Here is a 72089-nt window from a genome sequence, read left to right as displayed (position 1 = left end):
GCAAGAGACATGAATTCGGTTTCCACAGTGAAAGTCTTATTTCAATGAAGGTGAAATGCAAGAGGTTCATTAGCTAGAAACCGCAGCACCATTAACATGTAACTGCACACAACTAAATTTTTATATATTGGACAAGCAGATTTATTTCATGCCTGCTAGCCACAAAAACTCAACGATAGCTGGACAAAATCTTCCTGTTAAGGAAAATTGAACTTAACATGGACAAAATTATGAACAATATCACCAGCTTGAGAAACTTGTCGAATTGGAAAGACAAGCTCACTCATACACTGTCTTTCACAGCGTAGGGAATACTTATAACAAAATGCAACACCTAGGAGAGAGTTTGCCATAGAGATTTGCTACATTTTAACATGTCCCTACCTTTAAGAGCCCTCTCGCAACTAGCATAGTTTTTTACATATCCAGGATATTCCCTGCAAATCTTTATGCAAAGAGGCTTTGATTTCGCATCTTGCAATTCATTATATTTAATACCTGCATACTCATATGCACATCACTGAAATGATAGCAACCTTAGATCTGGTTCGTCTGGCATTTCATGGCCATTTCGGCGGCGACGTTTGCCTCTGCCCATTTCAGTATCTGTAGCAGGCACGTTGTCCGTATCTTCTGCCTCCCGTGCCTTTGCTCTTGCATGCAGGTATGTACCTGCACATGAAGTTGCAAGGCATGTTTTGCTGCGACACTGTTGAGCTAGTCCGACATGCACACCTACTGTTGTATACACTAAAGTAGCATAAAATAGTGTCAATTTAAGCACAGAGTATAGTAGTTAATGACTTCTTGTGACAGATTTCCATAAAACTGATGTGAGCAGCAGCCGCTCATCTTATGCCTCACTTGCTTATGCTGGTCTTTACATGCTGCATAAAAGTTTAGTGCATGCCTGAAGATGCAATGTTTCCCAATGCCACAAATGGGCTTGCCAAAACCTGTTCAAGACTGTTGCTGGGTAGTGAGTGAACATGCTTTTGTAAACTTGCTGCCCTTGTAAACAAAGATACAGCACAGAAGCCACAGCTTTAGTCGCACAATGTAATGTTCAAAAACATGCAGATGGGTCAACAATTGATAGGCAATATACTGAGTGCATGGCTGCTGGCGTTTCTACGTGCGACTGCAAAGCGCTGCATGATGCGTGGATGTGACATGCTGAACTATGTACTGCAATGATGACTGATGCCCATATCACTCACGAGTGCCACAAAAAGACAGGGGACACCATGGAGGTTGAATACGACCATCATTAAATGAGCACTCAGCAGTACTCACGGACTGCAACGCAATGATACCATACCAGTGCATGGCCACTAGTACAAGCCATGCCTCCCTTGGGCTCCTATAGAAGCATGCCATTGCATTGTGCAAAGGTGAACATGCCTTTGGAGCAGAATTACTTTTTCTGGTACCCAGTGACCTTGTCCATAGTTTAAAAGGTGCCATGCAACACTTTTTCAAGTAGTCATGAAATGGATTCAATCGAGAAACTTATTACCTCATGAATTCACCGCTGCAATAATTTTCAGAATCCGTCCCATACGAGCCGAGTTGCAAAACTTTGTCACACATTGCAATTGCATTCTCTTTTCTCTCCTCCTGACGAAAGTGCTGGAAGCTCACCAGGGAGGGATGAAAAAGAAAATCTGTCACGCATGCCTCGTGACCTTGAGCACTTTCCCTCTTTTTCTTTTTTTCCTGAGAATACGCGGCTTTTCAATGCAATAGATAGCATGCGCAGACATGTCACGACCTCCCGCAGCAGCCAAAGTAATGAATGACCAAGCATGCCAATATATGCGTGCATCTATAGAATGAACATCACAATTGTGCAAAGGGACACTAAAGGAAAAGTCTGAATAGGCTTAGACTGATGAAATACGTTTTCAGAAATATACTGCCGTAAATTTTACCAACATACTACACTGGGAAATAAAAGTTACTTCAACTTTAGAGTTTCGTACTGAAGCTTGCACCTCTGAGATGTCATGGATGGCAAGACTAACATAAAACTTCAAGCTCGCATAAAATACTACAAAATTCATTTTTTGTCGACAAAGAGATGTGCAGACCCACACAGGGACTATGGTATAAAAATCTGTCACATAATGGCGATTGGTGTGCGAAGAGTGGTGAAATCCCCTTTGAACTTTCTGTTTATATGTTTTCTGAGTTACAAAACTTCTTGTTGTGACAAAAGTGGTGCATTTGGTATTGCAAAAAAGTAATCTACGAATATGAGAAAAATCTTCTTGCTTTTTAGTGCCACTTTAAAGAAGTACAAGATGATGAATGAAGTTTGCAGATCTTTATCAAACCTGTTTCAGTTGGGATACAAAAGTGCTCGAAAGCTTCGCCTGCTGGCACCACATTTATTCAAGCCCTGAAAATGCTCTTTCTTGCTACGTACCACAATGCAATCATTTGCGTGTCAACATGCACCCACCAGTGGCATGACATGTACTAGTGGCCAGACATTTGGAAAGTCTTATTTTGTGAGCGCTGCACATTATTGATTTACAGAAGTGCTGATGACCTCAGAAAAAAGCTTACTTGCTGTAGCTATGACGACCACCCGGTGCTTCGAAAATGAGGCACTAGGGAGTTCACAATGCGATATAGCCTTTGTGAGGCGGGCAGGGGTGTAGGCCACTGGCCACAAGCACGTATGGCCGCACACCCATGACGAAGGGACTGCTTCCACATCATTAGTTTCGGCGAAGCGGACTATTGTGAAACCTAAAAACAAAATAAGAAAAGAAAGGCAGTCACCACCATAGATGCCTAAATGATAACTAATTCAATTACCATGCTGACTGGGCGAGCTGTGCATTTACAACTGCTTTTTAAATTCTAGTAGTTCATCTTGACTAAACAGATTAACAAGCTTCGTCTACATTTCATTTCATAGATAGCGCGCAATAATGCCAGAACTTGGGAGCATAATACGGTGCTATACATGCGACAAATGCGCACAATGCTGCTCAAATGCAATAGAATATACTGTGAACACCAATAGATAGGTATTTCGTTACTTTTTTTTAACAGGCAAGACTTAAGCATGCTTAAAACTTCAGCATCACAAGCACCATAGTACTTCCAAGATTCCTCTTTGTTTACAGCAGATTTTGCATGATCCGAACATCCAACTAAAAGAAGATGGTGTCTCCCACTTCAGCTGGAACTTGCATCACCTCGTCGCATGTATTTGACGATACAGTAAAAGCTCGTTAATTCGGATTTCTAGGGACCGGGAAAAATGTCCGAATTAACCGAATGTCCGAATTATCGAATGGTCGAAATAAACACAATAAATGCAAGAGTTTTTTCAACATACCTTTACTTTACAGGTAATCGCGGATGCGCCTCTGTTTTCGAGCAGAAATTCGCGCGGACACAATTTTTCTGAGCCCTTCAAGGTGCTCAGCAGCTAGCATGCTGTCTGCAGTGCCAAAACAAAATTCTTTAAGGACGACGAGGGCCTCCGCGGCTTCCTTCACAGTACGAGGGGGCCTGTGTGGCTCATAGTGTGGCTGCTCCTCTTCAGGCTCTTCGTTCTCGGATTCGTCGCCATGCATCACTTCCTTGACGATTTGCTCATCAGTCAGAGAGCCGGCAGTGGCAACGCCATCAATGCCGATATAATCGTCGAGTGTCACTGCATCAGGCATAACACTTCCGAAATCCTGCCAGTCATCGGCACCGTCGTTCGGCGACACTTCGGCCACTGCGGCATCGCTGGAGTCGGGTACAACAAAGCCACTGTTCCTGAAACAGTTGGCAATGGCGTGCGCAGGCGTGCTCTGCCACACATACGCAAAGAATGCTAACTGCGCTCAGGAGACTCACGTCGTATTGTTTGCCGACGTCATGGCACAGGAGCTTCTTCTTGCCGGGAGAGCCCATTTTTTAGGGCACGCAAAATTTCTACTTTGGTGGTGAAGTCCTTGGCCTCGTACTTGGGCCGCTTCGCCGGCGTTGCCATCGGCGGAGAGTGTGTTCACACGAGAAGTCGGCACAAAAGCACCAGCAACGATCAAGCTAAAGGAGCCGTACTGAATTGTTCCTCGATAAAACGGCGTTCAACGATGCAGCACACCAACGGGAGCAAAGCCGGCAAAGCAACAAAAATGACACCGCGCCAAACCCACACGCTATCACGCGCGAAGAAAAGGCGTTCAATCAGTCTCAAGTCAAGCCAAGCCGATAATTGATGTCCATGGCGATGCTGCGTTTGAGCTTCACTTTTGTTCCGAATAGTTCTTTTTTCGTTTTCGAGCCTCGCCAGCGGCCCGAAAGTCGCCGAATTATCCGATTTGCGGTCAAATCTGTCCGAAATAACGAGCGCCCAGTCTCATAGAGTGATGCATATATTTACAGGGACCAGATGACGTGTCCGAATTAACCGATTTTCCGAATTAACGAGAGTCGAATTAACGAGCTTTTACTGTATCTACTGTAAAGTTTGTAAAGTTTTTCAAGGCAGTGCAAGCCACTCATTGTTGACATCTACGAGGCGACTGGGGCACGCTCCCTGAAGATGACAGTCCACATAGTTCTCGATATTGTGGCTGCTGAACTGGAGTGTCTATTCGCACTGTCACAAAGTACAAGTAACGAAGTGTGAAAATACCTCACAAAATGACTCTAGCAATCTTGCATTTTGTAAAGCACGATAGCTTCACACTACATGATGTTCATCTTAAGATACACCACATATATGCTGAAAAAAAATTCTGACTCTTCAGAGTGCTAACAAATTTTTTTCCTAACGTACTTAATTCATCATTTACATTTAGAGTGATATTGGTAAGCTGACTGTAATGCAAGCAACCACAAGAAAATAGCACTCATTAATTTTTATGAACACTAAGAGAGAGTCTGCCATTCAAACGAGGGCCCATGTAGTTGGCAAGTTGGGCTTGTTGGTACATAATTCTGACACACTACACAGTGCACAAATATATAACTGATGGAAGGAAAGTGTAAATTTAAGGGTTCGCTTTCTTTGTTCGGCATAATAATAATGAGAGCTAACAAACGATTACAGACAACTAACGGAAGGAAACGACGATGACGAGTGCTGAACTTTCAACAACCTATACTGGAAAATTGCTGGTATATTTATACTGTCTGACACAGACGACATCCACTGCACATGCATAGATATGCCATCTCATTATCAGTAAGTCAAAGGAAATCCATGCTTACACAACCCTCCCCCATATAGGTAGTGCATTCTGCTTCAATAATTTCACGGCTGATCCATGTTTTGCTTTACTTAAACATAAGTCGGGATTGCAATCTTGGCAAGTTATACAATGACTAGTTAAAAAACGTTCGAAATCCTTTCCATCACGCACATTAGTTTAATTGTTTGAATGTTCCCTTAGCTTACCCTTAATGCATCTCCCAGTACTCCCAGTATGGCCAACATACACTTTCTCGCACTTTATAGGAACTTCCTAAACCATCCCTTCTGTGCTGTCAGCAAAGGAATGCCTGTGCTTTGTGCTAACCGACCTGCAGCATCTTTGCCTCCGGGTCAGTCATTTTGCAGAACTTAAACAGCCTGTTTGGCACTGAGAATACAACTTTTTCAAATTGTGCGAAAGCTTGTGCACATAAGGTTTCTCAGCTACCTTCTGCCTGGGTGGTGCACTGGCTTCACAACACTGCAAACAATGGCTCATGCTTTTGAGCAGGCTCTGTGCGACAGAAATGAGGGGCTGGGGATCCCCAGCACTGGTCAGCTTTTAAGCTTCACGCTTTGGCAAGATTCAGAGCGATCTTGAGGCATGACATAGCTGTCATGGCCCGCATTCCCTGAATGCATGCCTTGTACCGCTCAGCGATGACATGTGTGGACTATTTTACTTGTTTGTTTTTTCCCGCACACTACTTAATTTCATAGGTCCTAGCCTGTAACACCATGCTATATCAAATGGGGTATAGCTTATACATTACAAGTGCGACTTTTATGCATTTTACCTTTAATGCAGTTTACCAGCCATTGCAGAGATTGCACCCTATGACTGAGCTGTGCACTACAACACAAGGTGAACATCAGCCCAATGTCCAACAATTTAGTAATCATTATAGCAATTTTTCTGCAGTACATTATTACTTGCCATGTTTAGCAGAGGTGTTTCTTGCTGCTGCTTTAGAAGTGGTGGCTCTCAACGCAAATTCACTCATACTGGTTGAGCAAGAGATGCAGTTATATCACTGCAATAACAAAAAACAAAAAAACAAGCTTTCAGCATGGCAAAGGCATGTGAGACTGCTTATTTATTTTGAAAAGCCACTACAAGCATAGGTGGGTGCACAGGGGGAGGGGCGGGCAGGGGGGAGAGGGGGCCAGCCCCATACATTGACACATACGGAAGGAGGAGGGGGGCGACAGGGTGATGCAAAGTCAGCCCTATACATTGACGTGATTGGGAGGGGGGCACTGCAACAAACCCCCCCAAAGAGGGAACCCTGCGCACGCTTATAACTACAGGGGATGCCTGAACCCGTACCAATCGGCATTCTAATTCAACCATTGCAACGCAACACATTCACCATACAAAATGTGCTAAGAAGGTTGGCATGCCTACTAGGCTGCACATGCTCATGGGCACACCATGTCAGAGCCTGCAACTGCTGCAGATGTCGCCCCACAGAGCAAGGCCGGCTGCTCAGGCATTCACCACAGACGTTGATGCAGCTGAACAATGAAATGCAAATAGTGGAAGTGCCTAGATGCCAGTACACGCTGTGACATCCATGTCTGTTCATTGAAGGTGTTGCATTGTGGTATAGCAAGAAGGTCTTAGCACATTTGGTAAAGAATTAGTCCTGTCCAATGTGGAAAACAGTTCTACAGAGCACTTAAATATGTTTAAAGCAATGTGTGGTGAGGAAATATAATAGGTGTGCTGCTAACATCATGAATATGACAGGTACTGGCTCATTGATGATGGCAATTAAATAGTAATTCTACCACAAAAATACTCGTACCTTTACTGTACAGCACAAAACTGCACCTTTCTTCCACCAGCATCAATGCATCATGTTTACACCACTCAAGCTATCGCATTTCAATCTGTGAATACTCTGCAACCTGTTGTTTCATGACGGTTGATAATGTGGTTCCTATAAAATTTTTATGATGCATGCAAACATACTACTATTCAAAAATGCCAACAAATGTCAAACCTTCGTTGACTAGAAGAGTAGACGTAGCACAGATATTTTTCAAGTTACGCTGAGTACAGATTGTTCATGATGTATACTACGGGTTCTCTCAAGCACGTTGGTATCAGGGAGCCCTGCCAAGCACCAAGGAACTCCCCCTTCCCCCATTCACATTTTCATGCAATCATTTTTCTTTCTGTTCATGCCACATTCACGTGCAAGAAATTCAAAAACAGATATATATAAACTTGTTCTTTGAAATGAGGCTGAACTCGTTTTTCTTGTGCCAACAAAGCTATGAGAGGCTCAGTCACACTCATGGTAAGCCGCATGTCAGCTGCAGTGATTCAGTCGATTCCTCCACGTACTTCTCAGATTGGCTAAAGTTGAGAATGCCTTCTTACAAGAATATGTTGTTGCTAACGGCAGCAGCATGTCCACGGCCTATTTTTTATTTATTATTATTCTCAATACTCAGAAATCTTATATGAAATGAGATGTGACCACAAAATGGCAGCAGCATGTTCACAGCCTATTTTTTTATTTATCATTGTTCTAAATACTCGAAAATCTTATATGATATGAGATGCGACCACGATTTTGTGTGAACCCAGAAAATGTATTTTAGATGTATGGAAGGCTTGATCGCAAAAACACGTATACACACAAGCACAAATACAAAACTTGTTGTAATAGACACAAGCATACTTTACGAGGTTACTGCCACTGATAGAGGTGTGCTCCTTTCAAAAGATTGGCAATTCTCAGCTTTGAAAATGCCATTTCGAAAATAGGAGTTTATTGAATAAATCTGAATAGGCCAAAACTTTACCGGCGGGGGTTTGACGGCGGATTTTTTTTATTATTATTAAGAAAACGCGGAGCTCTATTCATAAGCGTGCGCAGGGTTCCCCTTCAGAGGGGGGGGGGGGGGCGAAGGTTCGTCACGGCGCCCCCTCACTATCATGTCAATGTACGGGGCTAGTTTTGCCCCCCCCCCCCCCCGCCACCGTGCTCACGCCTATGGCTATATTACAATCGCCGCTGACACGGCTCAAGGCACCAACAAGCTCAGCATGTTAGCTAGCGCTAGCACTTACTCAATTAGTCTACACAAGCAAATCACTCGTCTCAGCAAGTTGACATGTCAAATAACGCCCACACCAACAAGCTGCTGCAACTTCAGCACAATGTACTAGAATAACAGTAAAAGCTGCCGCGTGGTGAGAGAAACACGGAGCTGCGACAGGAACATTTCCAGAAAATGTATACTCTATTCGAAAGGAACGTTACAACATGGCAATTTCAGTACAAGTGATAGTTGGGCAAGTTGGTGTGGGTTCATGGTTAAAAACGGCGCAAGAACACGAGACACAAACTAACAATGCGGGCGTTTTTAGCCGTGGCAATTTCAAGAGATCTTTACATAAAAACATTAAAAGTTACAGTGAGAAAAAGCAAACACGCAAATAAAACGAAATGCCGGTGCATCGCTTCAAAATCGCGGAGTATCCCGCCAAAAACTAAGCGGCGTGACGAGGACGCAGGAAAGTTTAGCGGCGACTACCCACGCGAGCGAGAAGACGAAGAAAGCCTGCCGATTCACGGAAACATCCTCCACAAATACAACAGCCGACTTGGACAAGTGAACATTGCAGCGGAGAAATACAATTTCAAATACTCACCGCGATGCAACTACGCCGTCGTCGACACAAAAAAACAACAAAGAGTTCTCAATACAAGCGGCAGCCACAGAATACTTGCGGCAGCGGTGACAGCAGCAAGACCACAAGACTGAGCAAGACAATAGTCAGCTCGCGCATGCGCGCGCTGCACTCCGGAGTTTTGTCAGCCGACCGCTGCAGAAATTACAGCGCTGCAAGCTACTCAGGCACGGCCGCTGGATCCAGCAACCGTGGCTCTCGTATGTCACCTTTGTCGGTGGTAAACGTTTCATACTGAAGTGCACTAGAGAGTTCCTGTGTGCCTGAGTGGTGGTACGGAGACTCGTACGTTTAGGCATCATGTGGTCGCATTTTCCCAGTGACCCAAGACTGGTGATCGAATATGACTCCGCATGGTGAACGGGCTTTAGGCCGTGCTAGCCATCGTTGGGATAAAAGAGAATTGAAATGTTTTTTTTATTTAACATAGCGGTTTTATCTCAGAAGAAACGCTGCTGCACCTTTTTCTTTTCTTTTTCTCCCGTGTACGCAAAAGCTTCCGTCTGAGTAAGTTGGTTCATAATGAAATAAATGGTACAGACTTGCACGCACCACGCGTAGAGTGTACTAGATAACTAACTAGATACTAACCACGCGGAAAGAGATGCACAGTTTTGTTTCACACACTTTCACTATTTATATATGAGGAGGCTTTTTTTTTAAGTGTGCCAGATCTAAAACTGAAACTAGCTCAAGGCTCTATTGACCCATACATACTTTAAACTTTCCTTTAAAAGCATTCCTAATAAATTAATAATAATAAGTAGTAATTTGTTATAACTGTTTTAGAGCAAAGTTGAAAGTATCTATGTGCCAACACAGCCTTATTTAGCTAGTTTCGGTTTTGCATTTGGCCCATTTTGGAAAAAAAGCTCCTCACACACACACACACACATTATATATATATATATATATATATATATATATATATATATATATATATATATATATATATATATATATATAATGTGTGTGTGTGTGTGAGGAGCTTTTTTTCCAAAATGGGCCAAATGCAAAACCGAAACTAGCTAAATAAGGCTGTGTTGGCACATAGATACTTTCAACTTTGCTCTAAAACAGTTATAACAAATTACTACTTATTATTATTAATTTATTAGGAATGCTTTTAAAGGAAAGTTTAAAGTATGTATGGGTCAATAGAGCCTTGAGCTAGTTTCAGTTTTAGATATTTATATATATATATATATATATATATCTGGCCCCGTGTACTGAAGAAAAAAATTTTGCTTACCTTGGGCACGCTGGCGCAACCATGATCCTTTGCAAACAAATAAACATCGAGCATGAGAAGATCTTGAAGACGTACGTAGAAAACAAAAATGATGATTGCCACAGGTCGATCGCTGCTGATTCACCACAAACAGTAACTGTTGACACAACCTTATTGTTGTTTGTCCCACAAAGTTCGACTAAATGAAAGTGTACATAAACGTGATTAGACAAGTCACGGGAATTCAAAAATCTTGAAGTGACCTAAAACCTTTGTAAACGCATAACTTTTGTCTTGCATTTCACATCGATCATCATCGCAGATTGCTAGGCAACTTGTTCACTTTAGTTACTTAATTGCGGACTGATTGTTGTCGAGGTGTGCCCCATCGTTATTGTTAGCACTGCCGCATTACATCACTGCGGCATGACTAAGGGGAAAGACCGCAAATTCATCATGACCAGTAGGGACTCGAAAACATTTCGTTTTTATGTCGTCCAACTTCCATGAGCGAAGGTTCTGCGACAGCACTGAAACTTTCTGAACATCTAGAAATAATGAGCAGATTGGATAGTTATATAGTGGTTTTCTTCGTGCATAGCTGCGGCCGACCACTACTGGCATGTTCTCACTGTCAAATGCAAAGCTTTCTGCTACGATGACATTGCCATCTTTGAGCAGACAGCAACTGTTGGCAATATCTGCTTTCAGAAACGTACCATTCACACGTGCCACGCAGTACTGCGGTCCACAACAGTTTTCGGGCAGGCAAACTCCCCTATGCTCTGAGCGCAAGCGCTGATTTTCCTGTGGGGTGTCAGGACACGAGGCATTGTCGTCTGCAGCTTGTCTTGCTTCGTACAGGCGCCTGTGCAGCTGCTGCAACTGCAGCCTACCCGGGCGAACAAGAGCCTTCAACTTTCCCATAAAGCTCTCTGCTGCAAATGCACTGAAAGCGTCTAGAGGGCCAAACAAACGGACGTCATCAGCCAGGTGCACAAGGCCGTGTACGTTGTACGTGACATTCTCAATGCCGTAGATGTCGATGGAAGTATGAACAAAAAATGTCAGCAGCCTTCGTGCATAGTCATTTAGTTCGGAGCACAGCTGTGGATGCGCGAGAATGGTGATGGCAACATGAAGCACCAAAAAGTGTTCGTACCTTTTTCTGTCTAGGTAGCCTTGCAGAAGTGCCGGACCACCTATAGAGAAGAAACCTGGCGGTACTCGGTCGCCTTCCAAGCGCCAAGATCTTGGAGTGACTGTGGTCTGCGTGCGAACTCGCGGCACACGTACGAGCCAACTGATGTTAGCTTTGTTGAAAGTTCCGATATTTGGTCATGGCGAAGCCTGAAGGTCGACCGCCTTTCGCCTTTCCATAGCTGAATTAGTTTCTTTTGTACTCCTAAGCAGACCAAGTGCATGTATTCGTACGGAAATCCTGATACGAGGCCAAAAGGCAGGGCTGATAATGGCTTGTTGCTGACGTGGTGCTCTGGACATGACTTCTCAGCGAAGTCCAAGTCCGAACGGAGGGGAGCATTTGTTTCTGGAAACACTACTTTGCCTCTTCAATAATGGCCTTTCTGTTTGCATTTGGTGCAGCCGTAGTAACCGCCATGATACTTTGTACCCAAGAGAAATGCCCTCGCAGGAGCATCACAAATGAAAGCTTTGCAGGAGACATCATAATGGCTACCTTGCACAGTGATGCCCCTTTGTAAAAGCAAGCTGAGCTCCTCTACGAACTCGGATAAGAAATCGTCCACCGAATGCGGATTTCCTTTGCCTTGATAACAACCAATTACGAACATTAATTGAGGACTGAGCTCCTCACATCTTCCAATAATCGGCCAAAATTGGTCAACGGTGCTGTTTCCCAATCTTACACCGTCTATGTAGAAAAATAAATGCAGTGTTGTCGACTGAACTGCTTCATTTGAGTTTAGGATCACACGCTCCAAATGTTTCTCCAAAGAAAAATGCGCATATTCCCCAGGAGGAACGGATCGCGTCGAAGTGAATCTGGGAGTGCCCAACAACGTCCTGGCATCGATTGGCAGATCCGTGTCGAATGTGCTGTTAAGTTTTCGTAGAAGCTGAGAAACTGCGACGTGAGGAATGCGGTGAGTTGTGACCCATGCTTCAAGCCATGCTTGAAACTCCACGCAGTTACGCCCAATATGAGCTCCTGCTTGGCTTTCTGCGTAGGACGTGTCATCGGACAAAGAACTGGAATTTTCTATCTCAGCTCTCAGCGGAGAGTTGTTTCGGTCCGTATTTTCTCTTGAGCAAATATTGCTTATCCTATGCGCGTTTGTATGTTCACTGGTCAAGACAAACAAGTTTACATTATCCAGTTGATTCTGCTCATTTGGTAATTCGGCGATAGCAGTACGTCTTCCGCTTTCGTCATCAGCGCAGGCGAAGTCACTTTCGCAGCAACTGTCCTCCGACTGCTCATATGTGCACAATCTCTTAACTTCAACATACCTTGAGACATCCTGGGTGGTATCGTCGGCATTGATACCTGCAGAAGTTGACAACATTTCATTGACTCTCCGGCGCTTCTGGCGGTCTGAAAGGTCAGCATAACACTTTTTCTTTCTAGCTGTCTTCATGATACATCAACGCAAGAGCGTCACTGACAGAAGTGCTCTTCTGTGCGCGCCAACTACTGGGGGCTGCCTTTTCGCGCGCTTTTTTCGCCAGAAGTAAAAAAAAAAAGGAGGTATCTCCCGCCAAAATTTGACAACGATCGCGCAAGAACAACGGTCTTACAAAATCCAACTTCAAGCGGGATTTTAGATTCACCTTATGTTCTTACTTAAGGTGGCTTCTTCTATCCGTATTGCAGACGGCTAAGGAAATACATTTGTGAACAACACAAATGATAAAGAAGAAGACGCTTGTAAAGGTTTTCAAAAGTCTGTCTTACAGCAGGATATTCCGTCTGGATAGAATTCGTCCTCAAGTTGACTTCTTCTATTTAGCCTGGAGTCAGTTTAGACGATATATCCCCTAATAAGACGGATTTTATCTCTTTTGTGCTACCTGGGTGTGTGTGTGTGTGTGTGTGTGTGTGCGTGCGTGTGTGTGTGTGTGTGTGTGTGTGTGTGTTGTGTGTGTGTGTGTGTGTGTGTGTGTGTGTGTGTGTGTGTGTGTGTGTGTGTGTGTGTGTGTGTGTGTGTGTGGTTGTCATAAGGACTCACTGGTGTATGTTTAAACCGCTGCGCCACACAGCTCTTTTCGTCTGCAACAGCGGCGTAGTTCTGCTGGAAGTTTTAAATTGCTTCACAGCACGTCACCTCGTTTACAACATGGAGAGTCAAGAAGCCTGTCACAGATGCGGCACTGGATCCGCCGACATCGTCACAGCTCGAATATGTCACGGAACCTCTCTGCAGGTATCTTGTTTAGACTAATGCTCTGCGTTTTCTTGGTAGTTATAAACCGTTCCTATGAAATTCGCCTTAGGAAGCTCGTCCTATGAGCAGCTCCGTGCCAGGAGTTGGTTTTCAGAACGCTTTCTTCTGGCTCAATTTTTTTTAACTGTGTGGCACTTTAGGAGCCCGGCTTGTCGTCCGGTGTCTCTTGTCGCATGGTCACACTCAAAACTAAGTGGTCAATACCGGCCTAAAACAAGGCTATATCAATGCTCAAAACTGGGTTAAAATAAATGAACAAGGTCTAAAATCACATTATTAACAAAAATAACCAGGACTTAATAGCAATAATTAACTTAAAATCGCTAAAAACGTTTCGAAAACATGCGGTTGACACCCGTGCCGCGCGATAGGGGGCGCCACCGCCTTGCCAAGCGCGTGCTGCCTTCTCCCACCGCCGCTTCTCCGGCGTGTTCGTCGCTACGTCTAGAGGTAGAAACAACCTGACGGAACTCGTTGCAGACAACTCATATCTCAACTGCCGTAACAAGCAGGAAGTCGATAAAGCGCAGCAAAAAGTACCGCGTATGCCGCACACCGAGTTTGCGAATCTCCCTAACAAGATTCTGCTCGTGCCGGCGAAACCGCACATGCTTAGCACAAACATTTACGTCATCGACGGATTGGTAAACGGAGCAGTCGCAGCTCTATGAACGGGAATCGCTGCGTGCCCGTGCTACGCACTTCCTCAGATTTCGCAGTAGTTGAGCTGCATTTAACGCAAGATTTAGACAACTCCTCGGCGACAGTAAAGATCTATCATCGTGGTCCCCTGCCTGCGACGAGGCTTTCACCACCTTGCGACGGCTTCTCACGACGCCACCCATTCTTCGCCATTTTGACCCTCAAGCTCCAACTGAGGTCCATACCGACGCCAGCGGTGTAGGCCTGGGTGCTCTGCTTGCGCAGCGTCAACCTGGCCACACAGAATACGTCGTGGCATACGCAAGTCGAACGCTCACCAAGGCAGAGAGTAACTACAGCGTCACAGAAAAGGAGTGTTTGGCCATTGTGTGGGCGCTTGGAAGTTTCGCCCATATCTATATGGCCGTTCTTTTGACGTCGTGACTGACCACCACGCGCTGTGCTGGCTTTCGACGTTAAAAGATCCATCCGGCCGCCTTGCTCGCTGGGCATTGAAAATTCAAGACTACGATATACGCGTGGTTTATCGCTCAGGACGGAAGCACGCTGACGCTGACGCGCTTTCCCGTTCCCCTCTCTCTCTGGAAGCCACTGCTGATTCCACGTGTGAGAGCACATTATCATCTCTCGACTTTGACAGCATTGCTGCCGAACAGCGCAATGACCCATGGACTTCGTCTCTGCTAGACCTCCTCTCCGACCCTTCTCAAGTCCCAGCGTCGCGAATGCTCCGGCGCCAAGTCCCGCACTTTGCGATTCGTGACAAGCTCCTCTATCGACGCAACTATGCACCAGAGGGACGCACGTGGTTGCTCGTCGTACCGCGATCCTTGAGGTCGGAGATCTGTTCCTCTTTCCACGCCGACCCACAGTGTGGCCACGCTGGAGTTTTCAAAACGTACGAAAGACTTAGACACCGTTACTACTGGCGTGGCATGTATACTTTCGTCCGCAACTTCGTCCGCTCATGCCGTGAATGTCAGCGCCGAAAATCTCCACCGCACATCTCCGCCGGTGAACTACTACCTTTGCCATGCCCTTCCCGACCCTTCGAGAGGGTCGGTATAGATCTCTATGGGCCGCTTCCATTGACTCCTACCGGCAACAGGTGGATAATAGTTGCAGTCGACCACTGAACACGCTATACCAAGACTGCTGCTCTTCAAACTGCCACAGCACCAGAGGTCGCCTCTTTCAATGTAGACAAGGTATTAGGCCAGCATGAAACAAGGAAGTTTTTTTTCTTTTTTCTTCGAGCATGGTGACAGACATGTCACCGCCCCGTTATAAAGTTGACGCTCATAGCATCCATCCATCCATCCACCGTTTTGTGCTGCGTCATGGAGGTCCTCAAGAACTTCTCAGCGACCGTGGCCGCGTCTTCTTATCAGAGGTCGTTGAAAAATTGCTCGCTGAATGTGCTATTGTACACCGCACATGCACCGCTTACCATCCGCAGACCAATGGCACTACGGAGCGCTTTAATCGCACGCTTGGTGACATGCTCGCTATGTACGTCACACCGGTTCACTCGAATTGGGACCTCGTTCTTCCATTCGTAACCTACGCCTACAACACCTCGACGCAAGCTACAACTGGTTTCTCCCCTTTTTACCTCGTTTATGGCCGTCACCCTTCCCACACCATTGACACCATTCTGCCCTATCGACCGGACGCGTCCGAGTGCCCGCCGATCTTGGAACCCGCCAGACACGCAGAAGAATGTCGCCAGCTGGCCCGCCACTTTACCTCCGATGACCAGAACCGCCAAAAAGCCATCCACGATGCCCAGAACTCGACTCCCGTTTTTCTCCCGGGTGCCCTTGTGTGGCTGTTAGTGCCGCATCGCACACCAGGGCTCTCTTCTAAATTTCTTCCCAAGTACGATGGGCCATACCGCGTTCTCGAACAGACTTCTCCAGTCAACTACCTTATTGAACCTCTCACGCCGCCGTCTGACCTGCGGCGTCGTAACCGCGAAGTCGTACACGTCCAGAGACTCAAGCCCTATCATGATTCCACGGTCCCTGCAGACGACTAAGTCGCCAGGATGGCTCCTTTTTTCCCCGGGGCCATTGTAACGAAGACGGAGTACTCCGGTGCAGAAGCAGCAGCATCGAGGGTTCAGCAGAGCCTCGTGCTAGCGGACTGTGCTCGGTGCATTACGCGACCAACGATAAGCTCGACGCCCAATGAATCTCCTTTATATTATATATACACCAACCGCTGCACAAGAACTACACTTTTTTCCGGGTGTATTCAGTGCATGATCGTGCGTTCACAAATACATAGCTTCTGAGACAAATGAGTCTCCTGCTTCTTTCTCCTAGTCGCACTTTTTTTTCTTATATTTTGTTTATTTAACGCGAAATTACATATCCGTATTTATACAGGTTTCTAAATTGGCGAACGTGCTCTTTCCAGGCTGAACAGTCTGCTCAAGCAGCACAGAACGCTGCACAGTGGAAAATAACGGTCTTCGGAGGGGTATGCGTGTGAGGCTGAAGAGGTGAGTGGAGAAAAAAATATATAAAGAAGATCAGCTGGCTCTCCGCCTCTCGCTATCAGTGCGATGTACCGCCGTGGAGCACGACTCTCGCCACCGGCAAAAAGCTGAGGGCTCGTGCGTTATGTGTGTCACGGCTTTACCACGCTTGTAGTTCTACTGAACAGCGTGGGACGTACCGCCACAGTGTGTTCTCAGCATCCCGTGAATGTAAGTTTGTTGAGGAGTCAAACACTCTTAACGACTGCTCCAGATAGATGTAAACAGGAACGACCTTGAGTTGCAAGGAAATGAAATAATCAAAGAGTCACTGAAGCCATTCACGCTTGCTTAATCATCCCCTGCTTACTTAATTTAATATAACTTCACGATGCTCAGAACAGTTTTCTTTGTTTCAGCCTTGCTCCAGCGAATCCATTACATAAGTAGTGGTTGAAAGCCAATTAATTCCTGCAATTCAGTAGCGTTCATTTGTTTCGTGATTATATGGTTGCCGCTTTTGGCGTCACATGTCAGCTTTTCATCGCTCCATAATGTAACGCCTGCAATTGAACTGGTCTCCTTAACTCTGCCTAATCACATTTGTTGTCACCTCTTCGTATGAAACTTTCTCTCGCATGCGTTATTCTTTTTATTCTTTTTTTCTGGTCACTACTTCCAGCCGATCATTTACTACACGGTGGGCGTAGTAGATAGGAGAGAGAAAAAAAAAGAGTGAATGAATGAGGCAAGCACGTGGAGTGGACAGAAGAAGGCGGATGGTCAGCAGGCCGCTGCCGCATTGCCGCCGCCTTCGGCGCGGCATATCGCCGTCGACTGGCTTATGCTCCTTCCTGGAGTCGGCTGTGCGGCCGCTGACCCAGATGAGCGGGGAAATGGCGGGTCGTTCCTCCTGAGCTTGCAGCAGGAAACTCGGCCGCGACGCCCAAGGGGCCGAGCTGCCGCCGCCGCTCTCTAATTCGGACGACGGCCATTGTTGCATTCGGCCGGGCCTTCACGGCATCGACGCCACGGCACACACGCCGACGATGGTGTCCCGGCCTGTCCTCCAAAGCACAAGTCCTACTAAGAGCCCGGGGACACGCGCGCTCTATAGCCGCATTGGTACTCCGTGTTTCTTCCGTGGGGTGCACACAGGAATCGATTCGTTACAGACTCGGCAGGAGCCCGTTGCTCTCACTTCGAGGAATGTTTGCGGATGTTGCAGCGCTTTCCCCCGTCAGCTTACGAACGATGCTTCTGCTGCATCTGATGGAAAACCAATGTACCGCTAGACAAGGTACTGTATTGGTGTGCCCGCCGCAGCTTTTGCTTGTAAGGTTACAAAGAAGGCCTTGAACCCGCATATCCTTCTCTTTCGTTTCCTTGTGGCCCGTGCGTATACTTTAAAGCCTAAGTACGACCGATGGTGGTGGTGGTGTTGGAGCAGGCGGGTTCAGCCGGGCACAAGAACGGCGCCGCAACATGCCCCGCTTTTTCGCGCACTAAATGTTCGGCCCGCGTGATTTCACTACGCCACAGGGCATATTGTACAGTATCTGTGAATAAGTTTCACGATAGTTATTAGGTAGAAGCATTGACCACAAGTAAACGCACGATGATGTCATTCTCTAATTGGCTTTCAGAGAACGTTAATGAAAGAGATATCATGCGATATTTTGGGAGCGTTCCCTTCATTTCTATGACACCTGATGCCATTGTTCGCGCAAAGGGAAGTGCTGGTTCTGAAACAGTTATCTTGTATTTAGGGCTTGGTTGAAAAAAGATAAGAGTCTTTCTTAATGTCTTAATGACAAGCGACTACTTCGCATCGTAAACCACAGATGGGAGCACATGTAGCAGCAAATTTTCTGCACTATGACAGTCCGATATACCAGACTTCCAAAGTGGACCTATGGTTTCATTTTATTTCCTTGCTCTGGACCTTTTGAATATGTACTTGCGAAAACGGCAACACTTACTACAATTGCCCTCATCTGTATTCGATATATGAATAAAGTATGACCCCGCCCACAGTAAACACCCCGCGTACGAGGCCCATGCTATATCAGTGACTGAAGAGGAATTATTGTTATATGACAAGGTTTACAAAGTCGGGTGTATATTTGTGTCGTGCAATCACAACCCATCAAAAAACACTCTCTGAATAGCAGAGCCAAGTCCAGTTCAATCCTATTTTGTCCAGGACGAAATGAAGCAGAATTATTTGCTTAATTTACTCCTATAGGCGAAAGAAGGGTGAGTTTTGAATTTTTGCAAGATAAGCAACTCAATGTGAGTCATGCACTCTGAGAATGCCAGCTAAATGGGTTTTGGTAAAGAACGGGCATTGTTAAACTGCAAAGATCATAAATAAAAGGAGGATTTGCAAATTTTTTTTCCTGATGACATGCTTATGCCAAGTTTCACCTTATTTGACAACAATATAGAAACACTGCATGCCTCTTTAGAGCGATTAGAGGGGTTTACTAAAGCAAATGTATTGGGACCATGGGCCTGACCGTCACTTGCACTGCTGACCATAAGGTTATTGATTGGTGGAGCCCTCTGAAGCTGCACCGTGGCTGTGACAGGCTTGCGATGATAATAAACGATGATATGGAACTTTTCTTCTGAACGGCATCGTTTCTGTGTCCGCTCGTACGAGTCAGAACCTATAGAGGCTTGCTTAACAATGTACGAAGCACTTTCCGCATCATCCGACTCCGCATCGAGAAGACACGTATTCTCTCTTATCTCGCATCACACGTCGAAAACAAGTATTGTTTACCCTTCTCACTGCTTTTCGCCATCTCGAAGACACGTGTGGTGTGCCCCATTCACAGAGCGAGGGAGGTCAACTGCCTATACAGGTACGGCGTACACACACTCACACAGAAACAAGCGACCGCCAAACAACACAGAACGGCCGCTATGCAAAACGTGCAACGGCGAAAGGGACGCGGATTTACATACACGGCCCCGGACGAGAGTGAGAAGACCGTTTTCGTCCCGTCATTACGCGCATGGAAGCGAATGGCCGCCGCAGTCGTGCCCGAGCCACTCCCGTCGCCAACCCTTGCCGGCCCTCCCAGCCCCTTCCAGCTCCTTCATCGTCGCACTGGAAAGCGTAACAATGGGGGCGCCTGATCGACCCGATGCACTCAATGGGGCTTACCCCCTGGGGGGCTGCACGCGACGACGTGGGTACGAAGGGGGGAGGTGCTCGGGGACCCCCGTGCCCGCGTCCTGTGGGATCACGTAGCGTTGCAGTTGCTTACGGCGCTCGCTTTTGTCTTTCCTTTTCGTGGCCGCTTTGTCTTGTGCCAGCCGCCGAGTGAGCGGAGAAACGAACGGGGGCGATCGAGAAAGCGAAGAAGGTAGTCAGTGAAAAGAGGGAGAGGGGCGGGCAACTGGGTGACAATGAAGTCAGGTGCCTCCAGCTGGGACCGGCGAAGCGATCGCGAAGATGATGCGACGACGAGGACCGCCGAGATGATGACGAACGCGGAACGTACCCTGGCTCATGAAGTGTTTATCTTCCGGTGTGTACGGCCTGCGAGAGGCGTCAACGGAAAGAATAAGGCGCCAACCAGACAAACACTAGAAGTTTGGCTCGTTGGCGCCTTATTCCGTCCGTTAACATGCACCAAATAGCCCAACAGAAGGTTCTGAGAGGCGTCAGGCTAGCTTCTTGGCAGGAAACAGGGGCGTAGCCCCCTGGCTGGCGAGGGGGGAGGGAGGAGGGGGGAGGGCAGGGGATTTCGGGGAGGGGGGCCTGTGCCCCCTTCCCCGAAATTGTTTTCCGCCATGGGATAGGGAGCACAAACTTCACACTAGACCACACTTACCTGCCCGGACCCCACGTCGGATCAAGGGTGTGCCCCCCCCCCTCCCCGAAACAAATTTCTGCCTATACCACCGGCAGGAAAGGTAGCAGGATGCTAAACCGCAATAAACGAAATGACGCCTGTTTATACGTAGCATTCCAGGTGTTTACTTCTGCAAGCAGGACTCCAAAGGGAAGCCTTAAATGTTATCGTCATCCAGAAGCGTACGGTGGGGGGCTAGTTGGTAAGACATGGAAAACATAAAACTACGCCTACATACAGGACACAAGAACAAGGACCAGCTTGTGTCCTGTATGTAGGCGTAGTTTTATGTTTTCCATTATCGTCATAACCACCATGCGTTGATTTCACGAAGACATAGTGGGTATACACTTTAAGAAAAACAAAAAAGAGTATGTGTGACTCATTTCGGATAGTCCTGACCTGCCACGTATATGACCGTCAGCTCTGTTCGGGGGTCACCATACTCTGTCATGATAGTCGTGTGACCCACAAGAGAGTTAACGTGCCTGTTTAAAGAAAGTCGTGTACGTGGCAAGTCAGGACTACCCGAAAGGAGTCACACATACTCTTTTTTGTTTTTTTAGAGCGTGCGTTCATGTGCTGTCTGTTTTGTTAAAGAGGCTTAGTATTTCTAAAGTGGTCTGCGGACCATGGGAGCTACTCGAGAGGATGGGTAGGATGGGTATCGACCACTGTTGGAGAAGAGTCTTGTACATTTTTATTTACCTTCGCAAATTCGTTTTGTCCTCATCCATGACCATCTAATGAGGCGCAGCTGCTGTTCAGGCGAACTTTCTTTTTTGTTGTTCAGAAAGTTTCTCACAGCTGGAAAGTTTCTTACAGTAAGACGAGAGAAGTTATGTTGCTAAACCATTTCCTCGCTTTTTTTTACTGTTAAGAAATAATAACATGTCAGTTGTTTGCTTCTTGCTGTTTCCTTTTATCGTCCGGTTAGTGTGGTTACCTATTTCGACATCAAAACATATTTATTCATACCAATTCTTGCACAATATGTGTGTACATCATAGAAAAAAAATCAATCAAGGACTGCAGAGAGATAGGTAAAAGAAAGGCATCAAGGTTATGGTGCCCCTGATTTGCTACCCTATACTTGGGGAGGAGGAAGGGGCGCAGTAAAAGAAGAAGGAAGGGAAAAATGCGTGAACACGTACTAGCGTCCGTGTTATCGCATATTTATTTAATTATTTACCTAGTTATTTGTTTCCGTACATATGCAGGCGGCCTACGATTATAATCGAAAAAAATAACACACTTGATGATGCTAATGAGGGCTTGTAAGGGCTGGTTTAAGGTATTCAGAGGTTGCAGGGCGCTTCGAGCTGACAGAGTTTCCATTCTGTGGAGGAGTCCGCGCACAGCGCTTGTAGGAAACGTTTAGGTTTTCGCAGTGGGAATTATCAGCAGGTGCAGTATATCGCTGTTTTGCGGCGGCTCTCCTTGAGCGCGTAATTGTGGCAACCCTTGAACGCGTAATCGGCATCCGCCACTGCTTGCGAGCCTGTGCGCCTTTTTGGCTATCTTAATTTAGTACGATGGGTGGAGGTAGCAGTGATGCGAGATGCAAACATGGAGTTGCTCCAAAAGTGATGGCCTTCGGCGTTTCTCTTTGTTCAAGTACTTCAGCCCTACTCGTATAATTCTGGTTCTTTATTTTTGCGTTTTCTACCATCTGCTCCATTGAATCGTATAAAAGTTCTTTCGTTGCATCAATTTTTTGCCCCCGACCTCCATTTGCCAACGAGTACACCAGACTTTCACTTTCCTGTGAACTGTAGATTAGCATTGCGCGCTTGTGATACTTGTAAAATGACTCTAGAGTAGTGTTCATACATGAGCATATATTTTATTAAACATTAATTATTCGCCTCTCCTGCTTCGGCCGCCATGTTTTTAATGCCACGGCAGCATAAATGAAGAAGCCTTCCGCATACTGCCCTGCAAAACGTCGTTTTCCGTAAGCACCTATTGCAGTGAGTGCACAGAGGCAAGTTGCATGCGCATAGTTTTTCAATCTGATGGGGATTGGCTAGCTGAATGAGCAGCGACGAGGGGCCTCAGACACAAATGCCGGACACCTTGGCCCGGATAGCGCAAACCTGCCACTACTGGCACTACCACACAGGGAGTGTTCCCATTGTAAATGCGATGAAAATAATAATTTCTGGGGTTGTACGTCCCAAACACAAGTTAGTATTTTGATGGACGCCGTAGTGAGGCGCTCCAGGTTTATTCTAACCGCCTGGGGCCCTTTTACGTGCACCAAAATTTAAGTACACCCGTTTTCTTTCGTTACACCCCCTCGAAATGTGGCCACCGCGGCCGGGAATCGAACCTACGTCATCGACCTTAGCGCTGCGAAACGTTACCTGCTAGGCTACCACGGTGGTTATGCGATGACTACAGACATAACTAATTAGCGCAAGAAACAACGGACAAAGTGAAGGCAACAGACAGGACTCGTTGCTAAAGGTCCTGTCTTAGCGCCGAGTCCTCTCTGTTGCCTTCACTTAGTCCGTTGTTTTTGTTTTTTTTTGCACTAATTAGTTATGCCTGTTGTAAATGCGCACCAACTAGCCCAACTCGCCTCTCTCATAGTTATTCGATGAAAATGTATGGCCTAGCATCACAGAACTGAAAACGTAGCTCCATATGGTGATTGCTGGGCAGATTGCCCGAATCGATCAATACCTGCCACTGCATACCGTCACCACTATACTTGATCGTGTTGTCAATGATATGCAAAAATTTACGGTGTAGTGCCACTCAGTGCGACAAAAATAATAATGCGAGACATTAGATGAAAGAAAGCACGCGTGAACGGTAATTTGCTTTAACTATAATGTAACAAATTGAGCAACTTGACGGTTAATGCTCAATATAGACCCTTCAGGCACGAATTGTGATTCACTGTCCGCAAATGCATCAAATTCGCATGGCATGATTCCAAAGCACTCAGTATTACATTACAGGAAAGAAAATGAAGGAATGTGTCGTTTTGTGTGAGTTTCAGTAATTAATGTTAATTAGCGTGCAAATAAATATTTAATTATTATGCAACCAGTCAGGTTCAATTTTTGCATGAAAAGGATCAAATTTTAGGGCCAAAATGCATGCGCAGTGTGATTTTTGGTTTCATTCGTTTCGAGCAAAGCAAAAAAGAGTGCTCTTGACGTTGTTCCGGGAACGCGGCACGTCAAGCGATCGTCGAACATGGTAGTGTCTCCAGCAGAGTGATTCTCTGCAGCTATACGCGGCCCAATGAAGTTAAATGACCGCTAGGTGTCCGCTTAGGAAGCCTGCGCGAATGTGCACACTGCGTTTTAAGGCATTAGAAGAAAGAGGTGCTGCGTGACGCGCCTCCGAAGTTGATGTGTAGGTACAACTGTACACACCGCCGCTGAAGGGTTTATAATAGGAAGCAACAATATTATCCTGACATGAAATGTTCCCATTCGGTAATTTGGACATAACGTCAAGTGGTTTCTTATGTGTCTGCACGTACGTATTATTTACGTGCCCCTTTAACGGTGGCTTTCTTGCAGTAAGAGATTTTGTGAGGAGCAGCTAGCTTTACTTTATCGAGCACAGTCACATTTTTGACGAACGCCATCAGGATAATGGTGAAGGTTGCGATAGTTTGTAATTCAAAAATAAATATAAGTAAGGGCACATAGAGAGATCTGGATTCTTTACTCTTTAGGTTGCTATAACGACTCTCGACAGGGTTTGCGAGTCAGCCTGCGCTGTCAAATAACGAAAACGGCGAAGGCGAAGAGCTAGCCCACGCAGCCAATGGACCATTTGCAAAAATCTGCAAGGCGGCTTTACTGCAAGGTTGTTTTCCAACCAAAAACTCTCCGTCGCAGACTGGTTTTCTCGCTCATTGTACTTTTACCACTCCTAATTCCAGTGAAGGCACGCGAGTACGACAAAACGACCTCTTTCCGCAACTATTACTGTGGGGCCGCCTCGTACGAACCCTCAGCCTTCGCTGGGTGGACAAGGCACCCGTCGTTCGTAAGGAAAAAAAAGGGGGGGGGAGGAGGGGGTAGAGAAGCAAGAACAGAATGAGCGAGAAAAGCAGTTGGGGATTGAGAGTTTTTGGTTGGAAAACAACCTTGCAGGAAAGCCGCCTTGCAGATTTTTGCAAATGGTCCATTTCTGAATGCTCCGTATCCTAGAACTGTGTCTCTGGAGATGCTAAACAGCTACAGCTGCTACGTCGACAAGTACAACAGCTATTAATCCCATTTCGCATTCAGCCCGTTCAGACTATAATCACTAACTGATAACGGTGGTAAACCAGCGCAACACGTCAAGCGGCAACATGACAATAAAAGCGTAGCCCTAACCATTAATTTCATCCTGCTACGGTAAGTGTTCCACCCTTTTAATAAAGCGCTCGGAATAATCGTTTCGGGATGAAACGGAGCGCTGCTTTCTACATTTGTACATTTCCCCAGAAGGCAGCTAAGGTGATAGCTGAAAGCAACACCAGGTGCAATTGTTTACGTCAGCAGGTACAGCCACCCCTGACCGTTAGCTTAAAATGTAAGGCCAGCCGTGCCTAAGTGACACCAAATAACGTAATGAAATAGCAACAGAAGTAGATTTTGCCCTCCTAAGCGCGATCGTGTCTAAGTAGCTCATGTCTAAGTACATGGAGTATTCATGTGTTGGCTCATGAGAGCTCCATCCAGCACTCATCGAGCACTCGTGCAGCACTTTAGTGCACTCATGTGTTCGATGGTACGTCGAAAACAGCAAGAGGATCACGGTATAAAGTTTGCCCCATATGCTTATTTCTCCGTACATATTTGGTGCACTGATGTGTTCGATACGCTGCTCATAGGTTGGACTTTACGCCTGTGAGACCATGCGCTTTTCTCGCGGAAATTTGGGTGCTTGTACTGCGACGGATGGTAGCGAATCGAGGCGGTAGCTTACGCGGCTCCAGAGAAGGGGCCGCTACCGATTACACGCTTGGGATAAGAGAAAAAAGATATCGCATCTCGGAAGTAATGTAACGTTTCGGCCAAATGCTTGCGAATGCTTTCATCTGAGTAATTACGTTTAGTTTAGGGGAGTGCTGGAGAGTAAGGCTTTCAGCCTTCGACGGCTACAACCTAGCGATGCTCATAGTGAAACCATCGGCTGCCTTTTACTTTTTGTGCTTGCATTTTGCGAAGTGAAGAACGCGCAGCTTAAAATCGCATGCTCGCGAACTCATCTTTGAGAGTAATTATATTCGGTTTATAGGCCAAGTAAGCTTCACTGGTTGCGGGAGCACAATCTGAGCGGCTGTTCTGGGCCTTACCCGAATTGCACGCAACTAACATCGGTTCAAGCTGTATGTACGGCCGGCGAGTGCAACAAGGCAACATCTCCTGCTACGCATCATCACAGCCTCCGTAAAGACAGCAATGTGTATTACCGAATACTTTTTCAAGAACGTCGTACTCGTCGACGCTGTCTCCGCTGTCGGCGTTTTTCATTCCCAGCATGTCTTGCGCGTGCATACGTACGCGTCCTAAGCAATATGGCCAATAGTATTTAGGAAAACAGCTTGTAGTTCGAGATAATCAACAAACTTCCCTTGCCAATAGTTTGTGCATCTCTCAACCCTCTTATTTTGCTAAGTGACTCAAGTGTTCAAGCGCACATAATCAGCGAATCATGAGTGTCCCTCCGCAACCAGCAGCCGGACTTCTTACAGAAGAGAATTAATTTACGAGATGCTTATTGTTTTGTTCCGAGAAATTCGAGAAGGCAAGATTCATTCGTTCTGAGAACAAAGGCTTTTTCTGTGATCTTGCATGCCGCCAAGAGGAAACAGCAAGTTTCGATGCAGTAAAGGATCGCACCTGATCGAACGCGCCCGCTTGACATCTCGACATCTCTATAACGCTCATAGGGGCACTACGCGACGTCTGCATGTCATCCTGTAGCTCTATCTCCCAAATCTGACACCGCGGACAGTGCTGGAGGGTACGGTCATGTTTTCTCAATGTCCTTGACCGCAGCCCCGCGCTTAATTTCGGCGTTCGTTAGTGCCTCTAGGTGTAATTTTTCTGCACAGGCGGCTGGCAAGGCTACGCTATAGCGGTAGTGTTACATATTAGGCAAGACCACACCAGCAGCCACGGTCACGAACACTGGGAAAGACTCACAAACAAAAAACGTTGATTTAAAAGCGGTCATAACTCATCTACTTAGTTTAGAAACGGTCTTTTTTTTCGTTCCTTGAAACTGGGAGGTGAAGATGACTATTTCTTAATTGACGATACCTTGCCAGCTCTACAAAAATTTGTCAAACTGAAGAACAAGGCCAACAAATCCACCAATGTCCACCAATATAAACGTGCGACTTGTCTATAGTCGGATACAACTTTAGAACACCGGAGAAGCCCCACCCAGATGACCGAAGCGCGACAGCCGATCACCTCCGCGATTAAAGAAATAGTCCCGCTGACACATGTTCTCGGAAAGCGGGGTTTCCGGCAGCCACGCTCATGACGTCATTCTGGGGGGCGAGACTTCAGGGCAGGCGTGCGTGCATCCTGCTTTGAGGAGAAAATGCCTCACACTTCTAAACTTGTACCCGACCATAGATACTTTCACCGAAGAGTTTAAGTGCTGAGAGAGAGAATCCGCCTTTTTCACGTTCCTCTGCTGCGCTCTGCAGTTTTGGTAGGGTTTCGGTAGGGTCCGGACAACTGGTATCGCTAAAACAATAGCCTCCGAGATCGGGAGGCGATTCGCGACCTTTCCGCTAGGGGAAGGGCGCATGGGCCGTGACATCGTGAAAAAAAGGCGGATTAGAAATATGATTCATAACGTTTCATGTTTTAGTGCAGCCTACAGAAAAGAAAAAGGCACGTGACAACTTCTTTTTTAAATACAACAACGTTTTCTTTATTCGACATAGTTGGTAATAATAAAAAAACAGGAGTAAAAATGAATTACATATATACACAACTCAAGGAAATGACAGGAGCAATGCGCGCAAGTACACTCATCTCGGCTTGATAATCGAGTATTGCGATTGTCTAATAAAGGCGCTTAACAGATTATCGCGAAACAACGTGCGCATGCAAATTTTTTTTTCTTTTCCTGCGTGTCGATTTCTCTTCGCGCTATCATACATACAGCGTGGCCGGTGCCTGCGACAGCAAGCGGAGGAAATGTTTGGTATACGTGTACGTCATTTCGTTAGGAATGTTCAAAGCGACAAACCGCCAAGTTGCCCTAGGCGGTGCGCGAACCATTTGAAAATTGCACGTGCTCCTATGACGAAGAACTAAAGAACAAAAAAAAAACGTGAAAGAGTAAAGACATGAAGGAAAGTGAAGACGGCGTAGACCGAAAGGTACTTTTTACAGAAGCGTCAAGGCTGCATGAGCCGGCGAAGAACAGGAAACAAAGGAAGATATGAATACCAACGAGAGGAACAGAGGCACTCTGTGGTCGCATTCTGACTGACCCAGTGTGGCTCCGTGTGACGAGAAAAGAGGAGGAGGAGGGGGGGCTAAGGGGGAGGGTTGAGGTCAGACACTGAAGGAGGCTCTAAAGAAGACTGTACGACTGAGGAAGCGAGGCGCAAAGGGCGCGCAATAGTATACAAGACGCATCGTCCTATTCGGGTTCCTTCCTACTGGAAGTCAAGAGCTAGCTTTACACTTGCAGTTTAGTCTCGGAACGTGAAAAAAAGGTAACAAAAAAAAAAACGCTGACTGGGGCTGGCAACAAGGAATATACTTAGCTAAGCTGTACTGCTTGTGACGCGGTTTCATAAGCACTTGTGTTTTTCTTTCTTTTTTTTTTCTTGAAGAACATGCTTCCGCTGTACAAACTCGCGTAGTTTTATCAACTTCGAAGGCACCTTACACGTCCTCGACATCTCAATCATCGTTTTCTTTTTTCATTTTTTTTTTTCAGACCTCGTGAATGGCGGTCCGTCGCTCGTTCGCGAGCGCGTTCATCTCGATGAAGAGTTTGAAAGCAGTCTCTCGAGTGACGGTCAACGCGGCTGCCTCACGCTCAAGCCCTGCGACACGGAATCGAGCAACAAACTGCCAATGGCACTCATCAATCATAACATCCCCCTGTTTTGGGCTGTGAATAAACACGAAATGCGTTTTATACATCAGCGATTAGAACAACTCTAACGGCAAAACTACATTTATGTCGTTTAAATTGTTTTCTACGGTTGCAAAAGCGAAGGAAAGGGAAAAAATTTTCGAAAAAAATTGTTTAGGAATGCACTCCCTTCTGAGAAAGGGGTACGGTTGAGTGATCCCCTTTCTCTCCTCCTGCTTCCCCACTCTCCGCTCGTCGCCGCAACCAGCATCATATGACGTCATCACGCACGGGAGGATGTGACGCAATGGGAGAGCGTCGGCGATCGGAAAGCGGGGAGCCGGCGTTCGCTTCCTTTTCTGTCCTTAAAGTCCCTGCTTGGGTTGGTCCGAACGCATCTAGAGTGGTCGTGGCACGTGCTAGACTCTAAAATCTTCAGTGCCAGCCGTGGCCGCCGCCGTAGCCGCCGCCTCCGAAGCCGCCGCCTCCGTAGCCGCCACCTCCGTAGCCGCCGCCGCCGAAGCCACCGCCGCCGAAGCCACCTCCTCCGAAGCCGCCACCGCCGTAGCCTCCGCCTCCGTAGTGCGTGTGCTTCTTAATGTAGACTCTGCGAAAAGGAAATAAAAAGGGAGAAAGAACATGATCTCACGTTCAGAAAAGGCTGATTCGTATAAAGACGGGGGGTGACATCACGAAAATCAATATGACATAATGACACAGTCAGCGTGCACTTGCGCATTTTAAACCAAATGAAAAAGCTAACGCTTCCTTCAGAGTAATAATAATTGAGAAGCGACAACACGCCTTCATTGTGTTACGAAGAGAATGGTACCAGAAGAGTTAGCGGTTGAAGAGATATCAATGCGAGCTTGCTTGAATAAATCATATCTCGATTTACTTTTTATGTCGCTTATAACCAACGAACAAATTAGAGGCACGCGCAAACGTAACATTCATCAAATTGTTCGTAACCCCACTCCAATACCATCCCTTGAAGAGAAGAGAAAAAAAGTAAAGGATAACAGAGAAAAAAGTAAGAAAATAAGTTTCCTGCACCTAACGATCAAGGATGTGTGACGCTTCCGCAGATAGCACTCACGTAACGTATGTCAGGAAAGTCGCACGGCGAAGGACAAGGAAGCAGAGAAAGTCGTTTTGAAACAAAATAACGTCATAAAAACAAAGAATACTGTGACAAATCAGCTTTCTCTCTGTCCTCATCGTCACGCGTACGCAGTGCTGCGCCGCTGTTCTTCTACTGTGTGTTTGTGTGTGTTTTTTTTTCTTTTTTTTTTTGCTATACTCGCTGCGTTGTTTTGCTGTGTTTTCCGGTCAAAAGAAGACGCAACCATTCTATCCCCGTGTGACACGCTCGTGATGGCGCAGTGCAGGCCGTGACGGCGGCGCGCGTCCGAGGAAGATGCGAGGCCGTAGCCAGCAGTGGTGCCGGAAAAGTTTGCGAGCTCGCCTTCCTTGCAGTGTAGCCTCGTCTACAAGGCATTTCCGCGAACTGACGTCCGCTGTATTCCTTGCACATAAAATGGAACGAACGGGTTGAGGAAGTCGGTCATGGTGCCCGGCGCGCGCCAGAATAGAGCCTTCGCCGCCACGCGAAACTGAGACCCCGAGGATATCTATATATATTTATATATATATATATATATATATATTTATATATATATATATATATATATATATATATATATATATATATATATATATATATATATATATATACATGCACTGACCAGATATTGCAGGCGCATTTAACAATCCTTAACGAGGAAGATGTTCGCTTCCGATTACAATGATCCGCCAGATAGACAGAGCTTGATAGAGATATTGTGATGTGCTTTCTTTTTGTTTTCATTGATTTGCCTCTCTGCTTGCTCTAGGGAAGTTCAAAGGTACAGCTGGAACCGCTAACAGAGCTTTGATATATCAGCCCAGGAAGATTATTTTTGCGTGAAATTCGGGCAAACAACTCTACTATTTTGATGAAACAGTATTGTCGCAGGCGCCGCGCGAATTTCGTTAATATCGCCGCCAGACTGACAACCATCATACTCTTTTTTTTCCAGTGCTCTTCCAGTCCTTTAGTCAGGGTTGTAATCACATTTTTCTCTTCGGCGTGCCGTGTTAACGTCCTTTTATGACTGCAGCTTACGGTCAATGATGTCTCACAGCATCACTTAGAATGGCGTCACTTGCTTTGCAGAAGGTTCATCACAGAAATGCAAGAAGAAAAAAGAAGAGATCAACGCATGGTGCGTGGCCATTCTAGCGGCATAGCTCTTTAAGGAACACCGCGATTCTTATGACATGACATTTTATAGCCAAAGAATGCAAGGCCGAGATATATGTACTTGTGCTCCTAGAACAGCATACTAAATAGCAGTGCTGTCGCAAGTCGTCGGTGAACGTTACACATTACTGTCGAGAAGTGTAAGGCACGCAGCCGTGAATAAGCGACGACACTGCGCAACCGATGGTCGCGTCCATGAAAATAAAGTGGTGACGCAACATGCCGTATAATTGTGGTGTGCCTAGTCACGTGTAAAGACTTTTCTGTTACACGACGTTGCTAGGCCAGGCGTGAAGCGTGCGGCCATTAATTGCGACGTGTTGCTGAAAATTGTAAACGCTTCGCTGCACTGAGGATGACAACAATGAAAAGCAAAGAACCTATGACATAGTTGTGCCCTTCAGCTAATGGCACGGCATATTCAGAAGGCAGTGTGTTCTTATCCCTTACAAAAATGTATCTAGACAGTCTATAGACTGTCTAAAATGAGTTTAGACATCTTCGGGAAAATGTGCAATGTTGAGGATTGCCTTTCTTAAGCTTTTTTAGGAGCCCTTCACAAACGGAGACAACTGTGGCCTGTGGGAAACCCGCTTCTTTAGCCTGTCTAGCTGCCGAGAAAAGCTAAACTGCGCGACGTGGTGGCACGACTTTTTGAGGGCGGAACCCAGGCATGTCGCCGCTATGCCCCGTTTTACCAGTTTGGAATGAGCCGACGAAAAATTAGTATGGGCTTACATGATCTAGGATTGTATTCCCAACACAAGTGCTGCGGACTGAATTTTAACTTCAAGTCTAAAAACTGGAGCTCATTATTAGAAGGCAACTCGTAAGTGAATGCCAAACCCAGTCCGCCTTCTTGAAAGGAAGAAACTATCGTGTTAACTTCTCCAGACCCATGTTCGATCGCGTAATGATTAAGTAGTCATCTACAAACCTGAAGATTTTCACTATCCCTGCTGTCCTAGTGCCTTCCAAAATTCGGTCAACCTTGCCGAGAAAAATTTCACTCAGAACGGGTGCTACCTGAGACCCGATGCACACACCCTGCCTCTGAATCATTACTTTTTCACCCCAAAGGACGAAAGCGGACTGAAACAAAACGAGAGGAGCTCAAGAAAGGATTCCACTGGTACACCACTTTCATTCCTGAACAGAGACAGTTGTCTCTGTTTGTGAAGGGCTCCTAAAAAAGCTTAAGAAAGGCAATCCTCGACATGACCAGGACCCTAAGAGAAAAGAAAGAAAAATCGCCGTTATTCCTTACGCACACCGGATGGCGCATGGCTTAAAGAAGGTAGCATCTAAATATCAAGTTCAAGTCATATTTTCCGCAAAGAACAGGTTATCCAGCTTATGTCATCTGGCCAACAAACCTAAGCGCAAGCCAATCACATCGTGTCAGGTTAAGCACACGCGTAAGTTCGTTTCTTGTTCCTTTGGGGTAGTTTATGCAATTCCGCTCTCTTGTGGCAAGGTGTATTACGGGCAAACTGGTCGATGTTTGAATATTCGCCTCAGAGAACACTTCGGTGCTGTAAAAAATTCTACGACTTCTAATTTGGCCGCCCACTGCAGAAGATGCAAATGTGAACCCTTGTTTCAGGAAACAGCCGTGATGTACAAAAATAAAGATCAAACAAGCCGTGAGATAATCGAGGCTTATCATATGCACGTGGATGCCGCTCGTTGTATCAGCCAAACCTCTATCGCACTGCACAAAAAAGAAATAGAATTTTTGAATGGCATGTTCCCGCGCTTTTCTTGTTTATCTGGCAATCACCATGTGGTTTAAATATTTTTGTTTTATGTTTGCGCTCGAAATAAATTTCAATTGAGAGTCAGCGCTCGTGTTGTGCGTTTCTTGTCCTTCGTCCGTGCCGCGCTGCACATTTTCCCGAAGATGTTAGTACACCAACTCGCCCAGATCGCCGTATTAGTTGAGTTCAGACAGTCTGTAGAGGGTCCCCACAAATTTTTGTAAGGGATGAAGCTCTCTAAACACAAACCTCACACACTGTGAAGCCCCTTCAGCAACTTTGTATCTCGTCTTTGGGTACAATGTAACGGGAAAACGAACTTCTAGTTCAGACAGGGTGGCTAAGTTCTTTCTGCCGCGCTACGGAAGCCTCATCTTTCTGGACACTGGAGGAGCCGCTAATTTGGTGGGCACAACCCCCAAGCTAGCAACTTTCAGTTGCCAATTATACAGTGCGATATCGCTAATAGCACAGAACGAAAGCCGTGAAACACATACCGCTCGCATGCTGCAGTGAAAAGAAAATTCCCGATTTCCGGCTTCAACATTCATGGAAGTTGCCTTTCTGGTCATTGTACCTTTAGCGAAGATTTCAAGTTCTTAGTTATTTACTGCTACGACACTCAATGGAATCCTTCTGTTCCCTGGATCAGAGAGGCTCTGCGGATGCGGTTTTAGAAATATGGAACGTTAACGAAGTGAACATACGAGTGCATTGCTGAACAAAAGCATGACTGTTATAAGGCACAGGAGGGTAATAAACCTCAGAGACGGGTATACGCACGTTGTTTGGTGAAATGAAAGCGACAGCAAAGCGGCAGTGTATCGCGTAAGCTGAACAAACGAATAGATCAAGATACGCTTCCACTTGCAAGCAATAAGAAAAACCCTGAAGCTTCAAAGGGGTCCAGTGAACACAAGTTAATAAGGAAGCTGAGGCGTATCCAGACGGACGGCCTACCATAGACAGGTAAGTGTTTGAGAGGGTGATAAGTTCGCGATGAATAGCGTCGTTAGCGTTAAAGTAGGCGATCTCTGTGGCGAGCGAGGAAACATGCGGAAACGAACAGGAGGAAGAAAAGGTAGGCGCGGGAGAAATGGAAACGGACGGCGAAGCGGTTAATCAGTCAGGAAGTGGACTGGTCGGGTCAGTGTCTTCCTCGATGCAAAACCAGAACCGGCCAGCCCCTACTGGTCATCGAAATGACCAAGAGGAAACGGGAGCTCGAGGAAAGGAAGTGAGCGATGTGTTTTTTTTTTCCGCGAGCTATTTAACGTTCTGGATGCGCCGTTTCCACTGCCAGAGTCACGCGCTCTCTCGCTCACACGCTTCTCTATATAGCGAACCTATATTTGCCCACCGATGTGCGACTGACGGCGCGAGCGTCCGGCCAACTGGAGGCAACGGCCTCACGAACGATAAGAATCGGAAAAGCAGGTCATTACGAGAAATTCCTATAACTTAATGTGCGGTGCCCCATTTCTGTCGCCACCGCTTTTTTTTTTTCTTTCCTTCGCGCACGCATACCAGCAGTTCCTGAATGCAAATACGGCCATTCAGTTCCGGGACGTTTCCGGAGTTGGTTCCTGCGGCCAGTGCGGAAGTAGGACCGCCTTCCCGGCGTCTCCATCGCATGGCTGCAGAGAGAGCTGGGACGTCGTTGGAGATCGCCCACATTACCAACGCGCGTTGCTGCAGCTTCTTTGCGGGGTGCCTAAACAACCGCCTTCTAAACAAGGCGGTCAAAGCTGCAGCGGCGAGTCTTCAGGAATGCGGACAACACGGCCGGTCATGCAGGTGGAAGCCGGGGGCGAGCGTGCGGAGCGAAGCTCTCCTGTCCCTCTTCTCCTCCGCGCTCACCTTCCATCGACTTCGGACGCGTTACTAGTACGTTGTTTTTGCACGCACTGAAGTCGTCACGCGCCAAGGGAGATGCGGGCCTGCCTCGTTTGTATGCCTGTCCTGGAAGGCGCGCGCTTTCTAGCGAGTTTGTTTCCAGTTGGCCATCGGACCAGGATAGAGCGGCCATTGTAAGCCCGGCTGATACTTCTAATATTTCTTCCCCTCTGCTGTCTGTTTTTTCGTTCCTTGCCTACTTGCCCTTGGCGATCGATCAACGGAGGGAGAAAAACGATTCTGAAGCAAAGAAATATTGACATATGGGAACATATTATAGCAGCTTCGTAGGAGGTGCAGCTTAATGGGCGCTCGTGAAGTTGAACATTGATGCAGTGTAAGCGGTACGGGAGTGCATGCGTGCCGTGACGGTGCAAAGGCTACGTATCCTCCGGAGGCTTCGTGGATCTGTTGCGAACCCGTCACGTGTGATGCGCGTTTTCGTTTTATTTGGATGCTGTCCGCCTGTAAATACTCTTCTGCCAGTTCCACTGCAATGCGCTGCGTCACGAAGCGACACGAGTTATGTTTCGGCGTGGAGCAAGTTTTGCGCTGACTTGTGCGCTGTGGCACTTTCTTCCATCGCGGGCACCGAATATCCAAGCTAATGCCATCTTCGAAAAATCGCACCGGTGCGCACCGGAGCACCCAGGCGCTACGACGATTGGACGAAACGGCGCACCAGGGCACCCCAGTGCGCACCAGTGCGATTTGTCGAAGATGCCATAAGCTATTTACACGGAGACCAGGACATGTGGACATACGGTGCCAGAATATTCCCTTCAAGAAACCCTTCTGCAATTTAGAACTCCCCCAACCTTAACTCATACTTCATTTATACTTCATGCCTTTGTTCAATAATTGAGTATGTTTCCGTATGCACGGTCGTGATTGAAGCGCTGCCCTTTCGTTAAGTTACTTAAGGGGAAGGTGATTTCTGCGTAAGGCCATGTGAACGATCCCTGCTGAAGGTAAACAAAGATGAAATAAGTGTCGGTGGACTTCCTCTTTGGTTTAGTGCACTACGATTAACCGAAATTTCCGCCGTGTGTAACTCATATGACCACATAGCTTGAAAATATACTAACGGCATCCTTCAACAGACTGGACTAACCTCACAGTTTGCTGCCTGCACTTAACGATCAAGACAACAAGAGAGCTTTAGTGCTTGGGACCCCTGTCCATTGGGCCCACGGTTCTAAGAACGGTACAATAGAACGATAGAGCTTGAGTACGCAAGCCACTTTGCGCCCTGACGCTAAAACTCTTCACTATCAGGTACAAACGAAAGGCTTAATAATAACGCGGCACTGAGCCCGGTACTTTGAAGTTCGCAAGTGATATGCCAGTACACGTCCTTAGCTTTGCAACTAAGTACTCGAGCGTTCTGGGCAGAAGTGTAAGCACCTGCGGACAGAACCGTAATGGACAAGAGACGTCGCAACTATTTGCACAATGAAGCTACGGTCCACTGCCGTTAGACAACCTTAGACAACCCCGATATGAACTGAAGATGCACATTACTCTATGCCCTGTTGTTTCTAGTCATTCACGCAATTGTGCACTGGCGGTACGCTCCCCTCGGATTATACGGCAACGCAAAGAAACGAGCTGATCATGGCGTTGTCTATAAAAATTGGATCGGGAGACGAAGGTGCAGCACGAGCGCGTATTTCTCTATCGTACAGACACAGGACGATATAGGACGTAAGATATTACACGCGTCGATAATTGCGAAAAAATCGGGATAAAACAACACAGGGTGGTAATGGAGTGGCTGCATAAAAGTGCGGCCCAAGAACTTAATTGCCGCAGAAACAAATCACTCTCTCGAAGACGTGCACACAAAAGGAAACGAGACGGTGGGGCCTAGCGAGATCTTTTTTTCCCAAGCAAGATCCTTCTTGCATACATGAATGCCCGTGGGCTTCCATTGCTCCTAAAATAATCCTGGTAGCGGCGAAATCATTCTACAAAGACTACGCGCGTCGGCCCCTGGTGGAGAGAAAAGCGCGCCTCCAGCGCGCGTCGATTACGAGCCGAAAAAAGAAAAAGAGCGCAAGAACGCAGGTTACGAGTGACTTGGTCCCTCGGCATCAATACGTATATAAAAACGTTCCTTTCTCTTTTGCTTCCCTTTCCTTTCAATGCAAGGTCCGCGGTATTACGCGAGAAAAAACGCCCGCGAGGCGGGCAAGTGATGATCGAAAAGCGCGCTCAGTGAGCGGAAAACTGTCCATTTGAGGACGAAAGCGACCGTCTCCTCTTAGATGAAAAAGAGTAGCATAACGGGGACGCGACTTTGGGGGGTCGGCACCGTTTCTTTTTTCTTTTTTTTCTTCGCGGCTCGCTTTGAGCAGTTTCTGTTCCTCTTTCTTTCACGGTACACCTCCACGCACCGAACGATTTGGAATCACCGCCCTCCCTTAAGCGCACGCCGTAAGACACAGAGCGAAGAATAGAATACGTGCTAGAGAGAAGGAGCAGAATCGCTTGCTGCTATTAATGTCTTCGAGACACACTTTTATACCCCCCTTTTCTTTCTCGAATCGCTTAGGACTTTTCCTTTTATGAGAGCGCTTTGAATATGAATGTAGGAAAAAAAATATGGAAGTACGGGACAAGACCTCCTCGGAGATGCGCCTTCGGTTTCTCTCATGTTACGAGGAAACCGGCCGCCTCTCGCAGGCGCGCAGTCAACCATTATGTCGACCATTGAATCCGCGCTAAAAGCGCTCTCTCGGTGCGGCCGAAAGTAAGAAAAAAAGGAGGCATTGCTATGCCAGTGCCTTCGTCTGGCACTATTGGCGCGTGTGAGAGGAGCGCTATGGGGCAGTGGGGAAGACACGAGAACACTTGAGCGGCGAGAAATAGAAAAACATAACAAAAGAGGGACGAGGCAAAGAACAAGGTCGTGCAAACTAACGAACCCCCCCCCCCCCAAAAAAAAAAAAAAAAAAAACGAGCGAAAGGAGGCTATATAGACTATTTTTATGCTCTTCCCTTCTCTTCCACTTGCTTCATTCTTAGAGGCAGATCGTGCGTTCATAACTGGCCACTTTTTTCCTTCAGCTCACTCCTCGTAAGGGTCCTTTCATTTTTGCTCATCTAGTCTTTTGTTCTTTCCCTATGCGACGCATCTTTGGATTCGGCGATCCACTTGCGCAGAAAAAAAATCAAAAGGTGAAAAAAAAAAAGCGGGTGAAAAAACAGCGAGTGTGCTTCTCGGTGTACGGGGCGACGGCGATAGCTTACTCGCCTTCTGGAACGGCTCGGCTTGGCTAGCGGCGCGTGGTCGGCGAGGGGACCGGCGGGAGGGCGAGAAACGGCGCGCCACAACTGTTGTTGCTGATGCCTCTTCGTATACGCTGTCGGTTAGCGTAGTAGTACTGCAACAAGCCTGCGCGAGCCATTCTTTTGGCGCCTTCGCCGTGTCCGAAGCGCGAACAAGGCAGGCGCGTAGTAGACGCGCACAAAAAAGGGCGGAGTGGGCAAGAGGGTGCAAAGAGAGAAAGAGAGTGCGTTCGCATGGACAAGGGACGTGATCTCGTGTCCCCTTTGTTACCATTCGGCCAGAGTCTGCAATGTGGAAGCGTCTAGCGTGACGTGTTCGCTGCGTGGCACGTGAACAAGTGACGATTATACGACACTTTATACGTCCTCTTTAAATAGGTGTCCTGCACGCACCGTGAGTCGGTAGCGCCGGAATAAAAGGGATCTTGCGCAGAAATCTAGAATCGCTTAAAATTCAAACACTGTTACCCTTCCACGGAGACGTGGGCATCAGTCCCATATAAGTGCAGACGCGTAACGACGGGTGAGCGATTCGTCGAGATGACAAAAAAAAAAATAAATAAATAAACGCTTCAAAAGTCCGTATGAATCAGGAGCGGTTTCGGACTCAACAAGGTCTTCGTTGTACATGGAAACGCCAATAGTGGCCAACAATGAAACGCCAATGGTGAAAGTGGCCGAAAGCTAGCGACCTGTCAGAACGAGCAGCTGCGGCCAGTTTTGAATATTCAGGAGAGGGTACGAGGGTTTGATTGCGGTCCTTTGTTATTAAAGCCCACGTCGCTAGCTTTACAGCCTCCCCCCCCTCCCCTCCCCATTTTTTTGTTACTGGATCTGCACAATAATGTTTGTTGCCCACCTAGTGAATCTGCAAATTATATTATTCGGGGGTAGTTCTGGTTAAAGAAATTTTTACTGAGTGAGCAAAGCATGCTGAAAAGTCAAACGAATGTTCTCTAGCTCCACCTTGTCAGACAGTTTAGCTTACATAAGGCAAAAAAAAAAAAAAGTGAGCAAGTCGTATGGATCGTTAATGCATTGAGCTGGGCTAGTTGGTATTGATTGTATGCTTCCATATTGCTAGCGAACACGTCCTTTGTCGTCCTTTGTGCGTGTTCGCTAGCAATATGGAAGCCTACAAGTCGTATGGAGCATTTTTTTTTTCTCGCGGTAGGAGATTAAGTTTTATATTCAAGGAGTTACACAGAAAAACCCAGCGTTCCTGTATCGGACGAAAAGGAACACTGCGATTCGTTTACGATTTCGTTGTCTTAGAAAGCACACCGTTGCATGTAGTGCTACTCTCTCTCGCGTTACGCTAGCTCTTGCATGATGAGGTAGCATCACCATTATCAGCCGAGTTCACTGTACGTAAACCGGACATCGATCAAATCCCTGCTTGCGCAATAGATAAAACATTGGTTCATTACTCTCTCTTCCAGTAACCTCGATGCGCACTCGGCTTCATAACCCACTCCGCCCTGCTCTCTCTCCTATCTAGCTTTCCATACACACCCTAGTCATCTTAACCCTTTCAGTCACGAACTATGATGCACTGTCTGCAAATGCAACAAAGTTGCATGAAGGAATGTGCTGTTTTGTGTGAGTTTTTAATCTTCCCACATTTTTCTCAACTTCCGGAACTCCGTACCACAACTATACACTGCGACAAAGCGCATGCCCTGATTTCGAGCGTATCTTATTTTCGGTGACGTCAATTTAACGGCAGTGCGCGTACACAGCCGTCGGTTTCCCTTCTGACGTCTGACTTCTAATGCTCTTAACGTAGGCGAGCTCACTTCTAGATAACAGCCGTGGTGGCTTAGTGATCACGATGCTCGGCTGCTCACCCGAGGCGCGTGTTCGATCCCGTCTGCCGCGGCCGCGTTTCGGCGAAGGTGAGATGCTTGAGGCCAGTGTACTGTGTGATGTTAGAGCACGTTAAAGAACGTGCGTTGGTGGTCGAAATTATTCACAGTCCTCCACGGCGTGCCTCAAAATCTTATCGCGCTTTTGGCACGTAAAGCCCGAACGATGATTGTTATCTCACTTCTGCAGGCAGTTAGCCTATGCGGTGATATGAACCTTGACGATAATGAGGAGTCTTTTAGTTGTCACAAGCAACGACTAGCCTTTGAGGTCCCAATCAGGCACAACTAAAGCGCGACTGTCGAGTCGGGGAAAACTGTGGCAGTTCATGATTTAGTGGTGCGCGCTCACTTTTTACTAACCTCGAGGCAATGGCGCCAGTTCCCCGCGTCTTTCACTTTTTTCCTCGTCTTGTGTGGACTATTGCTTTCCTCCCTTGCTCGGTCTGCTGCTCCCAGCGCAGTTCCACACAGGCTTCATGCAAAACTTCAATGGAACTACTTCAAGTAGAACGTCTTGTGCGCCACATTAAAAAGGTGCTCATCAGCGAATGACGCTTCCACTCGCGCAAAATAACGTTTTTACTTCGATTCTGCTCAAAGAATTATCGCTATGAAATCTCACTCTAGTTGATATCTTCGAAAAAAAAAAACCAAAGTAGGCCACCCTGCAAGACAACTCACGGCTCAGTAGTCTTACAGACTCGCGCTCGCTGTCAGCATCTCCTCCAGCGTTAAGAACGTGGCTCCGTGACAGAAAACAACGCCGCGCCGCAGTGCGACGCTTCTGTTCGCTCCGTCGCCCTGTTGTGAACGCGTGCAGATTGTCCGGGCGCAGCGCGTTTTTCTTTTCGAGGTCACTTCGCCGCCAAGACACATTACGTGCGGGCCTCACTCTCTCGGCAACTGGCGAGAGGCCATCGCAGCGACGACTTCAGCTCGCGGCAGTCAAGTTCAAGGACGAGGCTGATCGCTCCTCGCCGAGAGGTTGTCGCGCCGGTCGTCGCTGTGCCTGACGGACAGACAGCGTCGTCGGTAGCGCTCTGGAGATGTATCGTTAGAGAGAGCGAGAGGCTCCACGCCGTGAGCGACAGCGAGGGGGGGGGGGGGTCTGCTAGAAGGGGACAGCCCTCGTCTTCTCCTCCGGCCACGCAGGGCCCGCCGCCGGGGCCAGCCGGCCAGCTTCTTGTCTGCCGCTTTGCTCTCTGCGAAACGAGGTCGCCGATTCTCCCGCCACGCAGGCCGTGCACGCTCCACTGCTGTAAGACACGGATCGACACACGCCAAGATGGCGGAACGGCCCCTTCCCTTCCCTTCTGTTTTCGTTCGGAAAGCTATGCCGACTCTCTGTCGTGTCCACCCACCCGACTTATACTCTGCTAATACGAATGTTCCCCGTGTATCCTCTCAACTCCTTCCACTCTTCTCTTCCTCTCCCTCTTTGTATTGCCTGCCACACGCCCACTTACCGGGACGTCGTATTCTCTTGCTTCTCAGCGACATCGTCGAAAGTGGAGAGAACGAACGGCCTGCGAGAAGTCGCATTTGTCGGTCAAGGGCTGACTGACCCTTTCTGGCCGCCGCAGAGCCCCGTGATCGGGAGGTCCAAACAGCCTCGGGCGGCGGCGGCGGTGCTTTCTGCTTCTGGATTCCATGCCCGTAATATACGGTCCGTGCCTCAGCTGCCGGCGTTGCTCGAACACATCCGCGTGCTTGTCGAGCCGGCAAGCAGCGCGCGTTTGTGCTTCCCTTTTGAGCGGCCCGAAGAGTACTGTCCAGAACAAGTTCGCACGTGGCTCGAAATGGAAAAGGCACGACTCGCGTCTCCCTCCCTTTTAGTCCACTTGTCCGTTGCTCCGGTTGACCTACAAGGTACTCCCACTGCGTTCGTCGACACTAACTGGGGACCTCTTACGCTGGAGAAGAAGGAGACTGCGTTTAGGTGGCGAGAAAGAAAAGTTTGAGAAAGACCTCTCCACTGAGGGAGAGCGTAAGCAATGGGTCGATCTTCTAGAAGAGACGTGGCTCGGCAGACACGGACCTCACGGCGCGGCGAACTTTCCCAAACGAGGACGCACGACAGAGCCGAACAAGACGACGAAGGGCCATCGCTGAATGACGGGGCGTACGAAGGCTCGTCTCTTGTTTGAAAAGCGGATCGAGAGAGCCCGTGTAGTTGCGACAGCGTACAAGCCTCTCGACGGGGGCGGCTTCTTTTGACGCCGAAACGTTGCGACGATGACAGGACGAGGCTCGCGTGGCGGCGAAAGACGGCCCGAAGAGCCACTTGTGTCCGTGCGATGGCTGCGGAGATACAGGCATCGGCAAACCCCAACTCATGGTATCGAGTATCGCAACTGGGAACAGCGGGCACAGGTGTGATGTGTGGAAAAGGCGGAGTCACCGAGACATTCTGCTTTGACAGAGTAAAGCCAATAAAGAAGAAGGAGGAGGAAGAAGCGAACTCACGGTATTAATGACTTGACGTGCACGAAGTCGGTTCACTGTGAACGTAGATACGGTACAATCGTTTACACAGGGAGTTTCTCCGAGTGTGTTACTATGTGAAAGAGCAGTTCCGGTTTCTGAACACGAAGATTCAACGGTTTTAGGAACTTTACTGTTTTCCACCTGACTTGCGTGCTGTTATGAACCGCACAATGCGCTAACTAAGTGGGAACTCGGCAAGCCTTTCATTTTCGTAAGGCTCTGTAGTGGTCACTGAATCACCGCCGCAACGCGTGGTAACAAGCGAATGAATTTCTGCAGTGTCCACTGAAAAATAAGCGTTTGATCTGTTAACAGTTAGGACATGCATTCTTGAAACCATTGGACGAGCTTCGGCAAAAGTCTGTAACTACCTTGACGAGAATCGGATGTTTGTTGTCGCGTGACTTGTCAGAGGAAGGTTCTTCGCTTTAATATAAAATGTATGCTATTGCTTCACCATGGTTTTGCTTGCCGTTACATTAGCTCTGAAAGCTACACCACACTACTCAGCAACAAAAGGTCCCAAAAGGTTCGAACGTCCCAACGCTGCCGCCGGAACCCGACAGATGAAATGTATAGCGGGCGTACAGTACTTTCAAGGCCTTCAGAGTAAATCTAAGGTTTGATATAGTGCTATTCTTTTTCACTCAGTTGTTCCACGCAATGCGGATTTCCCCTGCGACTCCACGGCCATGCTTTAGGAAAAATAATATTGTTCTAACTTTATCTTGCATCAAAAACAAGCCATGAATGCCATTAAGAAAGCAGTATGTGAAAAAAAAAAACTTTTAACACAGCTCCTTTCTGTTTCTACGCTGGCTACACTGCTGCAGCGATAAGTATTGTAAAGACAATAACAGAACGGCTTTTTAAATTTAATATGTTCGTACATGTTCGGGTTCTCTTTTGCCAAAGCGCCGTTACGTTAGGTAACAGCGCATTCTTCTTCTAATTAGTGGGTTGCATGTTTAAGGCTGCCATTGCTTGTAGACCGCTGAATGATTCCCCACTTTCCTCTTCTTAATCGCCTCTCCCTTCAGCAGTGATTGGCGGCAGATAGCCTGCGGTCGGCTGGAGTGTTCATGGCAACACCTCTTAACGTTGCGTGACAAATCTTGACTCATCGCCGGGGTAAATGAACATTGGTCGTCGAGCTATCGCGAAATTAAAAAAAAAAAGTTTCAGGTACAAGCAACGGCTACTCTTCTGTAACAAAATTCCACCGCCTTGCCTAAATCTGATCTTCGCAGTGCCAGATAAACAGACAGCGCGGTTTACGTCGCAGCGTAGGCGAAAACATGAGGCTGTTTGCGTGTGTGGAAAAAGGTGCAATATATGTAAAGAAAAGAAAGAAGAAAAGCAGTGAGAGCGATAGCGAGAGGCCGTTCGCGCCAGTGCATCGAACGAACAGGCGCACAAAACAGCAAATGGAAACACCACGAAATAGTGATCCGAAAAAGAAGACGCCCAGAGACGCATAAAAATTCATATCGCGTAGCGTTTTATATATACGTGTGTGTACGTGTTTCTCTTTTTCGATTGCCTTTTTCCTACGAAGGTTTACTGGCTTCCTCGTGACTCTCACCTTTGAGGGTAAAAGCAGCGAGGGCAGCATAAAAAAGAGAGAGAGAGAGGACGTAAGTCAAAAGGAATCTGGCACGTCACGCGTTATTGCCACCACGAGATGCCACGCCAGAAGAGGTGCAGTCTTCGAGTCATCGAGCCCTTCGAAGTCATTGACCCGATGGAAAAAGGGGATGCCGAAGGGTGCGCGTTCGAGGTCCTTCCAGAACAGGCTGTCTTGGAGAAGAAGCCACGTCGCTCCAAGTTCGACAGTGCAATGCGACTTCCTCGATTGAAATCGACGTGGTAAGGAGGACACGTGTGCAGCGATACATGGGCGAGGAGATGGTTACAGAAACGCCACTGCCTGACAGGTCACCAATGGCCCACGTAAGTTCCTCCTTCAGTTTTCGCTATTGACACGACTCTAGATGCCGAGTACTCGGCGTTTTTTTTTTTCCTGGTGCCCATTTTGTTCGGAGTGTCGGAGCAATAGAACGACGTAGAAGTTAACGGGATCGAACATCTACTGCGGTCTTTTCCAAGCTGGTTTCAGCAGAGCTAGCTGGTCATGTTTGTTTACCTTCTCATCTTTTTTTTTTTTGCTTGTAGAAAAAGCAGAGAAACTGGTTCTCAGCCGATCCATTGGATCGTTTTAAGCCGCGTGCGTGTTCGGAATTTTCCGTACATTTGTTTTTCTGTTTTCTTTTATGCCGCCTCTTCATTCCAAAGCGTTGCTCTCAAATATATATAAACAGGACGCGGAAGCGAAGCGCGGGCGAAGTGGACCCCTGTTCCCATCGTCGTGGTGGCGAAGGATGGATGAGAGTGCCCCGGTATACAGGGAACGGCCGACCAAGGAACGGGTTTCTTCGTTTTCGCCGCTAAGTCGAGCGGCTGTGCAACGCCCCTATCTGCTGCTCGCTTCCTACTTCAGTTTATTATTATTATTTTTCTGCGAGTTCGAGGGGCGTGCACTCAAACCGGAGCAAAACATGACCTAGACGCCGGTGGGATGCCGTGAATGTGGGTGAAGGTGAAAGTCGTTTCTCGGGGCAGTGCCTTGTTGAGTTCAAACGTTCAGAGTCAGCGTGTTACTCTTTCCTGCTGCCTTCCTTTTCTCTCTCTCTTTAGCCGATCTATCCTTTCACAACTGTCTGCAGTCATTCGCGAACGTAAACTAAACGTAGCTGCGGTCGATTGGAACCACAGTTACAATACCATGAGAAGAACCACAACGTTTCTACAGAGGCTTTTGTAAGATCATCGACGCGGACCCGTGAGCGCAAATAATTGGAAAGTTTTTATACTGGGCACCGCAAATCGTTCGGGCACGAAGCTCTTGCGTTATTCTGCACTCTTGCCGGTTTCTTCTGCTCGTCAGTCGGAGTACAGAAAAAGCTCAAGAGCTTGAGGTCTCAGTGGCAGTCTCCATAAAATCATTTGTGATGCGTACAGTGGTGGATACACGATTTCGCCCGGGGTGGAAGGAGGGGGTGTCAGCTTATGGGAAGTCTGAAACCTAAAGCTGAGTATGCGGCGTCAACAGCAATACTCTCTTACACATTAAAAAATTAGGAGGGGTGGGAATGGGGGGACGTCCGGGCACCCGATCTGCTCTGGATCCGTCCATGGATGAGTAGTGATTACATTGTAGTCGTTACTATACCGTCCTCTCGAGAATGAATTCAGAAAAACGTTAGTCAATTTCCCTGGTACTACATCAATTATAATGAGGTGTTTCGTTTTTAGGGATTCTGCTTTTTCACTGCTCCTCGCCTTTCTCACAATCGGCTGTCTGTTCTTTCACAACAGACGTGCCGCCACCAAATCAAAGAATGATTACAGAGTCAGGTCGCCAATCCAGTACAAACAAACACGAGCTTAGTAGTCGCTCGGAGTTCCAAGCGAACTCTGAAACAATGGCGCGAGTTTTCCGTGGAGAAGAAAGAGAAAAGAATTTTGCCACTACGAACAAGCGTTCTGTATGAAAACAGAAACGCCAAAATATTCCCTCTCCGTGGAAGAGTGTGGATTGCGTTTTTACACGACAACAATGTATTCCGTGAGGTTCTCGATGTCACCAACACTAAGCTAATGCGTGCTGGTCACCGAGGGCAACACCGTCGTAACAGCAACGTATATCTTTTAAACGTCAAAGTATCGGCCTAAGTTTGAAAGGAACAAAATGACGAGGGCTTGTAACGTGCAATTACCTGCAGGCGCCCTCCTTGCTGCCTCAATAGTAGACTCAAGTCATGGGATGCGTATCACGTTAGCTGGCTCCATAGCTAAGTCGCGATGAAGAGCAATACCCCTCCCCCCTTGAGAGAAAGAGGGGGGCAAGAGTGGGTCAGTGAAAGCATTCGCTGTTTTGTCGTCATTACCCCGTGGCTGACGCGAGCGTGGGTAATCGCTCCGCATTCTGCACGCCATCAATCAAGAGAAAGGTATAAGGAGTATAGTAATAAAGGGAAAGAGCGCGGACGACCGAAAGAAAGCGGCGCGGCACCCGACACAAGCTCGGTGGAACGACGGCTGCCTGCCATACCTTCTTTGCCAATGGCTTTCCTGAAGAGCGCGGTCGTTTGCTCCTTTCAATGACCATCATTAAAGGCCACGAAAAAGGAAGATTCGAGCCGCAGGACGGAGAGAAGAAGCCCTGATTGCCTCTTGGCGCGTTTTCGTTTGCTTTTTTTCTTTCTTTCGCAGTGCAGTCCTTGCGTCGCTGCTTTCTCGAGTGAAGCGGCAAGCCGTCATAAGCGCTCAGCGTGGCTGCCCCGCGTCACAGACGGGAGTCACGGGGGTCAGACAATCATTGGGACTGCCTCAGAGGCCAGAACTGCCGCTCGCGCAGGGGTCTCTCTTTCTGTTGTCTCAGAGATGCTGGCTGCCCAGTCTGGCGAGTGAATCAGCACGTTGAACCGAGCAAATAAGATAAATATATAAGAACGCAAAGGCTACTCTGTACGGTATCGCGACGCCGCACGCGTTGCTGTCGTTTGGGGAGGAGAAACGAATTGGACGGCTAAGTCACGCGCCAGCGGTCACGAGGAGCCGTATTTGCAATTGGGGTGAACAGCGCGCGTCAAGGACCTCTTTCGTTTTTTTTCCCCGATGCGATCAGATGTGTCGTGCATCTGCCACCCTCTTGTTTCTTTATCGAGTATTTAAACACTCTCTTCGCGATGTTGAAGTGAGACAAGTGAACGAATCCCGAAGTGCGCTTGTGCGCGATAAGAAATGGTTCATTTCTGGAGGAGAGGGAAAAAAAAGAACTACTGGGGTAAGTGGAATCGTGGGAACAAAGTTTGCTGAAACATTCGCATAGATGTGTTGGAGCGCCAGAAAGTACAATAGACACCCAGGAATGACATGAATGAAAACCACTTCAGTGTAGACCCTTAATATTACTATCACCAAGTTAAAAACAACGCATGCCCTGTAGTTAACAACCCCGAAAATTATTCAACTGTATGACTAAGGAATTTTGAGGGACAAATCATACTGTTTAAGCACACCAATGTTTCTCCTTCTGCAGCAGTCATAGCTTGCCCCATAGTGAGAGCCCAACGTAAATGTCACGTAATGTTCCTATCCCGAGCGCAGGATGATATGGTGAGTTAGCATTGTATAGTTAGGGGAAAAAAGGCAATTAAAAGCGAACAAGTAAGCGCAAGAAATTCTGGCGCGCAAGTATCATCAGTCCAGTTCGTAAGCTTAACCTATGCTGCTTCGTAAAGCTCATTTTCAACCCGCAAAGAGCCAGCACCGTACGGTAACAAAATCAAAATTCAAAGTTGTCCCGCTATCGGGGGCATATCTAGGAGGGTGGTTTGGTGGATTCAACACCCATACCAAGAAATCTTTGCATTTTATGTGTTTACAGGCGCGCACGTACAAACACATGCAGGATCATGCATAAAGTGTGGTCGGTCCCTCCCTTCCCCCGCCCCAACCCCCTCGAAAAAGCAAAAAATTCCCGCTACAACTCTGGTCGTTATGTGGTGCAGAGCACTATGTCCCTGTACGCTGAAAGAGCTCTGGAGCGTTCTGACAAAGATTTCGGTTTCTCTGAACATATACTGCATGAGCCTAGCTTAGACGTGCGGAGTTTTCATATTGGCGTAAACGCGGTAAGAAGAGCTGAGAAATAGGACATATATCGCCCTTCATATATCGTACATATATCGTACGTTCAGCTAAATTTACTGTGGTAAATAACATGGTAATGTTTTTGTTTTTTCGCAACTTTTACTGCCTTTCGGCCTAATGAGAGACTTCCTTCAGTAGATCTTTGAGCGTGCTTTGCCTGCTTATTCTAAAAAGACAGGGCGTGCAAACACGGACACAGCCTGCTTAGCTGTACACTCAGCGCTATAAAGTCTTCCATGAGTATGGCCATGGAAGTCTACAAAATTTCTTACAGCACTTCCTGATAATGTACGCTGATTACCTCCTGCTTGTGTGAGCCTAAAAATGCACGAAGGCTCTAGGACCTTCTCGAATTCGTACTTTTTACCCCGAATGTGATTCCCGCCTGAAGATTTGAGTAGATATGCATGAATAAACAGACGTTGTGACGCATGAGGGACAGCGGAACATTAGACACTTCAAGTCACTTCGTCCCCCCGAGTTCCCACGGAAATGATTGAATAAAATCACACATTATTTCATGAATAAAATCTGAATTATTTCGTGCGAGCATAAATATGTGGGCGGTGAATCCGCACCACGAATTGGTCGTGGTAGAATTCGATACACTGCAGCGCGCATTACGCACACATGCTCACTTTTGCAGGCGCGGAATTAGGTTAAAGATTGGAAGTATAGTGTACAGCACACAAGAGAGCGCGGATAGTGAAACCTGAGATGAAAACAAGCGTAAAACAAACAATCTGGCGGACGTGCTACTAGAAGTCCCACTCACATTTGTTACTCCGGGTCGAGGTTGGTAATATGTAAACGGTACGTGGAATTCATGTTCTTATTTACACGTGCAACAGTTTTCTCCAATTTTGAACAGCGCAATTTATAACGCAACTTACATTTAGGTACTGAGCCTTTAGGTAGATAAAACTATCACTGGCGCCGCGCATTGAATTCCCGACACTTCAACGTTACAGTTACAGGTATGTTCTAGTGCAATGTTAATGAACCCATTGAAGAACACTTCATGGCGCATCGATTAAAAGTTCGATCAGAAAGCTGCAAAAGATTGACTTTACACATCAGATACGAATGTTAAAAGGCCAAATTAGGTCGTCGATTAATTGGTTGCTTCGTTTCCGGATCATCACTTCCGTATACTGGAGCGGTTGCGATAAGATCTCTTGGACCTTCGAGAAACAATACTCCCAGCGGGTAAACGATGTACTGTGGCTACTCACGGGACGGGCACTTCAACGGGCTTCTTGACGATGATCTCCTTGAAGACGGGCACCTTGACTGGCACATGGACGGGCTTGGGCACGTGGATGATTTTGTGCACGGGGACAGGTATCAGCTTGGGCACCTTGACGGGCACCGGCACCGGCACGACGCGCGGTACCGGCACGTGCTTGTAGATGGGCACCGGTTGGTGCTTGATGACCGGCACCGGCACGCCTACGCTCACGTAGTGCGGCACGGGCACGGGCTTCGGGACTGGGATGTACTTGGCCACGGGGACCAGCTTGGGGATCTTCTTGATGACGGGCACCTTTACCGGTACAGGCACCGCGTGCGGCACGTGGACCACATGGGGCACGTGGATCACCTTAGGCACCGGGAAGGGTTTGGGCACCGGTACAGGGTGCGGGTACGGGACAACCTTGTGGACCAGCTTGACAATCTCGTCCGGCTTCCAGGGCTGGTGGTAACCGGCAGTGGCCGCGCCCAGCAGGCAGGCCAGCACGCCCAGACACGCGGCTGCGCTCCTCATCTTCTCAGCTCCTCCTGCACGACACGCGGCACCCAGCACGGCTCAGCATCAGAACGTCGAGGCACATCTATATCCTGCTCGCCCAAACCCCCGAGGCCGAGACACCGCGCGGACCCGCAATGGGGGCCCGCGCGGGGTTCGAGCCACGGGCTCGCACCCCTCCCGCACCCACCCAACCCCCTCCCGCTGGCGAGGTAATCACTTTCGCTGCGTCGTCGTCCCGACGTGCGTGTGTATATCCAAAGAGGCGCTGAATTCCGAGACGGGTCGCTGCTGCGGCCACTCACCGTCGTATGCGTGGCCGGCTGTCGAAACTGACTGTTTTTGTGTGGCGCGCGCGTGCTGCTGTAGTGCGCTGTCGGCGAGCCAAGACGTGAGTGCGCTGGCCGGGCCTTTGCCTTAAGTAGTCCCCCTCCGCGCGCGGCCACTCTGCGCTGACCTACATCGGGATCACTGCTCTAATCCCGATAGGGCAGCCACGGGTGAGGGGCCCCTCCGCGCGGAGAAGGGGGTTGGGCCCCCTCACTCGCCTACCTAGGCCCCATCGGCGCATGCGCACACGGGTCAGTCGCCACGAGGGGGGAAGCTCGAGGTGAGGGGGGTCCACGCCGGTGAAAATATTTTTGGCCGTACGCGTCAGCAGCGCACAGCCGCGACAGCGGTCCCAATTCCTGGAAGCACGGTGTCCGCTGGTTGGCTCCAGAAAAGCCGTGGCGAGGAGCCCGTGCCTGACCCAGTTGCCCAATGCTGCAGCTTAGCCAAAGCTGCAGCAGCGTTGTTACTTCCCCCCTCCTCTTGCGTCTGCCCCCCTCATAGGAGGGGGGGGGGTGTACTGGGGGCTGTGAAAAAGCGCGCCGCGGCGAAAGTCGCTTTCCATCTCAACGGCTTCCGCCGGATCTCGCCCAGTCGGGGCGGCTGGCCGCTCGGCTCGCCGAGAGGTTGGGCCGCTGCTGCTGCTGTGCACTGATCCACGCGACGCTGCCAATATGGCGGCGGTACTCTCGGAAGTGCTTATTGTGTGCACACTGCCCGGCGGCTATCCTTTATTGCGTGCGCAGTTTCCTGAGAGGACATTTCGCCTCAAGAAATCTTAACGTCTCATCGAGCACCGATTCTTCGCATCGCATCAATTTAGCGACGAATGATTACAGACATCGCATAATCCGAAAGCAAGGTTTTTCGACGTAACTCAATAGCCGGAAAGGAGTCAGATCACGTGTTTCACGAGCTTTCAGTACATTGCAAAGCCCTGAACTATATTTCAATAAGATGTGACATGCGTTTGGCGTAGCCCATGCAGCGTCTCGTAACATCCGCCTTGCTACTCCAGAAAAGGCATCGGTGGTTGCTGCTTCTGTAATTATCCCACGAGATTAAAACGCGTCCTTCGTGGTGGTGTCACTTCTGCTGCATGTGTGGATACTGCTGAATGAAATGCAATTATACTTTTGTGCAGAGAATGAATTTATACATTTTGCATTCTAGCGAATGACAATGACTTGTTTCTAAATTAGTCCTAAGCCCTGTTAAGCAAAGAAGGTGATGTACACACATAAAATGAAATCGTGAAATCTTCATCTTAACTCCATTGCTCTGTGAATGTAAAGCTATATGATGTTCTAAACGAAAGATTTTGTTGCATTTCAGGCCAAGGCTTTCACATTTTCATGGTAGCGCAATGTGAAGGCAAGCACAGCTAATAAATTATGATGATGATTATCTGTCTTGTCATTATAAAGCATCTATTGCAGCCTAGCAATTCGACTATGTTGTCTTCTTATATATATATATATATATATATATATATATATATATAGTTTTCTTTTTAATTTGAGCATGCATTTTCGTACAGTTACGCATGTGCGGATTCTACTGTATGAAATGCAATTATACTTTTGTGCAGAGAATGAATTAATACATTTTACGTTCTAGCGAATGAGAATCACTTATTTCTAAATTAGGCGTAGATATAAGCCCTGTTAAGCAAAGGAGGCGATGTACACAGATGAAATGAAATCGTGAAATCTTCATCCTAAATCCATAGCTCTGTGAATGTTTAAGCTATATTGTGTTCGAAACGATAGATCGAGCAGAGTGTGGTTGTATCAATCTCCGCGCATATTATCTTTTCGTTTTTACCTATAATACTTCGATACTTTTAATTCCAGTGCCCCTGAACTTGCCGGACGCCTTCCGCGGGTCGTCTTAGGTGAATATCCTCGCATTGCATTTCTCTGCGTTGAGTAGTTCCTGGACCCCTGTTGCAGCAAGCGCGCGTGGTATATATTTGTCCTGAGATAGCCTGCTACGTCAAGTATCAAATTATTATACCTTCAGTCCTATACAGACGTTTCCTTCCGATGTATGTCTTGCAGTATTCGTATACATCCACGGCTTCCGCACACAATTCACTTCGCAACTAATTTACTGTGACAGTTCTTGTGGCTTTCTTTACAATTACTGCTGACTGTCTGTTTGCGTTTTCAGTGAACTTCTACTGGGTTGGTGTCCAACTTTATCGACCCTTTCTACCATTTTCTGTCAACGCCTTTGGATGATAAGACCTCAGGGTACTTTAGGTGCCCATATCTTATCTATATTCCCGGGTCTTTCTTCAAAACTACTTTTTGCTCTTCGCTTCTCTCGCTTTAACAGATCTCCGGCCAACGTACTCCGGCATTGGCTTAAATCGTTTTCATTCTGTGTGTGTACGTAGGACCCTGGTGTCCATCCGCGCACCGACCTACAGGTATATTCCAGCCCCCAAGAAGAACCCCGTTCTAGGCATTTACCTCGTCTGCAGTGAAAATGAAAGGCGCGCTTAGCCGTTCCTCCTGTTCCTTGCTGCTTCAAGATGAAAACTTAGTTTAAAGTTAATTTAACTGATATAACCTGGCATAACGTTTTCTCCCTTTCAATCAAGCCACTGCTTTCATGGAAGGATATGTGAATACAAAATATGGCTCGTACGTAGTCGAGTAAATGGGTGACGCTGAACTGAATGTGCCAATCTTTCCTACGAATTTAGATACACTCAAATGCTTTGCAAGGAAACCCAACTTGCGCATATATCCTCAATAGATTTCTAAATGTGTCATATAAATTTCGCCAGCTGTCAATATTTCATGTCGAAAAACAGAGCTGTACAACAGAGTTTGCTGCAGTTAAATTGAAGGTGAATTTAATACGTCTGCACGGACGATTCCGTTGTGAGCCGAATCTATGTATAACATTTTTATAAATGCATCACCGAGATTATGCTTCACACCAAGCGCTTTCTGGCCCTGGCAACATATATATATATATATATATATACATACATATATATATATATATATATATATATATATATATATATATATATATATATATATATATATATATATATATATATATATATATATATATATATATATATATATTAGCCATTCAACCTATGACATCACTATATTTTACTCCATGGTGCTACTCTTTGACATCAAAAGTTTTTTTGTCAGCTTTTCAAACAGAATGATGGTGTAGAAATCGTCTTCTTGACATTCCGTTTCCTGGGTTACCGTGATAAATCAAGACATCTCCGTGCGAAAAAATAGGTGGTACGGGGCTCGCCACTTCAGTTTACATCGCAGCTCCGCGCGCAGTCATCGTTGAAGCTAAAATTTCATTGTTTTTTTTTTTTGTTTGCACATATTGCAGCTGAATATTTCGCTATAGCAGGAGTTGGAGGAAAAATAACAATATATCTGCACACTATTATAGTAGTTCAGTAACACCTAGAAATTTATCAATAGGGCACTCGCGTACACATTTCCAGGCAGAAGATTCGAGCACTGGACGATATCAGAAAAAAAATACACATACGGCTTGATATTAAGATTATGATATTGCCTAATTCATGAAGGGGCAGAAACAATAATTCAATCCTGTGAAGAGCAACGCGGAGAGTTTATATAGTAGCGCAAAGACTTCAACCATCCCATGTAACTTCGCTTCTGAACTGTTTGGTTTCGGAAACTATGTCGGAACGGTTATAGAGAGCGAGTAATTCTGTCGTAACAGCTACATATAAATCTAACCTTTTTTATTGTTGTTATGCGGATTCTATTTACTTTACTTCATTTTTTTAGGATTTCAAGGATTCCTATGCTGTTGTTTTGGATCGCGCTGTCGTAACTCACACAGCAGCAGAATTGACACGCGTGCTTCGACAAAAATTAGTACTGGCACCGACATCTTATTATAAGAAAATTGATGATGGTGATTGTTTTCTATTGGCATCCTTTTCAACGTGAGAACATGACAAACTACCGAACTAGCCTGCTTGAAGTGAACAGGTATATTGTACACATTTTCGAATACCCACGAGCGACAGCAATTAGCGCATAATCTACGTCGATGAATGTATGAATAGCGGTGGCCTCTCTACAGTCGACTGCGAAACGCAAGAAACGCCAAGCTGCTTTGGCGGTCCATGTTAAATAACAACAGTTTGCCAAAATTGACACAGACGGCCCCAAAACGACGTGTCACATAGAATATGCTATTTTTCTCATGTCAAATTCCAGACGTTAATTCTTTTTTCAATCTCTAAAGCAGCGCGAAACGATTGCGGTTAGCGCCAGTGAAAACGAGCAAGTGTCTTGTGTGTTTAATCTCGGTTTCGGCATCACCCGCTATCTGGTGGGATTCATGAAAGCAGCAGAGTCTCGGAAAATTTCAAGGACTCGTCCCGCTACACCGTCGACACATCAGTCACTCTGCATTTCGCGTAAATACAAAAGAAGTAAATAGGCACCAGCCACAGTGTACTGTGGCTTGTTGCGCAAAGCTGCGAAAGTATCCCGTGTAGGTATACAGAGAGGGTTTGTAACTGTAGGCCATGCGTAATCAATACGAAGTAATCTGGAAACAACATGATGCAGGAATATACTGGGTGTCTCAAGAAATGTGTCCAAAATCCAAAAAGAAATCAGGGAAATGCCATATTTCTTCGATGACTTCACAATTACTTCTTCTCTAGCCGCAGGCGTTTTAAGAAGGCTAAAGACACCATTTGGTACAGTAATTAAGAATGTTAAATTATTATACTTTTTAATTAGTGAAGTAAGGCGTTTATGTCAAATGGCAGAATTGAAGTCCTTTTTGCGAAGAACCAATTGAAGCTTTCAAATTTCGAAAAAAGCGGCCTCTAGTAATAACAGCGAAGTAATGAAGTTCATCCAAAATTAGCGGCGAAACCGTAACGAAACCCGGAAGAGCGCCACTGCCATATTCTTTTGAGCCGTCTACAATGAGTAAGGGTCGTTATATCAACCATAAACCAACGTCGTTGTGTGGGTGTGCGGGCGGCGCTTGCAATTATAGCACGCATGGCGCACATACGTTAGAATAACTACACCTCTATAGTGACGTCATTGTGGTCGTCAGCGGTTGCGCTCATCGGCGCTTCGGTTTCGGTTTCGCCGTTGAATTTGGTTGAGTTTCTCTACGTTACAATAATTACAAGAGACCGCTTTTCCACTATCTCAAAGCTGCGATGGGTTCTTCGCATGAAAAACATCAATTATCCTGTTTGACATAACCGCCTAACTGCAATAATTAAAAAGTTATATAATTTACCTCCTTAATTACTGTCCCAAATGAAGTCTTTAACATCTTAAGATGCCTGCCGCTAAAGAAAAGCAATTGTGAAGGCGGCGAGCTAATATCGCATCTTCGTGATTTTTTAAGATTTTAGACACATTTCTTGACACATTTCTATCAATATTGAAGGAACTGTAGCATAAAAAATGGCGCCTTTTGGCAATTCAATGGCGTTTCTGATATTGCCACTTTTGAGAGATATTTACTAGTTCGGTACTCCTCGAGTTCCTCATTCATATTTTTGCAAAATGTTTTCTGTTTACTAACTCTTTCACCTATCTTTGGCGATTTATTGTGCAGCGCGCACATCTTTACACGTTGAACAGCTTGGAAAAAGAAATTACTGAAAGTTTGACGCGGAGAACGTTACGAAACGCAAGCACGGACTTCCGACAGTTTTGATTTGGAAATGGAAGATCATTTTCAGTTACGTGAGATTACGTGCGTATTTTTCCTTTTGCATTTCTGGCTTTCTAAAATAAACCTTTTACGTTCACGACTTCCTCTGTGTCTCTGTATATTTCACGCTTTTCAACACGCAAAGAAGGAGGCTCACCAATTCGCCATTCTGCACCTGATTTCTATAGCTTTATGGATTATTCAGCCTTATCTGCTTTACCGTAACCATTGCAATTGATGCAATGGTATCTAATGTGTATCTTACACCTTCTGACAGTATCTAATTTTTCGTGATGGCTATACTGTGTCGTAATATCTTGGGCAGTTCAGGTTTCGACGAATCGGACGCCCATATGGTGCAACACTCGATTTGTCCTCTGATATGGCTGACATGAACAATGGTTTATCCATCTCGTATCTTATGTTCAGTTGTGGAGACCATTTTTATAGGGCGTTTGCGTCCACTCACTCCAATACCATAAGTTAGATCACAGACAGTTTTAGGAAGAATTCTAATAACGCTTAACGATCCGGCGACTGTTGCAGTATTGAGATTTCACTGCTGACAACTACGAAAATTCTTGCACGGTGCTTCGAAGTCGGCACCGTAAATTGTTCAGTGGCACTAAATCACATCTACGCGCGGCTCATCAGCGTTTAGATCACGCACTCGTATTACACTGCAGCCGTAAAAGTCCGCGGGCGACCACCCAGCAACTACTGGAAAGTAAGCGCACGCTATGTTGCTTGGTAAGCAGAGCGAGACGGTTCAATTGCAACTCAAAACAAGGTGTGAAGCGAGCAGACACTAGACATAAAGGAAGTTGTATACTGGGGGGCTGTTCTTTGCCCGTGTTCTGCCTATTTGCAAGCTGTATATGAAAAGATACACCCGCAGAGATTTCGTTTTTGTGCGAAGTGCTTTTGCGAGCACCTCCATGATATTGATCGTTGATTAGTGGAGTTTATTGGCGCAAGGGCCAGATGTGGCCAAAGAGCGCCAGAGCGATGATAATGAACTGTGCATTACGCAGTGTGGGTAAAACAGATGTGACGTGGCTGTAATGGGCCTAAAAGCAGTCGCTGTAAGTGAGTAAGATATACATACATTAAAATTATGGCAATAACAAATGATGTGTGCTATGAAGACATAAAATTCATTAAAAACAATACGAATATCAAATAAAAACTTGGCGTGGAGCACTAGTGCCTCGGCAGAGCCCTTAAAACAAGGGCATGGAGGCATGGGCTCATTGAAAGCTACTATCACAGCGGCATCTTCTGGACAGAGGACGCGCTATGAACTTGTTGGGCTAAAAACATTCAATACTACATCTTTAAAAATCCAAGGACTGATTTTGCGTCAAAAAGCGGCTCTTCGCCGAGAAACATAATAGGATGTAGAGGAAGATGATAGCGGTATGCTAAGGGAAAATATTTCTTTCTCTCTCTTTCAGCTTCCGGACATTCCAGGAGGACGTGGAGGGACGGTTAGCCTCTCGCCACATCTACCACACGTAGGAGGTTCATCGCCAGTCAGCAGAAAGCTATGGGTACCATATGTGTGTCCTATTCTGAGGCGACAGAATAGGACATCAGTTCGCCGTGTTCTCGTAGCCGAGGGCCAGTAACCTAACTGCGGCTTAATCAAGTGAAGCTTATTATTTATTTCTGTGTCCCACAAGCGTTGCCAGTGGCTTCGCAGTTTCTTACGTAAGAAGGGTTTTAGATCTGTTGCAGGGACAGTAGCGGTAGGGTTAATAGCGCGCAATATAATTGACGTGGCCATTTGGTCAGCTAACACATTGCCCTCGATGCTTCTATGGCCAGGTACCCAGCAAATAGTAACATGCTGGTTGGACATATACGCTGTACACAGAACGGAATACAGCTCAATTATTACCGGGTTTTTGAATCTAAAAAGTGATTTTAATGCATTTACGACGCTTAACGAGTCTGTGAATATAACTGATTTTTTGTATGTTTGACTTCCGTATAGCTTCACAGCCGACAATAGTGCATAACCCTCAGCCGTAAAGATACTTGTTTCCGGGTGCAGTACACCGGATTCCGAGAAGGATGGTCCGACGGCTGCATAAGCCACCCGAAATTTCAAGTACATAGATACCAGTGTAGTCTGGAATAAACATTTTAGGAGAGAAAAATAAGATAGATAGATAGATAGATAGATAGATAGATAGATAGATAGATAGATAGATAGATAGATAGATAGATAGATAGATAGATAGATAGATAGATAGATAGATAGATAGATAGATAGATAGATAGATAGATAGATAGATAGATAGATAGATAGATAGATAGATAGATAGATACCAAAGAGCGCCTGCACTAACGCCAAGGATGCTGCTTTAGATGGGTAACGAAGCAAGAGTATTCAATTTTCTAGGGTGCTGAAGTCCCTCAGTTCTTTTTTAGCAGAACGCTTTTCTCTTTGATAGTACCTGGTTATTCGAATGCTTCCCAGCCGTCTGAAACTCCAAAAGTCGGTTGGAGACAGTATTATTACCTCGATAAAGTCTGTGTGCTTGAATAGCCGTATCAGCAATGATCTGTGTGCCAGTTCCGGTGTCTGCTCGGCACGATTTCTCGCAAATGCTCCGGGGCTTGTTCACAAACACTTTAGTCGCGACCAGTTACTGTGCGTACATCACTTGTAAGTTTGATCGTGTTAGGTGCCGACCAAGGCGTACTTTATACGAGTAAGGATAAAAAAAGGTAACAGCTAATTTCATCATTTTATTCTGATTCTTCTTTTCATTTGTAGCCCATGTCTCTCTGCTTGCGCACATACTTGCTTTCTCCCTATCTGGCTTTCGTGTCCACGTAAGCTAGTGATGTGCTCGAAATGTGGCAGTCCAGATAGACCTAATGTGCTGCTTAAGAACGCTGTCATGAAAGAACTGGTGTTTGGCCAGAAGTACCGCTGTGTATCCAGAAGTCATAGATGCGACAAACCACAAAGGTGCTTGCCGGAGAACATTTATATCTCGCGAAAAGTTGTGTATAATGAGCCTTTGTACTTCCTCTGCACGTGCAGTCGCGCTCAATATGACTTGCAGCATGAAGCCCGTGACTTCGAAAGCTCAAAGATTGCACATAGTTTCAACTTGCCCTCATTTGCAAAACTAAATAATATATTCTGATTTTAGGTGATTCCCAAGTGAGACAACAGCATTGGTTTGTGGAAACAAGCGCTAGTGGAAGAGATGCGTTGTCTTGGAGAGCATGAGGCCACGCGCTGTCACGTTGCTAGTCATATTTAGCGCAACAGCAGTACATTAAAAGTGATTACTTCAGAACTTGTTACAGCCGCATGACACAAGCTGCGTTTTCTTGTCACCCTTGCAAGGTGAATGCTTGGAGTTGCTTTTTGATTTTCGTTTGTGGCGCTCGAACCTAGCAACATAAGGTTCCTTGCGGAGGACCCAAGACTGACCACCGAGTGGGTTTGTCCATGAATTCCTAAAAACCCAAAATAAAAATAAAACATCAATTAGGAGTTATATCTGATAGATATCATATAGGGGCATAAATAAAGACATAAAAGGCCCCACTAAATGCCTACAAAATAATTAAAATTAATTGAATGGTGATAGGCACGCATGGAAACTACATTTTGAAACCAATAAGCGCGCGAAGCGCGGACGAAGAAAATGACAAACAGAGCGCTACTTCCAACTAATATTTATTGCGACACAAACATGCCATATATGTAGTTTCTTCGCTCATCACGTGGTAAAAGCTTGATCATGCTTGGAAACTACAGAAATGAACAGATGGGTTCATCCAAAGTGAACATAAGAATTTGCCGTTTCGTATGTACGTAGAACGTAAGCGTAGGGTTACGTAACACGCTTCGAAGAGTTAATTATCATGAATTAAGCGCGTAATTGCTCTGCAAAAAAGCCCATACTAAGGTTCTCACAGAGTTCGGAGGACGGCGTTTGGCAGTGTCGGCACATCTCCAACAGTTGCGCTCTAGAAAGCCCGTAGTAAAGGGTGGCAGAAGCGCTTTACGTCACTCCCGTATTGCGCGCCTCGCCTCCCGGCGCTCCGCGGCGCTCGCGTCGCGCGCGCTTGGCGTTTGCGCTCCGCCTCGCGCCGGCTACGTGGTGACGTCCGCGCCGGGTGGTGTGTAACGTGCGCTTCGCCGGCCCTCGCTTAGCAGCGCGCCAGTTTCCTCGGCGTGGCGGCGCTTCCTTCGCTCCTTCCTCGCACTCCGCGCACCAACGCTACGGGCTAGCGCCACTAGAGACACATAAGTAAACATTAAGGTCGCCTAAAAGAGAGAACTGTGAGCTTTTTTTTTTTTCAAGTGCTGGGTTACACACCCATGCTTGCAGAAAGTGAATACATCTGAAGCACATGAATGTTCTGTACCGGTAATGCAAAAAAAGAAAGAAAGGAAAAGGAGAAGATTTGCTATGAAGGCTTTGTTGAAATATTTAGGGATGGTGGAATAAAAGCCCTCCGTAGAACAACGTGTAAAGTCGACATCGAGCATTGCAGATATCCGCAAAATTCTGACTTTCCAAAAACACGCACTTTCACGATCGCAGGATGGGTCTTTCGTTTGGCCCATTTCACACGCTGACGAACGCCAAGCAAAAGGTGAAAACACGCCATGCCGGTGCTGCCCGAAAACGAAGTTTCAGGGAACACCGCCACGATCTGCTTTCCCTATGGTAAAACTCAACGCATACCCATCACTTACACAATTCGTCAAGGAGATTACGCATGGCTTTCTTTCATTGTTTATTTTTGCATGCAGCATCCCTTCGCTAGACCACACAGCATGTTTCTCTAACCTCCTTGCGCTAAACACGCACCTCTAGAGCAGGGTCTTCGTATCCCGCGGAGCTTGCGGAAATTTAAAAGTCAAGGAGAGATCTATTTCATCTGTGCCTTGAATTTTGCAGTCTCAGGATAAAAGTCACACGCAGTGGTCAAAATGCCCTCCGGATAACTTTACAACAAGAAAATCTAGTAGTGATTTCAGAGAAAATGGACACGAAATCAACCAGCGTACGTAACACATTTCTGCGTGGTATGAAGAGTGGCAACTGAAAGAGACTGCATGTGCATTTGGCTCCAATACATGTGTGACACGTGCGCGCGTGACGTAATTTATTGTTATTCACATGAATCGTCTCTTATCCGCCTTTTCGGTCGGTTTCATGAGTGCGATAGCAGCAGCACGTGTTGCACCCCAAGAAACTTCCGGTCACTTGAATTATCGCTCTCTAAAGCTGAAGCAGAAAGCATGTTTTTTAAAGTAGTGCCAGAGTAAGGAAAGCCTCTTTTTCCGCTTTCAGGTAAAAGGAAGGCCCTTAAAGTTAAGGACTAACTCTTATAATGTTGGGTGTGTAGCTTAGAAGAATATTTATTTAAAAAACATGGTTGATCCCTCAGTCATAGGAATCGGAATAACACGAAAGTAAAGCGTGCCCTTACAGAAGTCACTGAATGTTTAATGTACATTGATATAAGGGAGTTTACACAATGTATATTGATGTCTGGCAGCTATAGCACCATTTAACGTGGATTTGCCCAATTTGATGGTTGGTGGTACTACATCTCCATCCCGACGACTAACGTCCGTGTTAAATGATTAAACAAACCCTTGTGGTAGCTGTAGCAGTTAACCCTGAAAGTGTAATAAGAGAACGAGGTGTGATAGCCAGAAGAGCGTCGCATATTTGACGCAGAACTTGGTCGCCATTCCGCGGCCTCTTAAAATGTGATTGAACACCAAGCGCCGGACTAGAGGGAAACGCAAAGCGCATCGTGCCGCCTCGGTAGCCTGGCCGCGATATTTCTCGGGGCGAGCGCGTGAGCGTGGAACGCGGTGTTACAGCCAGCTGAGGCAGGCGCGCGTCGCAGAGCTATTTTTGTTTTGTATTAGCGTGATGCTATGAGCGAGGCCAACGCTTTTACTACGCTTGGGCAAAGGCCGCCACCTCGCGGTGTGTAAAGGCAATGACAAAATTCAACTTCTATTGAAAACGCGCCCAACGGCACGGACGCGTAACGCGTTGCAGGTGCTAGTCGCGGAGGCCGCAGGAATGACGAATTACTTTACCTTACCATTCCCAGAGGTCAACACCACCTAGACGACCGGGAGAGTGGCAGATATAAAAGGCGCGTTCGTAAAGCCTCCAGAGTCTGTGACCGTGGCGCAGTAGATAGCGTGCCCGGCATCTGTTGTTGCGGACCGAGCGGTCGTGGATTCGATGCCCGTTGATGGTACCTTTTTTTCTTTGCCATCTGATCGTGTATTTTTTTCGACGTCATTTCCGTGACGGAAATACGTCACTGAAGTCTTGTTGGACCCCGGCATAAAACACTTTCGTGTTAATATTTGGCCTGACACAGGGAGAAAAGTGTTGAAATGTGCGATCTACTCGCTCAGGCTTTTGTTCTCCGCTAATGCTACTTGGCTACGCCGGCGCACAAAACCGGAAGCCATCCAGCAGCTGTGTTTCTAAACAGCGAAAGGGTCTATACAACCAATTTAAATGCGTAAGAGTATCCTTGCCGACTCAGCCAGACACAATACGATCGCATAACGGTCACGTAAGACGTCACATCAAACGATCGTCGATGTAAAAGAAAAAATCACAGCATATCCACGGAGTGAATGATGATGAGTGGGCGAAGCTGCGGAGGTTCATCGGTAAACCGTGAATTCTGCCCAGTACATCATCACCGACGTGAGATCGGGCGCGTTTATACTAAAGCTTCGATGAGTTATGACGACTTGCAGCTCACTTTAATTTTACATGTACGCTATGAATTTTCATTGTTTAGAAAACCATTGCTTTAGAAAAATCTGGCGTCTTCCGTTAAGCAGCTGGCGTCTTTTCGTTTTGCTTTAGAAACATCTGGCGTTCTTTCGTTTTGCTTTCACAAAACATCTGGCGTCTTTCGTTGGTTTATTTCATCAATCAACGGCGTTTTGAACAAAATTTTTATTGTTTAATCACGCACAGGAGAAATCTCACCAGGCACTACCTTGGAGGTAAACAATGGCTGCTAATGGGAATGAGAGACAGAAGAAGTCGGCTTTTAGCTAACACTTACACTTCTACTTCTACTAACGTTTCCTACTGGAACATGCCAATGGCTGCTAATGGGGAATGAGAGACAGAAGAATTCGGCTTTTAGTTAACGCGCACGCTGCGAATTTTTTATTGTTCAACAACGCACAGGAAAAATCTCCCACCGGCACTACCTTGGAGGTCAAAGCGTAAGACTTGTTACGGACTACGACTACGACTACGAGGGACGAACGGGTGCCGCCTTAAGGAGCTTCGCCCCTAAAAAAAGTTTATACTCCGGTGCTCTGGCTTGAACGCGGGCCATCACGCACCAAAGGCAAGTGTCTCAATAACTCCGCTAGGCATCCATACTTGCAAAAAACATCAACAGATGTGACCTACACGAATGCGTTGTACCCGCGATGCAAACAAATGTAGCAAGATAACGCTCTCTTTGAAGGCTTCGTTGAATTTCGTAGAAGTTGAATAAAATATATCTGCGGGACAAGATGTAAAGCCGACAGGGTGAACTGTGCACACCAGGAAAATTCAAATTTTGGGAATGTTTTTTTTTTCGTCACAATTAACAGCGGCAGCGTTTGGCCCTCCCGTAGCAGATCAGTTAGTACTGTAAGTTGTCCCTAAATTTTTTGCAAACACACAGCTTTTTTCCCCATTTTCTCACGAACTGACATAGACGAAAAACAAGCATGCTCTTTTGCCAGTGCCATTTCCGTGACGGAAATGACATGTCAATTTTAGGTTGAGGCTGGCATAAAACACTTCTACGGATACGTGCTCAATTTTGACAATGTGACGACGCTGGCACGGGAACAACGAATGGGGCCCGAGAAGGTTTGTGGAGTCACGGTTTAATCATCGCAATCGATCTGCATGCACTTCTAATCGTAGACCCCTGCACAATGTCTACCGCAGTATAATTTTACGTAAGCACGCCGTATTATCTTCATTGTTTTCATCTGTGTACCGACGATACCATGCGCACAGGTGGCGAAACATCTAGGATTGGTTATCTTTATTGTTGAGTAAAGCCAGTGGTAGAGACGTTGAATCTGTATTCCCCTGGCTCTCGGAACATTTCTTTTTCAGGATTAAGGTTTAGTACTAGGTTACCTTGAGGCGAAGAGGGACAGGAGTACATCTTACGCCTTGTCACCTTGTCATGCCAGCGCTCTTCGGCCAGTGCATGCGTGACTGTAATCCTCCTAATACTTTTAGTGTGTAACTTCCTTGCATTGTTCGCTGTAAATCGAAGTTTCGGCACAAATATTTGCTCAAATATATGTGAGCCGATAATGACTCATGTCTGGGCTGAAATGATCAGCTCATGCATATTTGAGTAAACTATTCATACATACATACATACATACATACATACATACATACATACATACATACATACATACATACATACATACATACATACATACATACATAGTATGTATGTGCAAAATACAAGTTTAGGATGCAGAATTTCTCTACTATATTCTTAAATTGAATTAATACCGAGCACGAAAGTGTAGCGCGGTGGTCTGCACAAATCATGCTCTGAAAAAGCGCATGCCCTTTATCAATTCCCAAATAACACTGAACATCTAAACTTATCTCAAAAGTGCAATAAATCCTTTGAAGTTTCGTTAAGGCAGTAAATGTATTGTACATTGACTTAGTTGCAGCAGCATCGCTCTCAAATTCAGTTTAATTTTTACGGAATCGTATTATTGGAGCATTAAAGAAAAGTTGCACTCTATCATGATTAGACGGCTAGGTTGAGTTGGTGATATTTTACGCATTCTAACTTGTTAGGTACTAAACTAATACATGTTTTTCCACGCAGAATGGTAGACGACGTCCTTGAGTCCAACCAGAGACACGTTGAGAAAATCAAAGAAGGCCTTTCTTGAAAACTGTCGTGAAAGGTTGTTTACGGCAAACAACATATGTATTAGCAGAATATTGAAATATGGAGATGCGTGACAAAGCCGCAAAATTATCTTAGATAAAGCGCAAGTACGAAAATCAATGCCCAACGAATTTTATCATGCTGCGTGTAACCTGTCTACGGCAATAAATTTCTTGATTCTACATATTTTGGGCCGTTGGCCATCCTTGGCAATTTTTTCTCAGAAGTGCTTCCGTAACAAAGCGTAATAAAATACTTATAGCATGTCATTTCACTTGTTGTTTGTTGGTAAAAAAGTTTGTCATCAAATTTATATACTACTTCCCGGAAAACAAAATTTATTTTGGAAATCTTACTTTTGAATAACTGTTTCGCATACAAAAGCTGCGCCTAAAGAAAATGTCATCAAAATTTAGAATGGCGAACCGTGCCACCTATTCGTTCCTGTCTGGATTTACCCAGTAGCGCAAGAGAAACAAAACAGGGACGAGAATGTTGCACAGGACTAGCGCCTTCGAGATTTGACTTCAGGATTGTTGAAGAAACGTGAAAATTAAACGCGGCGCGAAACCAGAATCGCGTATCACATTCGCGATAAAGCAACCAGATATGAAAGCCACCAAGACCTCCCAGACAACCCCGTAATAGCAACATGCCGTGAGAAAAAGAAATGTACGCCCTAGTATAGCAGATATGAACAAACAACAGTGATAGCACAGCAGGGCACCCTTTTTCCCACGAGATGTGTGAGCTTTGCAGAAGATTGGCAACCTCTGCAAATTACAATGGGAGGGTCTACAACCGCATAAACAGGAAACGATGATATGTCGCATCTCTTTGAATTCCTGAGCTTGGAGGTCGGGAAGTTAATATTCTCGCCATGTTATCTGACCAAAGAGAGATGTTGCCGAAGTAAGCCACCCTGAAAACATAGGTGAGTCAGCCCCCGAGGCTCTGACTCGGTGCTAACAGGGAAGATTCCTCCTCATCACTGTGGAACTAAGGGCTACGCGAGAGAATCCTGCACTGCGAATGTAAGCATGGAAGACGAAGGGACTAAGTTGCAGGAAGTAGGAAGCTGCTTCCACTGCGCAAGATAAATTCATCGTACCAGAATGTGCCGAATCGCAAGACGTCTTTTATGCGACAGTTGTTAAGGACGCCACATAACGCCGATGTGCGACCCCAACGGGAAACAGGAGAAACCAAAGGAACTGATTGCAGCGTCCATTTCGACGCCGGAATACGTCAAACAGCAGAAAATCCTAGCAAACTACTAACGTTTGGACAAAGGCAACAAATTCCAACCACCTTGTCCGAATTTTATTCGAAGAAGAAAACCGGCACAGTGATATCGATTCAGCTCTGTCGTAAAGCTTACAAGCAATGTTCTAGACTAAAAAACAGATGAATATCAGTGGATTTGTTAGCAGTTTATTCAATTTTGTGCACCAGTAAAGTGCACAGAACTCTCACCATAGCCCCCTCTTACGCAGTTGCTTCATGTACAGAGTTCCTAACCCAGGTAACCATTATTTAATTTTTGTTTACGTTTTCCGCGATAAAAATTTCGCGTTCAAGTGTGTTCCGAGCTCGATGAGCGTCGACTGGGAACGCCATGCTGAGGAGCACAATCGAATGGATTAAGAACGATGGCGCTCCATTCTTGATGAAAGTAACGCGGAGATTGCTGCGACTGGAAGAAAAACGCGACACAGCGTTGATCATCAATTTAACTAGTTACTTAAATCGCGCAAATGAATACTGCTCTAACAAACATTTAATAAGAAAAATTAAGGCGATGGAAACAGAGCACTACTTAGTGAAGATAGATTGTCTGGATCTCCAGCACTAAGTAATCTTTTGTTGCGTTTTATTTCCGCGTTCATGTTACATTGGCAGATGTCCATTCAATTCACTTTTTTTTACATGTTCCATTGACATAAGTGCGACAGGCGAATTCGTAGATTAATAGCCCTGTGTCCGCCTTCATTTCATTTTGTTCTTTACTACGTTGCAACCAAAGTATCAACGCAGCCTGGGCTAAGTGACCATGAGGCATTCGTTACGAACCTAAACATTTCAGTGGTCCCAAGGCGTGTGCAAATCCCACGGTCAGTATTCTTATATAAGAAAGGTAACTAACACCACTGAAGCAGAATTAGTAACATACTTGCCAATCTTCTAGCGTCTGTCGGAAAGTAGTGACGCAGAGCATTTATGGTCCACCTTTTGCAGCAGACTATTAGAACTACTAGAGAAATATGTCCCTACGAAATTCCTGCGGCGAAAGAAAAAAGATAAACCATGGTTTAATTCTGGAGTGCACAGACTGATACGGAAAGCAAAAGTGCGTACAAAAATTGCTGTAACAATAATACTTCACTTAGCCGCAAGAACTTAAAGGATGCAAGCAGGATGCTAAAGCTAGGGATCAAGGAAGCGAAACGATCTTTTTTTTTTGGGGGGGGGGGGCAATTAAACAGAGATATAAAAAAAAAACCTAAAGCCTCCTGGAAATATATAAAAACAAAGAGAAATGATGACGCTTCCACTCCAGCTCTGAAGTTCGATGGAACTACTATAACGGCAGACGCTGAAAAGGTTGAAATGTTTAATCATTATTTTAAATCTATGTTTTCTGACAGAATAATCAGTCATAAAATTGCATCCCTTCCTCCTAACTCCGCTTCCTCCTCCGCCGACGGCATGCCTGAAATAAACATAGATGTATACTCTATTGACTGTCTCTTGCGGGAACCGCGCACTTCTAAATCTATCGGTCCTGAGAGATTTTCATCCCATATCCCAAAAAAGTGACATGGTATTATAGCACAATATCTATGTAAGATATCTCAAATATCTCACGAGACTGGGTTGGCTCTACATGACTCGAAGATTGCGGCTGTTAATCGCATCTTTAAAGCAGGAGACACAAGAGTGTTGGAAAACTACAGATATTTCCTTAACGACAGTATCTTGCAAGATTTTTGAGCATATATTATCCAGTCAGTTATTTAAATACCTTCAATCAATCAGCTTCTTCACTACCTCACAGCAAATGTTCCGTAACGGCGGTCACTCATGCAATACTAAATTAGTTGAATTTCAACACTATATAGGTAACTCACTTGACAAAAATAAACATGTCGACGCACTATTCCTTGACATCAGGAAGGCGTTTTACACTGCATGTTATCACTTGATAAATATTAAGTTAAGATCCTTAAACATACGTAATAAAAATCACAACTGGATTTGTAGATAGCTAAACAGTCGCAAACAGTGCGCAGTCCTTAACGGCTGTAGCTCATTAGAGGCCGGATTTTTATGCACTAAAAAGTGCGCTTTATGCGCAAAAATAGGCAGGCAGAGAAACGTTTTGGGCGCCAGAAAAAAAGGCAGGCAAAACACAATTTAGGCCTCCAACGTCGTAAATGTAGGCACAATGAATTTTTACATAACTGCAAATAATTTCAAAACAAAGGCGTGCGCGACCTGTATGTACGACAGGAAAGCAAAAAATGTTATTGTTTATGATGGCCCAAAGGCTCCAACAATTGAACATATACAGGGAACATATGACATTTGGGCCCCTGTCGTCTTCGCAAACGAACTCTACGTGGAGGCGGAAAAACTTCGTTGATTCGCTTTTTGATTATCAGCCTTAGGGCCGTTGTTTATAATGGAGAGTAGTAGGACGTGACAATTTATGACAAGCCCATTTTTTTTTAAATTGCGAAAAACACACGCAATTTCAGATAATAGTCACCTAAATTCAAGGCCCCGATCTATGCAAAACAGAAATTGAGCGCGCCGGGCGCGTAGGAAATCCGTGGTCCCGATTACGTCAGACCGGAACCTCGCCTGAAGAACTTAGAAAAAAGGCGCGGCGCAGCAGAATATGGTCGGTAAAAACGGCAAGTCGTCCAAATACAGAAATGGACCGCTTATTTTTTGCGTTTGGTGTGTAGTGCTTATCAGTTTCTTTCGCGCTGTTCACAAGAAAAGCGCCATTGCCACTTTTTCTTAAAGGTAATATTTGAAAAGTTAATTAAAATATTTTTGTTACTTACTCAATTTAATGTAACTTTAGGTGCGCCAAGGTTTATCCGCCTCGGCGTAGAGTTCTTTGCGAAGACGACAGGGCCCAGCTGTCGTAGCATTTTTATTAAAAAATTTGTATTGCCTAAGAAAAAAATTTGCAGTGGCTTAGCTCGGCTATGCCAGTATATACGCAGCGTTAGCAAAGGTTCAGCTGATTATTCTGAGCTTTCCAGATTGTCTAGGATTAGCTTGATTGTCATGCTTACTGCTGCTCCAATGACACACACACGGTATACGTATTATGTGGCACATGCATATATATTTTTTGCTCAACGTCAGGTTGCTTCCTCATTCTTCGTACGCTGAACCGCTAATTGCCAGGCAACTACTTCGGGAGCCGATGACATAAGCTTCTCGGCTCTTCTGCGCCGTTGCGCAGCATTTGCGCTCTCCTTCTCCATGGCGTTACCCACCTGTAAACGCCAGGCAGAGGCGCTATCAAGCGGCACCAGCGCATTGTCAGACGGCAACTGCACAGCGAAGGCGAATAGTAACCATGGCGCGAAGACGCGCCATGGCTACGACGTCACCCCTCTCGAATGCGCAGAGCAGCAGCGGCGAGTCGCGCGCGCCGGCGCCAGTCTGTCTGCCCGGCTACGACGCCACTCCTCCCGCTCTCCGCCACCAGTAGCGGCGAGTCGGTGGCGGAGAGCGCGGGAGATGCCGGCTCCCCACTGATTCTCGCGCATGCGCAGCACGGCTCATGAGGATCCACGCGAAATCGGCTCCGGCTAGGCAATTGTAGCTCACGCTACAAAACACCCTACACACACACACACATATATATATATATATATATATATATATATATATATATATATATATATATATATAGCCACGCAATTGCCCTTTTTCCCGCGCGGTTCCCAGAATACGGTCTCTCCTCTTATTCTGTCGCATGATGAGTCAAATGTCCACTGTCGAATCAACACACTCCTGGGTCTCTTTCTTCTCGGCATAGCTGAGAGGAAAGCTAGCGGTCTGGCTATATGCTCAGGAGCATATAGCCAGACCGCTAAAAGACCAGAAGGGAGGGATGCCTCGTATTGGCCGGGTTGGATCGCGTAGGGTCAATTTCTAACCTGTCGGTAAACACCTTAAGTAAATTACAAACGAAACAAAAGCCGAGTGCACATCACATTTGTCTTTCTTACCCTCTTTACCCCTGACGGCTCTCCCTGGTTTCGCATTTGTCAGAACCCTCGCACCATGTCGTCCGGCGGCGTATGGTAGCCGGCGCGTCCTATAATTTCACTGCTGCTAGCGGTCCTTTTCCGGCAGATGTTTGAACTATAGGACAAGGTTGAACCCCACAGAATTCTGAACAGTTAATGGGGCCCGGTAGCTTGAATAACGGTCTCAAGCTACACTGGAAAGCGAAATTTGCGGTTAAATAGTGTTCATATAGTCGCCGATTTTGAAAACAGGCATTTATGGGCACCTATAGGCATTTAAACACAAACGCCAAAAGTAGGCGTTTGTAGGCACTGTAAGGCCACTATAAAAGCCCTTCTTAGCCTCTAATTTATGCTCATAGGTTAAAATGGGGCGATAGGAACGCAAAGAACAAAATAGGTATTTGCCTAAAATCCGGTCTCTACTCATCACACATAACAGTATCTTCAGGATTGCCCCAGGGCAACGTTCTGGGGCCACTATTCTTCCTTATATACATTAATGATATTGTAGACGACATACAGTCCCCTAATAAACTATTTGCAGACGACTGTGTCGTCCACAAGCAAATTAATTCGATATCATATGTAACAACCCTGCAGAGCAACCTTGATAAAATAGCAAATTGGTGTCAGTGCTGGCAGATGAGCTTGAACATTAGTAAATGTAATGAAATCCGTTTTTCCAATAAAATGTTTGAACATCAATTACAATGCGCAATTGAAGACACAACAATAACACAGTCTCAGAGTGCAAGTACCTCGGGGTGTACATTACGCCGAACCTTAAATAGAACGTACATATCCAACATACGATATGTAAGGCAACTAAAACGTTGTTTTTTATTCGCAGAAATTTAAAATCAGCGTCCAGAGATGTTAAACAAACACCATACTTTTTACATGTTAGGCCTATGCTAGATTACGCCTCTATGATTTGGGACCTTTATCTGGACTATTTGATACATGTTATAGAAAATCTTCAAAATCAGGCTGCACGATTCGTCTCCAGCAACTACAACCATTTTCAAAGTGTCACAAAGTTAAAGGCATTGCTGGGCGGGGAAACGTTAACCACTAGAAGAAAAAAAAATTAGACTCAAATTTTTTACTGTATTTTTTATATTCAAACAGTCATTGACAGCCGTACCTACCTGTCAGAACCATGCCATGTTTCGACTAGGCACGACCACTCCAAGAAAGTAGGCGCATACAATTGCAATACAAACAATTTTCTCAATGTTTTGTTCCCGGAAACTGTACCAGATTGGAACTTGTTACGCGAAGTGTACTTTTTGTTTCTGATAACCATGATTTTTATTCCCGATTGTGTTTAGAGTAATGTATAATTGTCCTAGTTTTGTTTGAGCTTTCTGTTAACTTTGAAAATGTTAGCCTACTGTCTCTTTCACCTTGTTTACCTTGATGTCAACCTTGTTTCATATGTTCTTGTTGCTTATCACTGTAAATATGTAGCACGTAGTACTAAAACTGTCTCCCCTGCGATAATGCCTTCGAAGCAATGTAGGTATTCTGTAAATAAATAAATAAATAAATATATAAACGTGAAACAAAATTCACCGACGATTACGATACTGCCTAATGCGAATCCTGAGCGCAGCTTCGTGTTGGGGCAAGGCCAACTGTGTTTGAAGTTCCGGCTTTCTGTAGGGTATCGACTACGCAAGAAGTCATAATTTTTGTGAAGTAGGACAGCACCCACTACGCCATTATTCGTCTTTCTGCGGATAAGCGAGGTACCCGCTACACATCTGTAATGTATTATGCGCACTTTGCTGATGCTGCATGTGGCTGATGACGATGAAGAATTATGGCTGAACACATTGTAGTAAATGGGAAGAATTAAACCTCACCAGCCTGGGCGACGGAGCGGAGCGCCATGGGAACCGGCCGTCGACGTTAGTGCTGCTTTTAGCCGCCGGGCGCCGCCACCGGAGTAGACCCGCCGCCGCGTCGTCGCTCGCGGAAA

The 72089-nt window shown here is 46.2% G+C and overlaps 2 protein-coding genes across 2 annotated transcripts in view; both read right to left on the bottom strand.

Moving 5' to 3' along the window:
* The window catches only part of LOC119381965 (uncharacterized), a 109430-nt gene extending 106546 nt beyond the window's left edge, over positions 1–2884 (bottom strand). The window contains exons 1-2 of the mRNA XM_049412955.1: positions 2575–2884; positions 537–672 (exon numbers count right to left, since the gene is read on the bottom strand). Coding sequence (XP_049268912.1) covers positions 537–598 — 62 coding nt within the window. The 5' untranslated portion in view covers positions 599–672; positions 2575–2884. The remainder of the gene's footprint in view (positions 1–536; positions 673–2574) is intronic.
* Positions 2885–27496: 24612 nt separating this feature from the next.
* On the bottom strand, positions 27497–50216 carry LOC119383795 (MAGE-like protein 2). Its single transcript, XM_037652097.2, has 3 exons — positions 50075–50216; positions 49255–49801; positions 27497–29295 (listed from the first exon to the last, which is right to left on the bottom strand). The coding sequence occupies exons 2-3, from the start codon at positions 49785–49787 to the stop codon at positions 29124–29126; spliced, it is 705 nt and encodes a 234-aa protein (XP_037508025.1). The 5' UTR covers positions 49788–49801; positions 50075–50216; the 3' UTR covers positions 27497–29123.
* Positions 50217–72089: the final 21873 nt, after the last annotated feature.

This window comes from Rhipicephalus sanguineus, chromosome 2, assembly GCF_013339695.2.
Source record: "Rhipicephalus sanguineus isolate Rsan-2018 chromosome 2, BIME_Rsan_1.4, whole genome shotgun sequence".
In the NCBI taxonomy this organism is placed as follows: domain Eukaryota; kingdom Metazoa; phylum Arthropoda; class Arachnida; order Ixodida; family Ixodidae; genus Rhipicephalus; species Rhipicephalus sanguineus.
This window is presented reverse-complemented; position numbering and strand designations above follow the sequence as displayed.

Bases quoted from the DNA above. Each gene is read 5' to 3' on its own strand.
- LOC119383795 (XM_037652097.2), bottom strand. From the start codon at position 49,787: ATGAGGAGCGCAGCCGCGTGTCTGGGCGTGCTGGCCTGCCTGCTGGGC. The intron at 29,296-49,254 runs GTGAGTAGCCAC...TCCTTTTCGCAG, and splicing joins CCCGTTGAAGTGCCCGTCCC to AGTCTACATTAAGAAGCACA.